The 69,044-nt window shown below is 35.1% G+C and overlaps 4 protein-coding genes and 1 pseudogene across 5 annotated transcripts; all 5 read left to right on the top strand.

Moving 5' to 3' along the window:
- Window positions 1-3,939: 3,939 nt before the first annotated feature.
- Window positions 3,940-6,242, top strand: LOC140015261 (uncharacterized). Its single transcript, XM_072067192.1, has 4 exons — window positions 3,940-4,065; window positions 4,184-4,273; window positions 4,755-4,928; window positions 5,443-6,242. The coding sequence occupies exons 1-4, from the start codon at window positions 3,940-3,942 to the stop codon at window positions 6,091-6,093; spliced, it is 1,041 nt and encodes a 346-aa protein (XP_071923293.1). The 3' UTR covers window positions 6,094-6,242.
- Window positions 6,243-20,921: 14,679 nt separating this feature from the next.
- Window positions 20,922-27,804, top strand: LOC113712943 (peroxisomal ATPase PEX1). 2 transcript variants are annotated; one of them, XM_027236586.2, is made up of 6 exons: window positions 20,922-21,231; window positions 21,315-21,488; window positions 21,921-22,020; window positions 22,950-23,441; window positions 24,779-27,192; window positions 27,274-27,804. In XM_027236586.2, the coding sequence occupies exons 1-6, from the start codon at window positions 21,028-21,030 to the stop codon at window positions 27,310-27,312; spliced, it is 3,423 nt and encodes a 1,140-aa protein (XP_027092387.1). In that variant the 5' UTR covers window positions 20,922-21,027; the 3' UTR covers window positions 27,313-27,804. The 2 variants fall into 2 exon arrangements, with proteins under 2 accessions (XP_027092387.1, XP_027092389.1); XM_027236588.2 differs by lacking the exon at window positions 20,922-21,231 and having other exon boundaries at window positions 21,444-21,488; window positions 21,921-22,016.
- Window positions 27,805-30,006: 2,202 nt separating this feature from the next.
- On the top strand, window positions 30,007-41,381 carry LOC113712579 (UDP-sugar pyrophosphorylase-like; annotated as a pseudogene).
- Window positions 41,382-42,076: 695 nt separating this feature from the next.
- On the top strand, window positions 42,077-42,745 carry LOC113713085 (probable calcium-binding protein CML44). The gene has a single exon (XM_027236802.2). It carries the CDS (start codon window positions 42,222-42,224, stop codon window positions 42,687-42,689), a length of 468 nt encoding a protein of 155 aa, XP_027092603.1. The 5' UTR covers window positions 42,077-42,221; the 3' UTR covers window positions 42,690-42,745.
- Window positions 42,746-60,777: 18,032 nt separating this feature from the next.
- On the top strand, window positions 60,778-61,684 carry LOC113711040 (probable calcium-binding protein CML44). The gene has a single exon (XM_027234175.2). It carries the CDS (start codon window positions 61,098-61,100, stop codon window positions 61,551-61,553), a length of 456 nt encoding a protein of 151 aa, XP_027089976.1. The 5' UTR covers window positions 60,778-61,097; the 3' UTR covers window positions 61,554-61,684.
- The last annotated feature ends 7,360 nt before the right edge of the window (window positions 61,685-69,044 follow it).

Raw genomic sequence — 69,044 nt, forward strand, 5'->3', positions numbered from 1 at the left:
AATCTATTAAAAGCATTTTTAAAAATAATTAAAATCCTAAAAATACCTTAATGCTTTTGTAATGCTTTTTAGAATCCATTGGTTTTCAGAAAGCTTATTCTCATCCATATGACAAAATGATTGAAAATAATTAAGTGAACTCTTTTTATATATTGTGCAAGATTAAAAGCTATAACCAATACATAGTCCTAAACAAATAGTCAAATTATTTTTTTCTTTCTGGGATTCAATTTTGACTACTTAATTATGGATTAAGCTAAGGACTATATTATAATAAACCTGTTCTAGATAATTAGAGAAGACAACTTGACAAACTAAATCGAGGGGCAAAAAGAAAAAAAAAGATATAATAAACTTTATGGAACTTGTTTGCAATATCTATTCATGCATTAAAGAAATAAATTACATATTCATATACATAAACACATCTTGCCATCATATTTTTTAAGATACAAAAGTGAGAAAATATATATATCATTCAGAATTAATTATTGAAGAACATTGTGTTTATGTCGCATCAATTTGTTGTTGCTATCAAAAAAGATACCATCTCACATATATTGTGACAAAGATTAAAAACCCTCCAAAAGTATTTATCAGCATTCTTGAAAATGTAAAATATGCTGCTAAATACATGCAACCATAACTCTTAGGCTTTTAAGAGTTTATATATAACCAAATTAGCTAGGTTGAGTTGGCCACCAAAGAAGGGATAGACTTAAAACTCTCATTGAGTGTAAGTTAAAGGATCAAATCTTTTGAATTGCATTCTTCTCTAGAATTTTCTGGAAGTTTCACCAATGGGTGCTTGTGCACCCATCTGGATTTTAGTTTCCTCCGAGTTTTCCATTGGCCTATTTAGATCTACCCTTTTTTCCATAGTGTAGAATAGAAGTAGGTATAGAATAAGAATTATCGTGTCGATAAAAAGAAAGAAAGATCATATATCTGGTGCTACCATATAATCACTAGTTAGAGGAGAGTTCTTACCGTTTTTTCCGTTGTCAAGTTTAAAGTTCTAATATTGTCTAAAATTTTAAAATTTTGAAATTAGGCTAAAAGATTCAAACTTCTCCACGGCTCAAATCTGAAAAAATTTCCAGCAAGCAAACAATTAGAAAAATGAATTTTTCTGTAGTAAAACTCTTTATTTTTCACTCAAATCCAACATGCATTTCAACATTAATGTGTTATAAAGTATCTTAAACAACAATATGAAATTTTACATTCAAAATTCATGAAGAAAAACTGAAAAATTCTTCCTCTCTGACTCGGCTAACTCAACATATTTTCCAGCAAGTTCCCTCGGCCATAATCTCAACTTTAGATCTTGATTTAAGCATAAATCACACAATAAATCATAAGGTGACTACCAAACATGACGCTTCTGAAAAAAAAAATCTTAACCAAAGTACAAGTTACAAGCTAGAAATCACAGCTCACCACCCACAATTTAGGCTGAAAATTTTCAGCAAACTTTCTTCAATTTTGCTCACCAAACAACACCTTTCCTTACTTACTTTCAACCTTAAATCACATACTAATATGCTTATAGCATAGAGTGAAGTAGTAATCATGCATTTCCCAGCAAAAGTCAACAAAAATTGCAATTAGAAATCGAAAATGCACAGCTCAATTCTTGGCTTCATCCTGGAAATTTCAGTAGCCATAAAGTTCACATGCATTCCATATTTTCACCAAGATTCATTTACCAAAAGGATTAAATGATTTTCTAGGACCTAAAGTTGGAAAAAGAACAAGATTCCTTAGCTCAGTCTAAGCTAGAGAAATTTCCAGCATTAAGCAGGTTCCTACCACCAATTTTACTTCAATCTAACTGTACGCGATTAAAATTTCAAGTCTGCAAAATGACAAAAAAAAAAAAGAAATACACGAAAAATATGTAATATATTAATTTAGAAAAATATATGGGTACAATCTTTGAAATTTTCTCGAACTTATAGAGAGCTTCCTTCGATTCTTCTCCTCGAACGCCAATCCAAGGGTTTCGCACCTTATTCTTGGATCAACCACCGATTCCTTCAAATCTTGATATGGAAGATTTGAAGAACTTGAAAATATTTGGAGGCTCAAGCCTTGATATATGGAAGACTTGAAGAGCTTGAAGACCTAGACCTTCGTAGCTTAGAGCTTCACTACTTGAGTGTATGAGATGCCTCCTGGTGTCCTTGACTTGGTAGAGAAATCCCTATTTATAACTGTGGTATGACGTAGAGGTTGAAGACCTGTATACCACTTAGTTGTCTTGTAAGACATGTAGTCATATTAGGACTGTGCCAACTTAAATATTGATTTCGTTTGGATAGTAATTTAAGTTAACTTAATTTACTGCAGCAAGTTAATTTTGGAAATTCTTGTTTGGACACGTCAGACTACAAGTTTTGGTTGGCTTCGTTGGTTGACCCCACAAAAGTTTTTAAAGGAAGTGAAATTCTTTCATTCACGTGACATGGTCAGAAAAGCGAATTTAATATCCCATCAAGGGTTAGACACCCATGCTTTGTCTGGCCCGTGATCCTTCCGTTGGGATTTCTAACAAAACGACCTGCAATACCTTCGTTTAATTCTTCTCTCCCCCAAAACCACTCGATGCATCTCTCTCCTCCTGCAGAAGCATTCACCCCAAAATCTTGCGGCCTAACTTGCTTGTGCGACCAAGTAATTCAGAAATATACTTGCGGAAGTCGGTTGGCTGTCAAAGTGGGTTGATTAAGCGCTTGGTTTGCTCTTGTGGGTTTGAACGAAGAAGGGGACCATCTGGGTTTTTAAAAGCCAGAGGCGCAGACGGTGTTGTGGATACCGAATGCAGAAATAAGAAATCTTGAAATTAGCAGCAAAAAACCGGAAGGCCAGATTGGTATAAAGTTAAAATCAGATTTGGCAGGTATAATTTTGATATTATCATTTCCTGTCCGAGATTGGTAATATGGTTGTTCGACTCAATTTCATAATTTGACTAGGATTGTTAAGTGTGTATTTTGTTACTCTCTATCCCAAAGCCCCTCCCTCGTTTGCCCAATATACATTCACCGGCCCTTCAAAATTTATTTCTTTACGCATATATATCTACATCCCCAAATATTCACAGAAAAAGGATAATTTTTTGCCATCCCAGTTCAGTTTTCTTCTTAATCAAGGGCCCCTTTTTTGTTTCTTTAATTTAGATAAGTTAAATCATACGATGTTCAGTTGTGAAATTGTTGGTGCTATTGCTGGTATCGTTGTTGTCAAATAGGTTCCCTTTATATAATTCAGATCCGGTTATTGGATCTACTAATCATGTTAAAATTTCATATTTGCAAATTAATTCCCCAATCACCGAGAAGTACCAGTGAGCATATTTGATTCTGTCGTGTTCGTTACTTTTTGGTTGAAGCTGCTGGTACAACTTTTATTATGCGGTTCTTATTCACCCTAGACTTTCCCGGTTGTCTTTTGTCTTTCATTTTCTTCGGTCTCATCTGGTTTTATGATGAATTCCATAAGGACTAGTGAAGAGGCTAGAATTTGGTTCGGTTATAGTTGTTGGAATGTTCATCTGCCATGCTTCTTCATGCCTTTGTTGTTGATGTAATCCATTTATCATGCTTGATGGGTTACAACTATATCCCGAGATTTCACACTCAACCACTTAACATTTTGAAGACTTTGCCTTCTATTGCCGGCCATATTAATAATTGCGAAGTGACAAAATAGGCTCCCAACTGCTACAAAATATCGAATGGATACATAGGGAAATATTTGAAACCTAGTAGTAGTTCCAAATCCTGTCTTTATAATAAATTGACATTCTCAAATATTACCTCCAAACGTAAACAGCATATCTGCCTGCCGTAACAAATATTCCACAGGTGGTTTATGATATGGTTTGAGGTCCGTGCATGCCATGACCTTTTGGCCGAAATAGAGCACCAGTAAATGCCCAACAAGCGGAAGAGATCACTGTCCGGCCCTACTACTCCACCCCGTCTTTCTGAAGCTTCATCCGTCCACTCCGTCACAGACTCGAACGACTACATCCAGTCCCTTGTCAACTATTTCAGAGTAAGTTTGGACTCTATCCAAGTTAAATGCCCGTCGTTCTCAAATCAGTCCATTCATCAATCCCAAATAAAAATTTTTGAGTAGTAAAAGCTAATTACCTGTGTTCTTATATTCTTAGGCATACCAGATTTTTTCTCGGACCATTCCCGAGTCCATGGATAAGTATTGCTATTTGGTGTATGCGACCATGATCTCTATAATTGTTACTGTATAATATAGTTTGTATAAGTATTTGTATACCAGTTTTTTTAAGCCTTTCATTCTTATCACTTTGTCCCATATTTAAAACATGCCTATGAATTTGATGGGTTCGAATTTATAGAGATCGTCTCACTAGATAAACCAGATTTCAGATTTGGTGGGCATTGATAAACATACTCTGGCTTTGCACTTGCTTTGCTGCAAACATTTGATAAACAGGATTTTAGCCGGTTCATAAATTGCCATGATCTTGTAATCTGTCAATTCTTCTTCCTTCAACCAGATTGTTATTAATGCTGACCGCCCGTTTGGTTTCCTTCTTTTAGATGCCACGAGACCACACCACTGCAAAGGCCCATTGGAATGAAAACATGGAGATTCATTTCTGTATGAAATTCGTCGAGTGAAAAAGGAGTGGGGAGTAGAATCCAAACGTTGCATCAGAGGCCAATTGGATGAAGCTTGCTGCGCACTTGAATGCCGCCTAGGGGAAGCAGTATGCATGGACTGTGTACCATTCTAAACTCTCACAGTTGAAGAAGATTTGGTGTTGTTTTGCCAAGTTAAAGGGTCTGCGACAAACTTCTGAAACTGGTATTGGTTGGGACGATAATAGGAGATACTTCTTGGGAGAACCCTCTCGATGGAACAATTTGTGCCTGGTATTTTTTCCTTTCGACGTAAAATTCAGTTCCAAAGCATCTAAAAACTTCGGCCATATTTTTTTGCCATCATTCACTATTCGGTTACCTGTCCATGACATGTTTTTTCGCGTATCGATGTATGTTAGACTGCATATTCCATAATAGGCTGTAAAATAATAAAGCCACGACAGATTCATCTTCGAGCTGTGCTCAAAAGAAGTCCTGACCATGCGTTTTGGACTGATTATTCGTCACCTACTCTATAATATTATTCTTAAAAGTGGCGAAACTTACTGTATTCTGGTGGATAGCTGTATGCATGCACATCATATGTTAAGGCTGGATTATTGTAATTTTGTCTACAATTCTGTTCCAAAAGGGAGGTGTTTATCGAACTAATGTCTATCTATTAGTTGATTAAGGGAACATATACTACTCTTGAAATGTACTTTTTGTCCTCTGAAAAAAAAACCAATTTACATCAGATGTGCATACTCATGTGCCATCAATAGTTGTTTTGCCTTTGATTCAGGAGAACAAGGATTATGGATACTTCAGATCCGGCCAATGCGTCGACAAATATGCAATCCTGCACGAGGTCTTTGAAGCAGAAACCACCACAGGGAGTCAAGCTCAAGCATCTTCAGTACCGCCTTCAATTTACAATCCACGCAAGCGAGTTGGGCAAAGTTGTGGGCAGGTTTTGTTATCGCCCCTGGCTAATGAAATGTACAACGTCGGGCAGGAGACCGAATTCGATAAAGATGCTCCAATTGCTGGAGTGAAGCGAGGTTCGAGCAGCCAGGAGATAACGAGCTCGCTCCCAAGTGCATCCCGGGGAAGCAAGTCAAATAGAAATACGTCTGATCCATTTGTCGAGTGTGCCAACTCGCTATCCACTCTAGCAAATTCTAAACTGCATATCAGGAGTCGCCGAAAATCTGAAAATGAGAAATTTGGACCGGATATGGCAGCCCAAGTTGTGGAATCGTTCCAAGGGCTGGACAAGGGGGTGAAGCTCACTGCAGTTTTGGCACTCCAGGATGACAAGTGGCGGAAGACTTTCCTGAGTCTCAGTTGCGAGATGCAGGAGTATTGGTTGAGTTCTCTAGAGAGTGCCCTTCAGAAGGGACCCGATGGAAAGTATACGACACTTGGCCTTGCTTGTGTCCTTTCGGGGTAGCTTACTTTGGACTGATAGCTGCTCAAAAATTGCGCTATTTCATTTGATTCTAAGCACCATGGAAAAAAGATTTGTATTGGGACTTTTAATACCTCGGCAGTAATTTTCTATCTACTGCCATGCATAATATAGTTTGTATAATTTGTCGATGTTGAGTTTCCTTTTCCACAGTTATTTGTATTGGAACTGTTTGGTTTAAAACTTTGGCTTGGAGTTATATATATTATCGTTATTCCTGTATTAAAGGAGCTTAAGTAGCTATGGTTTCAGGTTGATTGCAAATATATGTTGCTATGTACAGGAGTAAAATGGTTTTTTGCCGGACTTGACGTCTGACATATATATTGGTTCGCATTGTTATTAAAGTCCAATATATATATATACATTATCAGGGCTCTAGCATTCACTGGAAGAAATTGATATTATCCATTATAAGTTCTATTATGCTTACTCAATTGCAGGTTTTTCATTGCCTTTTTTCATTTCCTTCTTCTTTGAAGGACAATATGGATGCCACGAGATTTCGTTTGTAGTTCTTTTGTTGTTCTGTCCTGGTTGAAAGAAAACTCTTGAAATGTCAGGACTTTGTACGCAGGACAAAATAGACATTTGATTACTCATAAATTGAGTTGACCAAAGTCTGTATACAAAATAGTTAAACTTATAGTTCCGGTATTAGATCTATTGCTTAGTAGAAATTGTAGAAAGCAAGCCTTTGAGTTCACATTCAAATCAAACATTCATGCACCAAAACCTACAAAATTCATATACGTCTGATCCATTCATGGCCTTTAATGCAAGTTTTGGCAAAAGTTAAACTGTTGAAGTAAATTTTGTTTAAAGGAGCCAAATTAATCATTGTAGCCTAAAAACACACCAACCATTAAGTAATAAAACACACTAAAAATATATAAAATAAATATCTATCAAGATATATTATGCTTCCATTTAAATGTGAACCATTTAACACATCAGTTCATCTGCCTACTCAACTGAGATAAGCACATCTTTTGTTGATTTGGTTTATTTGCATTTTGTCTACTCTAATTCTTTTCACACTAGTGATTTGTTACAAAAGCAAATGAAGTTCAAAGTTATTACATGAATAGTCTTCATGACCAATCAGTAGTGATAAGTTTGACTTTTACTACTCAATTAACTTTCTACACAGTAGTTGGAATCCAAAACAAAATCAAATGTCTTGCTTTTGTGCTTCTTTATGCTTGATAAATCATCACAACTAGCTCGGTGGTAGGATTTCGATAAGGTCTTGGACTGAAGCTTAATATTCATACGTATTAATTTCACACACTCAAGTCCCCGGTTTAAATATCTTGGACTATAAGTTGTCTTTCAGACTGGAATGAAAGAGGTTATTACCATATAGGGGTTATATTTAAACTTTTGATCAATCGTGGCATTTTATTTTATCCTTAATGAGCAAAAATTTAAATAAATGTCAGGACTGCGTTTTTTACGACAGAACACGCAGGACTTTATTTATTATGGATCTAGTAATTCTCAGTAGGATGGAGTTATACCACAGAAGTAAAGTGCTTCATGATATGTAACAATTTTTAGGTTGAAATCCAAATTCACTTCAAAAGATTAGGGAATAATTTTTTTTTACTCGAGTTTTCATATAAATGATAAGAATAGCTGCATATGAGTCAAGCATATGTAGAGGAGCTTTGTACACACCTAGACGTTACCATATTCATTATGCAAGGCCACCATCTACACAAAAGTCAAAAAGGAGGCGCAAGAAAGTAGATGGCATTATGGTAAAATGGTTTTCCCTTACAAAAGTCGACATGTTACTCCAAGAGCGCACGTCAATTTGTGCCTGGCAAAAGCTGCTTACAGGTCATTCTTTTTGGAATCCAAAGACGACTTACCGGAGCTGGTAATAATTGCAGACTATTATTCACGTGATGTCAGGCCATTGGACCCCATGCAAAAAGGACCACAGTCCAGCATACATTCATGGTCTTTAAAAGGAGCTTACGAATAACAAAAAGAAAAGAGAGCCTGTGATAATTCAGACCTCATACAGCTCTCATATAGCAAATCTATTCGGGCTAAGCACTTGTTTCTAGCAGCGAATTGGTGGAAAGAGTTCCAAATGAGCGAATTCATGGATGTGCAGGGGACCAGCTCATCTTCGGACGAAAAGGATGTTCTGTTTGCTGCGGGTGCTGCACTGTTATTCGGACCAAATGCAGCACCATACGGAGGTCCAATCCAAAAGGTGCCATGCAGGACGTCTGCGATGTCAAGACGACACTGGGTTGAAGAAGTGATGTCAGGCCACCATACCCGGATCATGGATGCAACAAGGCTAAACGTTGATTCTTTCATGAGGTTGTGCTAGCATTTGGCCGAATGTGGATTTGTTCCCCAAAATCATCAAAAAGGGTTAGAATAGAGGAGGCACTCGCGATGACATTGGTCATGATGAGCCACAATATGAGAATGCGCATCATTGCTGATCGATTTAACCATTCAACGGAGACAGTGCATCGAAATATTCATGAAGTCATTCAGGGCCTATGCACATTCGCGCAATTCGCAATTACTCCAAGATGGCAGGATGAAATTCATCCAGAAATTCTTAATGACACGAGGTTTTATCCTTGGTTTGAAGTAGGGCTGCAAACGAATCGAGCTGCTCGCGAGCGGCTCGAGTCAAGCTCGAGTCGAGCTCGTTATTAATCGAGCTCGAGCCGGCTCGAGTCAAACTCGAGCTCGAGCTCGAACTCAGAATATTAAGCTCGTTAGCTCGCGAGCCGGCTCGCGAGCTTGGGTATATATATATATATTTTTATTTTTATTTTTATTTAATAATAAAATTACGTATATTATATATTTTTTTTTATTTTTTATTTTTATAGTAAAATTACGTATATATCCTTAATATTTTATTATTTATTAAGAAAAAATATTATTTTATTTATTTTTTTAAAAATAAAATAATTATTTTTTATTTTTTTTCGAGCTCGAAATTTGCCGGCTCGTCGAGCTCGAGCTTGGTAAAATTTAGTCGAGGCTCGGCTCGATTAGCTCAAAGCTCGACTCGGCTCGGCTCGTTTGCAGCCCTAGTTTAAAGTATGGTGACATTCAAAATCCTATCCTTTATATATAAAATCCTAATTTTTTCAAAATCCTGTCCTCTATTTATAAATTTTTTTTTCAAGTACGGTGGCATTCTAATCTCCCAACCATTTTATTCATTCATGTTCATAACTTATAAATAGGCATGAATATTTTAAAAACGTCAAGAGCAATCTAAATGGTTGGTTTCAATAGAGGTTTTGGATTGGAGCCGTCGCACTTACACTATTAGAAAAAATGATTGATTTACATTGACTCATTAACTTAATTATTTTTGGATTGATGTTTATATGATCATCTACATTTATCTAAAATAAACAACATGACAATATGTGAAGGGAACCACCTAATGTTGTTGTTAAGAATTTTTACTAGTTATTGGTTGGATATGTAATTCTGTCCTTAATATTGTAGGTCATCAAATAATTATCAAAGAAGGAAATGCCATATATCTTTTCTTGTTTGAGTAGGTTGGGGAATTTTTTACTTGAAATTTTGTCTAACAACACTACGAGGATGAGTTTTTTTTTTTTTTTAAATAATGGGGGCTACTTGTTGGCCCTATTATCCTCATTTAGCTCAACCGTAGCTATTACCCTTTTTGATGACTTTACTTCACAGGGCAAAAGTGCACTACAATACGTACGTACTCCATGGAAATAAATACGTCAGATGTGCATAGTGAGACATTATTTTAATTTACTCTATAGCCTTCTTTTTGTTAAATGCCTTTCTTTTTCACATACAGTTTTTAATCCTCTCATGCATCCTCATAGCCTTCTCACTTGTCCCCAAGCGAACCTGAACTTTTTTCTTCTTTAGCCCTTTCACCTTTTGTTTTTAATGACATTTTAATGCAAGTCCATTTTAATGAATCACCACAATATGTCCATTTTAATAATTTATAATTACCTGCTTGTGCCCCAAAAGGACAGCAAGTGGCATACACTAATCGACACGGTGTACAATCGCAAAATGTTTTGGCTGTGTGCGATCATGATATGTGATTTGTGTATGTGTATGCCGGTTGGGAGAGAAGTGCACATAATTCTACAGGTATTACAAGTAATCCCTCCATTCACGTAAATTAAGACCACAATTGCATATCTTTATCCCAATCCCTAGCAGACTGAATGATATTTATCATTTCACTTTCTTGCTGTCAGTGATTTGACTTAGCATTTATATTTGTTTTGCCTTTTTCAATTGAAAAATCTGGGCTAAAAGCGCAAGTCATATTGTTTATCAAATTGTACCCATATTCAATAAATTGTACAAAAGAGATGAAAAATACAACTGCAAAAAACTAATTCGATCGTATCTTATAATTGGCATAGGAAAATATTATTTGGTTGACTCCGCGTATCGAAACTTGCCCGGTTTCTTACCACCATATAGGGGACGCCAAGCGGATGTTAGTGGTCGCAGGAGGAGAAGATTTGCAACTACGAAAGAACTGTTTAATTACCGACACTCTGCACTATGGAATGTCATAGAGCGAAGTTTCGGTGTCCTAAAAATGAGATTTGCCATTTTAAGGGGAGCCGTTCCGAACTACATGATGACAACACAGATAAATGTAGTTATTGCTTGTTGTGCCGTGCATAACTTCATCAGGGATCAACAGCTGAATGATATGTACTTTGCTGACGCGGACGAGGGAGATCCAGATATTCATGGTGCAATTCCTCCTTATCCCGAGATATAGCCATTGCATTCTTCGCCTGAAGCTGTTGAGCAATAGATTGCCATGAGAGATACACTGGCAACGCATATGTTCAATGCCTATAGAAATAGGCGACAACGTGCATGAAACAGTTGAACCTATGATTTGATATTCGCTAGAGGCTCCTAGAGTAATAAGTGTAACTTTAATAATTTGTCATGCCCAACTATATATCTCGTGATGCCAAATATTGTTGTTGCCTGTCGTTGTAATTCTATATTATGTCGTTTGATATTTATATCAGCAAGTAAAGAGTTTTATGTGTTGGTCGCTAGACAAGCCTCGCTGCAAAACTTAGGGCTAATTTTCCAAAACTCAGACCCCTTTCGTAATTCTCTTGGTGCACTTTAATGGTTACAAATTAAATAAGACAATGCGTCAATTGTTTAGCTCACGCTTTAAGCCGTCCCGCGAATTGCAGGTAATTGCAAACTAAAAAAAAAAAAACCGAAATCAAAGGTGTGGCATAGGCCACGCATACCAAAGAATTCCAGAATTCTCCTCCATAGATGGTGGACCCACTTGCCCGAACGTGGAAATTCCCTGCTCCAATCAAAGAAATACAATCCTCTGCTACTGCCCAATGAAAATTAATACTCGGAGTACTTTAATCGTCCTTTGTAAATTTGATGGGTTTCCCAGAAATCGAATTGTTAAATTTCACCACTGCCAATTCTGGAACTGTTCAGCTCACCAAAAATGTTGGCATGTTATAAACTAGGAATTCGAACCAATTCATCAAGTGCCAATCCCCGTGGATTGTTAAATGAATCCTAAAGTGAATTGAAACTGTGGGACCCGGATAATTTCATATAATTGGCCCATACACACCACTTTGGTGAACTGCCAAAAGCATTCAAGAATCCCTCTCTCTCTTGCTGTGGGACCGATGTACGAAATTTGACTAAGGAAGTGAAATCTGTTTCATTCCTGACAATTTCATATTTACGCACTAAATTGTACTCTCTCCGGACTGCCACAATTCAAATTGCAAACGTCCAAAACAAAACTACCTTCACATTCAACAAATCACACAATTCAAATTTGCAATCCAAATTACCCAAATTCTTCCTATCCAAACAAATCCATTATCTCTTCATTTTGTATTTACTAATAAAGAGATAATACTAATCAATAATTCCTTGATTAGTCAAACTTGTAGGGACGCATGACGTGGCGCCATTTGGTTGAACAAGCTATTGTAGTATATAAGAAATACATACAAATTAAACAACTCTAAATATTATCTCTTTAATAAGAAATAAATATTTAGATATCTATCCAATAGACATGTGACATGATATGATTTGGTTGGCGGAGACATCCCAGTAATTTCAATTGATTGAAACACCTCAACTTGACACGTGGCAAAATATAATTGGCCATTTAATAACCAATTTTTCCAAGTGTACATGACATACGGCAATATCCGATTGGATAAAAATAAGCCATAAAAAATAATTTATAGACCAATGGTAACTTTAAAAATTAATTAAAATTTCATTGTCTACAAATACCCCCTCGAAACTTGTTCGCGAATGCTGAAGATTGAAGCAAGATTCGAACGGACAAGTTTCGATATTTTTTTTTAATTTGAGCACCATCGGAATATTAATTCTCAAATAAATCCATAAATAGACTAAACTTGAAGCTTTAGTGACTTAGTGATCTTAAATAAAGTCCAATGACTTAGTGGTCTCAAACTCTACGTGAAATACCACGAATGCATCCCTTATTGATTTCAATTTCCAATATCACTAGTGCTTTTAATTTTCCAAGGCCGGATCACTTCATTTGGAAGTTTTATGTCCGATGTCCGTAGCTTTCCTTTTGTTAGTCTACCATATGCACAAGAATTCTTGTCCTTTGTGAATTCAATCTCTTGGCAACTTGGGAAATATTTCGGTGCCGACTCTTATAGATAAGAGATCAACTTTCAAAAGGAAACTATGTCTGGACGAACCAATCCCAAGCTTATTAATTGAACTTCCGTTAGGAGCAGAAACCCATTCGGATTCAAATTAGAACTTCTTCAACCTAAATTCTCCTTGAACGTGGTATAATTTGTGACAAACTCGTGTCTTGCAAGCCAATAATTGGACCGAACTCAAGATTTTTACAAATTTCCTGGCAATGGCTCAATTATATAAAATAGCCATGCAAAATGCCACGATAGTCACTGAATGCATGCAAAGCTTGGTGAATTAGTGATCTCAATTTTCAAGACCAAATCACATCATGCACTTGCCTCAAGTCCACGGCCTTGGCTATAGATGTTATTTTTTTTTCACTTTCGGGAATTCAAATTCAAATATCATGCGTATAAGGATTCTTTCTTTTGGATATCCTCTCAAAGCTAGGAATTGCGTCCTTGGTAAATTGTTGAATTGAATCCGGCAACTCAAGGAGGAGTTCCATATAAATTACATTATCATTTTGTTGAAACATAATCACAGCCCATGACAAGTCACGCTTGCTCAACTCCTCATCAGTCAACTCCCATTCGACAGGCATGGGATGATTGGTTAGAAAGTCTGTCAATATTTGTCCTTTGACAGCCTTCGTAAGTACATAAATAATTTTGAATTGTTGAAACTGAAGGTACCATCTCGCAAGCTGGTCAGACAGTACAGGTTTTGCCATGACATACTTAATGGGATTAGACTTGGATATGAGTTAGACAGTGTGTGTTTGAAAATAATGTTTTAACTTCTGGATGGCAAATATAAGCACCAAACACAACTTCTCAACGGGTGAGTAATTCAACTCATTAGATGTCATCATCCGACTCAAGTAATACAGCGCATTCTCCTTACCTTTATCATTTTTCTGAGTAAGTAAGGCCCCAACCGACCGTTCTTGAGTATAAATATAGAGGATCAATGGTTTACCTGAAATTAGCGCAGTTAACACAGAGGGATTCATGAGTTACGTTTTAATACTTATAAAAGCATTTCTACAAGTTTCATCCCACTCGAAAGATACCCTTTTTTCATCAATCTACTGAAAGGTTGGCATCGTCTAACCAAATTAGAGATAAACCTCTAGATGTAAGCCAATTTTCCTTGAAAACTCTTCAATTCATGGATATTTCGTGGTTCAGGCATATTCATAATGGCATCAATTTTAGATCGATCGACCTCTATTCCCCGTTAATGAATGATGAAATCGAGAAACTTGCCAGAAGTGATTCCGAATGCACAATTCAAAGGATTCATCTTTAGTTGATATCTCCGAAGGCGTTGAAAAACTTTTCGAAAGTCTTGAATATGATCTTCTTGCTTCTTTGATTTCACCACAAGATCATCAACGTAACACTCCACATTTCTATGAAGCATATGATCAAAAATTCTTTGCATTGCCCTTTGATATGTTATTTCGGCATTTTTCAAGCCAAACGACATTACTTTATAACAATACATTCTCTTGGGAATGCGAAAGGCAGTGAGCTCCTCGTCCTCTACTGTCATGCGTATTTGATTATAGCCAAATGATCCATCAAGAAAAGATAGTGCTTCATATCCTGTTGTAGCATCTACTGTCAATTCTGTGATGGGGAATGGAAAATCATCTTTGAGGCAAACCTCATTTAAGTCCCAAAAATCAACACAAATTCGGATTTGTCCATTTTTCTTCCTCACAGGGACGATGCTTGAAATTCATATTGGATATTTTACTTCCCGTATGAATCCAGTTTCAATCAATTTGGGTCGAAAGCGTCTTTGAATTTGGTTGACAGGTTTTGTTCCTCGTTTGATAGATAAATTATGAACAGCGATCATTGGATCCAAACCAGGTATTTCTGAATAATTCCAGGCAAAAACATCCTTGAATTCGAGCAGCAAATTAACATACATTTTCTCTTCTTCATGAGTCATGCAAGAACTTATGTAAATTGGGTGAGGGTCATCACTCGTGCCAAGGTTAATTTCTTTTAACATATTGACTGTATTTTTTACTCCTTATTCAAATTGGAGGAGCGTCATCCGTATCTTCTTCTTTTTCTTTAGGATCACTGATCGTAATATAATGGCAAGAAACAATACTTTTTTGACCCTGTTCTTCAAAGATGGTTTCGATTCTTACGTTAAACAAGTTTTCATAATGCATAAAGAAATTAGAAACTCATTTTCTCGGACCATTCTTCTTTATTGGAGTAAGATTTTCTTTCTTGATAACTTGGTACTCTTATTTTTTACTGCCTAATCTCTCATAGACGGGCGGTTTCAAATTCTTCAATTGCTGGCCAATTCTATCAAATACAGAAGTACGTTTCGACTTATTTTTCAATCTATTGAAAATAGATCTCTTTCGCCTTGTAACTTCTATTTCTTCGTTCACATAATTATAACTTACCCTTTTGATCATTATACGAACAGGAGAAGACGGTTGATAACCAAGACCCATCGACAAACTTTCAACATTATATCCTCTTTCTTTCAACATTTTTTGCGTAGGTATCAATCCATGAGTCTTTTCGCCAGTCATTTCAGGAGAAAGTTTGCCCAATGTATTCTTCTCATTTGGGTTATAACCCGTCTTAACAAGAAATCTATATGCGTTTGGATCAAAACCTTCTTGAGTCCGATTAGTTGATAGTGAGTAATGTTTCACTGCAGGTGCTTCTTTGGGACGGACAAACCCTTGCAAGTTTGCTTTCTCACTTTTAACAAACTCTATTTTAGTGAGCGGAACATTTAATGCGTTATTTCGGATAAAAGAAGACTGACTTTCTTCTCTCTTTGATTTTGAAATATAATGCAAAATGGATACTTTGAAATATTGACTTTCTTTCCTTACTGATTCTTTTTTTTTGTTTCTTTTTGAAGATAAAATTTGACGTCGGCAAAGTGAGTTTCGGCCTCAGTAAAAGATTTATCATCGGCAGTAACTTTCTTAATTATACCATCTCGATAATATTTGAAACATTGATGAAAAGTAGACGGTATAATTTCATTCTCATGAATCCAGGGTCTTCCCAAGAGCATGTTATAAGAAGTTTTGACGTCAATAATATGAAACAACGCACTTGAACACAACTCACCAATGAGCAATTCAAGTCTAATTTGAACACAACTCACTAATGAAACAACGCACTTGAACACAACTCACCAATGAACACAACTCATCATTGATGATTTATCATCGATTTTGAGTTTTTTTCTCAAATTCAGTGCTAATTTGTGCGACTTGAAGATTTTCAGCCTTGATGACATGACAAGAAGTAAAATTATCATCATCGTCACTTAAATACCCCTTGGGCATAAATTCTCTCAGTGTCACAGGTTGTCAAACCTTTTGAAGCAGTGGATGATTTGAAAAGACTAGTGTTAGGATCACTCCTTTTTATTTCTTTGTTACATTTCGTTGTTTCATTGTCACTTTAACTTTTGTCGAACGAATGCTTTTCGAAAAGATGTACTTCTTTATCTTTGATTTGCTAGTCCCCTTTCAAGTGACTAAAGTCCATCCCTCATTATCAATAACATTTTCAATTGAAGATTTTTCAAACTCTCTTTTTACAAACAGAGCACTGCTTGATGTGGATGGAATTTCTATCAGACAACACACAGACCCAAATATTATTATTATTTGATTTGCCGATACTTTATCCTTCTCGAGGAGGATTTTTCTTGATGGACTAATTCCATAATTTTGTCCTTAAAAATAAAGCATTTTGTGAGAGGGTGGCCAATCAGGAGATGATAACAGCAATAATTGGGATCATTAACTGACAGGCTTCCTCTGGGCGCTTCATTTCGGGAAGTTCAAGAAATTTCTTCTTGAAAAGATCATCAAACATCCCTTGTAAATCAAATTCAAGGAATGTGTATTCTTTTTCTTGCATCTCTTTCAAAGTGAGTCATCTCATCGGCTTGTTTTGGGAGGAATCTAACTTCTCAGTGACCTTTTGGCTCACTTTGGTAGCAATTTTTATGAGAGCTGTGTTTATTGTCATGGACTCTTTATTACTGAGTTTTGAAGGAAGCTTGGCCCTTTTTTATTTTCTTGTCTTTCATTGCTTTGACGATGGGGTTGCACTCGCGGAGCTTGAATAGGAAGCCCATCAGTTGCATTGGCCATGATATTTAATTCCATATCATGAACACTAGTAGCTAATTCTTCAAACGTGTTTGAACGTATACCTTGTAGAATATAACTTAAGATCCAATGCATTTCTCGGATGCACATTTCTATGGCAGAGGGTTCAGACAGTCTATTTTTGCAGTTAAGACTCAAACTCCTCCACCTATCGATGTAGTTGACCACAGGTTCATCCTTCCATTGGCGAATATTAGTCAATTCCAGCATACTAACGGTTCTTCTAGTGCTGTAAAAGCGATTCAAGAACTCTTGCTCCAGTTGTTCCCAACTGTCGATGGACCCCGGTATGAAATCAGTGTACCAATCAAATGCGTTGCCCTTCAGGGACCGAACAAATTGTTTGACTAGCAAATCACCATAGGTTCCAGCGTTATTGCAGGTCTCGACGAAATGGGCTACATGTTGTTTTGGACTGCCTTTTCCATTGAACTGTTGGAATTTAGGCGGTTGAAATCCAGCAGGCATTGATAGGTTGTCAATTCTAGCAGTGTAAGGCTTGGAGGAGGTAAAGCTTGACTTTGAGCCACCCTTCTTTTTGTCCTTAATCACGTCTTCAACAAGTTCCTTCAATTATTCTACGGGGATAGTTTCCTCGGCGGTCACATATACTTCCTTCACCTTGTCTTTGTCTTTAGATAAGGAAATTTCACACTCATGGTGCTCCTTAGTGTTCACATGGCTTTCTTCAGGAGCGTGATCTTTTTGAGTGAGCAGTTGAGCGATAAGAGCATCTTGGTCCTTAATGTGTTTCATCATGGTTTCTATCATTTTAGACATATTCGAAACTTGTTCTTCAAGACTTAAAGTGTTTGTCATCATTGCAAGTATTGCAGCAGAAGAAGCAACAGAATCTTCCATAGAAAATTTTGATTGAAAAGTTTCATGTGAAAAGGCCAATCCAGTGATTGATGAATCATCATTATGCTTAGAAAATTTGGACCCGGATCCAAATTCGAGCATGGCAAGAGCCTTCTCAATCGAGGCAGGAATGTCTTTGATCCCCATCGTGAAAGAATAGCTCATTGGTGATGTTGAACTAAAGACGGAAGTTGACATCGATGGAGCTTCCATGTTACTTTGGGTGGAAGTTCTCGTCATACTCCTTGTTACAGGTCCAATAGCACGAGTACTGGTGACAACATGTGCAACTTCCTGAACAGATTTGGCATTAGTAGCCTTGGAACGAGTAGTCATGGACTTGTTGTTCTTTAGTACCATTGGTGATATATATAGTTGAATATTCGAGAAGAAGAGATAGAAGGCAGAGATGGGTCCCACTGGGCGTGCCAAAACTTTGTACGGAATTAAAATTTCAAGTCTGTAAAACGACAAGAAAAAAGAAATACACGACAAATATGTAATATATAAATTTAAGAAAATATATGGGTTCAATCTTTGAAATTTTCTCGAACTTATAGAGAGATTTTTTCGATTCTTCTCCTCGAACGCCAATCTAAAGGCTTCGCACCTTGTTTTTGGATCAATCACCGATTCCTTCAAATCTTGAAATGGAAGATTTGAAGAACTTGAAAATATTTGGAGGTTCAAACCTTGATATATGGAAGACTTGAAGAGCTTGAAGACCCAGATTTTCGTAATTTGGAGCTTCACTATTTGAGTGTATGAGATACCTCCTGATGTCCTTGATTTGGTAGAGAGACCCCTATTTATAGCTGTGGTATGAGGTAGAGGTTGAAAATCTGTATACCACTTTACTTGTCTTACAAGACATGCAGTCATATTAGGACTGTGCCAACTTAAATATTATCTCTTAATTTTATATTTACTAATAAAGAGATAATACTAATAAATAATTTCTTGATTAGTCAAACTTGTAGGAACTCATGACGTGGCACCATTTGATTGGACAAACTATTGCAGTATATAAGAAATACATACAAATTAAACAACTCTAAATATTATCTCTTTAATAAGAAATAAATATTTAGATATCTATCCAATAGACATGTGACATGATATGATTTGGTTGGCGGAGACATCCCAGTAATTTCAATTGATTTGAATACCTCAACTCGACACGTGGCAAAATATAATTGGCCATGTAATAACCAATTTTTCCAAATGTACATGACATACGGCAATATCCGATTGGATAGAAATAAGCCACAAAAAATAATTTATAGACCAATGGTAACTTTAAGAATTAATTAAAATTCCATTGTCTACACTAACCTCAAACCAAGCATGCATCCAAATTTCTCTAAAGTATATGGAAAAGAAAAAGTTTGAAGTTTTTAAGTCACATTACCTTATTTTCCTACAAAACAAATAGGAAAGTTAGCTCTCCTTCCTTTTCCTTTTTCCTCAATCCCGACTTGGAGAATGGTCAGCTTCCTATCTTCCTTTACTCACTGATTCTCTCGGTTGAAGCAAAGATACAAGACACCAAGTTTCCTCCCAACTTTTTCTAGTTTCACTCAGCTGGAACAAGGAAGCAAGATTCTAGATTTCCTCTCAACTCTCTCTACTTTTCTCTCAACTAAATGGAGCAAGACAAAGGAAACTTTCACTAATTTTTTTTTCTCTCGGCTAAATGAAGCAAGGCAAGGAAAATTTGGACTAAAGAAGTTTAAGTCTTTTGCATGGTATTGACACTTGGCATATAGTCATCAATCCACTTGTCAAGTATACATAAATTGTCAAGAGTTATTCTAATAATTATTCCACATTTTTTTATTATCATGTTATGTCCCTATCAATTTCTTATTCTAGTTAGTGTTAATTCTTATAAGGGTTAATTTTACAGTAATTTAAGGTACAATCAAGTTGTTTAATCACAAGAAACAGGTAAATTTATAAGTTAAATACTAACAAGCAGATTGTAATACATTCAAATTTTAGATGAAAATATAGATTACATAGATAATTTTCGGGCCCTCACACTCTCTTCCCCTTAAAAGAATTTCGACCTAACGACTCTTGAAACTGTTAATTGCTTAACTGTCAATGTTACCTGTGCATGACCGTACTTGGGGCCAAACCCCATTGACAGTCGGCCTATTCAAGCCAGTAATGGATTTGGTCGAATAGGTCAATAGTCTTTGGATACCGTTTATTGGTATACTCGAGTATTACCTACTGAGGTGATCACCAAACACTGGAAGAAGGAGATTGTTGGATACTGTTTACTTGGGGATGTGACATTGAATTACTGATTGGAGTAAGTGCTACATCTCAAAACGGACAGGAGCCACCTCTAGAGTCCGTATCAGTACTGTATCCTTTCATATTAAATGTGTTACTTGTTTTGATCATTACTTGTTGTAACTTGTTTATTTGTTGGGTTGTGAACTCTGTGATTCTGTTGGATTGTTTGGTTTAATTAGAACCTCCCTGGACAATAGCTCAACTCTTATAGTTGTTTTCCTTACAGGAGTGGAAGACAAATATAAAGAGAAGCTGGTAGTATAAGTTCGAAACTTAAAATTGTGCTTAGGTGAATTTTGTATTTATGCCGATTTTCTTTTAAGGGGTGTACATATTAAATTATGTAGTTTAGAACAGTTTTTGCTTTTGATGGAGTATATACTCAAGTGTGAATGGTTTATTAGTAGTTTAGTCTATATGAATGTTACCTCTTAAGTTAATGTGAGTAAATTCTGATACGAGTCAAGCAAGTGATCTGCTAAATCCTAGGATTCGCCCTAGGGTAAGGTGGGAGTGTCGCAGGAGAAGGCTGTAGGGAGGGGTGGGAAGGTGTAAAAAATAAAAATGAATTTGGATACTATAGTGAGAAAAGAGCACGAAGAAATTCAGAGGACTAAAATGATATAAACCTCCTGTTATTGAGGCAACTTTTGTAATTTTTAAATTTTCAACCAACTCCATCACACCTTTAACATAAAGATAACAGAGTCACCAATACTCCACTCGCCCCAAGTCAATGAATCAATTAAATTAACAAAAATTTCTACAAACAAGAGAATCCAACAAAACCCAGAAAACCCAAAGAAAATTGAAGAAAAACCATGGAATTTGAGGTGAGAGTGGTAGGAGGAATAGAGAGCTGCTTTGCTTCTCTGCCACTTTCTTTAATCCATACTCTTCAATCCACCTCTATCTCCGGTTCCCTCCCTCCACTTCTCCCTCTTGAACTTCGTTCAATCCGCAATCATGATAAACTCTGGCATGTTTCTTGGTCTGGGTGTGCTTCATCTTCTTCAGCCATAGAGGTAAAGTTCCAATCTTTATTGGGGTTTTCCCTTAAAGTTTGAATTTTCTTCTGATTTTCTTTTCTGTGTTTTTTCGGATTTAGATTGCTCAGCTGTATGCAGAGTGTATTGAGTTGTTAGACCGTACTGTTGTTCAAGTAAAGGTGACCCCAAATGTTCCAAAAGCTACTCTGGTGACTATAGAGCCACATACTGAGGATGATTGGGAGATTCTGGAGCTTAATTCCGAGCATGCTGAGGAAGCAATTTTGAAGCAGGTGGATTGCAAAAATTTTGCATTGATTTTTAGTGTCGTAGTTGAAGTAAAATAATACTTGTTTTGTTTCTTTATATGAAGACGTGAAGTCTCTTAATGTTTTGTGAAAACACTAATATGAAGTTTCAGCCTGATTGTTCGAGTATTTGTTGTTGGGGCTGAATACTTATGGGAATTTGATGATCACTGTTTAACCAAGTCCTTTTCTATTTCACTTTCTCAGCTCTTTCATTTGTTTGCGTCTGTGAGGAGCGCTTAGGATAGAATAACCCTTTAGGGAGGGGGACAGAGAAAATTTTAGGTGGAGGGATGGAGAAGGGATTGCTTTTCAAGCTATATTTGTTGGATAACCAGAATTTATAGTTTGTTCTGATGCAGATACCGAAACTTTCTGTTAAGTGTATCCTTCTAATCAATCTGATATAATGCGCAGGTGGGAATTGTGCATGAAGCAATGAGATTTCCTTTGTGGTTGCATGGGCAAACTAGTGTTACATTTCTTGTTGTCTCAACCTTGCCAAAGAATCCGGTAGGTAAGATGAAACCTTTTCCAGTTTTGTGAATTTTAATGCATGATCCTGCTTCACTTTTCTGGATTCTGAGAATCTTTCACTTGGATAGCTTTTCCTGTTCATCATCGTCAGCTATTAATTTGTAGTTGGTATCACTCTTCCATTGTTATTTATGGTTGTAAAACTCCATGGAAATCTGTGCCAAGTTTCCATTAAGTACATCAGAACATCTTACCTTAATCCTTTGTTTATTTCTTCTGTAACATAGTTATGAATGAAAATTTCTATTATGACGTTTATTTTGTCATCAATATGGATCTGTTTACTGGCCTCTGAATTTATAGATTTCAACCTGTTGAAAATAGTGATAATGTTCCCCATGCCTATACGGATTCGGAAGATAGTGCCTCAATGCTGTTTCCAATCCCAGACCGCCCACACCTTTCAACAAAAACCACTTTTTTTTTAAGAGATGGAGGTGTGGTTTGATATAAGGACTTCTAGTTTTGTGATTGATTTTTTGATCAGTGGAAATATTAGTATGTATAAGTGTCAACTCAAGAAATGATTGCTTCTACATGGTAAATGCAATTGAGGATAAGCTTAACGGGTTTTATTAAGTGTTCTTACCTTCACAACCAGAAACTTGCGTCTAGGGTTGCTGGAAAGGCTTGATACATTGCTAACTAAATCAAAACTAGTAAATTAGTGAGACAAGTAGAAGCAAATGTTCTTCTTTAAAGAGTATGTAAGTTGTACTGTTGTTGGTTGTTGAATTACATTATGTTAGTGTTTCTGCATCAGTTCTATCTAGGAGGTCATTCTGTTTTATTGGACAGATAAATGGGATCCGTATTGATTGCATCATGAGACATTTTGGATTCTTTTCATTCTTGAAGCTTTTGAAGATTTTGGTAAATATAATTTCTAACTTGTCAGATTATTTTCAGTTCAACTCGTCCCAAAAACTGAGGTTGCTGTTGCTCCAAAAAGGCGTAAAAGGAATTCTGATTCTCATAAGGACTCGTCTATACCCACTTCAGAGAGTCGGCATCCTGAAACAAAGGCTCTTCTGCGGGTCCAGGATTTAGATAAGAAATATGTTAGCAGACATAACGTCCATGGTGTTGAGATGGAGGTGTCACTAACTTCTGCTGTCTTCCTTCATCCAGAGACCGCTTCAAGGTATTCGTTCAACTCTCTTCAGCTTTTGTTGATGGTACGCAGACCTCTGTCCAAAGAGAACAAAAGTAACGATGGAAAGGATAACCTGAGAATGAGAGGTAGTAGAATGGAAAAAGAAGCCAACAATGGGAATTCAATAGATAAACAGGAGCACAGTCAAGCAGTTGTCCGACTATTAATATCAGAATCAGTGGCCAAAGGACATGTAATGCTTTCTCAGCCTCTTCGTTTTTATTTGAGAGCAGGCTTACACTCATGTAGGTTTTTCTTTCAATGATGGGTTAACATTTTTTATTCTTATTATGTTGAACAGCCATCTTTCTGTCATTTTAGACTGCTTTATTTTTCAGGACTGATTAATTTTGAAAGAGATAATATTTCTTGGTTAGCTTTTTTATCGTTTGCAATGATAAATAGGTCAATTAATCTTCTCATATTCTGTTGTGTGATGATTTTCTCTTGGCTATTGCATGGGTACAGGCACAGCAAATTTTACTTACTGTAATTGTTTAACCAACGCACTTGTGCACGGTTTTTCAGATCCTTTCAAGGCAAAATTCATTCAAACTTATAATCAACATCAAATGTAAGTAGTCGGGTGGGATTGTAAGTAGGAGATCTTGGGTTCAAGCTCTCCCACTTAAAAAAAAAAAAATCAAATGTATTACGCCCAGAACCATTTTTTTTTTGGGAGAACTTTGTGTATTTTTATGCAGATTATGTTTTACTTTAATGTTTGACTCATTCAATATTGAAATAAAGATATGAAGGCTGGTTATTGGCTGGTATAAAATATAATGATGACCAAAAGTGCTCTGAATTGATGATTTAAAGTTTAGCACTTAAGAGGAATCTGAAAAAACTATGGCATAAATAATGGTTGCACAATGGCATGTAAGTTCGGCATATTAAGTGAAACAAACAGAAATAGGACACCAATGTTCGTCATTCTCAGTTACTTGACACATTTGATAGGAGTTATATAACCTTGTCAAAGATGTGTTGCTTGAAGTTACTTTATCCTTGCATGACATGGCTAGTAGCAGCTATTGATTGGTCTTATGGTTGCCGATTTGGTTGATGGTCATCATCTGCTTGTGATGTTTGATTCCTTTGAAGCTTCTTAAAAGGGGAAGTCTAAATGGTCACGGCCATCTCACTTTCTACTTTAGTGTGGGTGGCCCACATGATATTACTCAGAAATGCAATCTTTGGTTGGTTCTGGAAAAAGTTTTTAATTTTTGTAAATAAACTAGCTATGAACGATACTCTAATCTTTATTTGGCTTTCTCTTGATGAAGATTATGAAAAATGCTACCTTATTACATGAAAGGTTTCCTTTTTCCCCTTGATCTAGATGGTTTCTGAGGAATTCTGAGTCCTGTGGAATTTGGCTTTTTCTGTTTGTCTATGATCTAATAGTTAATGTGCTTTTATTAACAGCATTCTAGCAATTTATGATCATTGATTTTAAAAGGAAGAGGAACATCTTCCAAGTTCACTGCTTAACTCTGTATGTGGTTCTTTGTAGCCTGTGATTATTTAGTACATATGTATCTGCAAAATACTTATTATGATTCTCTTCCGCTTTCAGGGGTATATGTGAAGACATGGAGTGGTAGTCTGAAGCAAGATATTCCTTTCATAAAACTTTCACCTTGCCAGTTAGAAAAGCTTCACGAGGATGAAGCTTTTGAAAACGATGGTACAGATGTTTTGGTTGGTCAGAAAAATTTCAAAGCCAATCAAATGCTTTTCAGGACAAATTCCGGTGCAGAGATGGGTATGATTGATTGGTCAATCCATGAGAGGATTATTGCTGCTCTTTGTAATAAATCTCCTGGGGACGAGGACCAAAAAGATGGCACTGAGTCAGGCATTAAGAAGGGTTTATTAACTTTTTTGCAGGCATGGTGTCAAGCTCAATGTGATGCAATTATTTCAAATTCGGGTCTTCAAGTTAGTTCATTGATGCTAGGTAGTAAAACTTTAGTTCACTTTACAGTGGAAGGAAAATTTTTTGACCAGCCTGGAAAGTTACAAGGACCAAAAGTTGGTCTTTTTAAACGACAACATAAAGCTGGTGAACGATCTGCTGACATCCTATTCATCCTTTCCATTACTGATGAGTCTATGCATGCCAAAAAGATGGATGCGTATGAAATATCTTTTGATCACCGCAAGGAAAATGGCGAAGACAAAAGCTTAGAAAGTTTGCTTCCAAAATTGCATTTGAGCGACGGTGTATGCATATATGCTGTTAATGAGCAAGTCTCTGACAAGAACTCTGGTTTGGCAATATCTTCACTGAACTGGATGGGTACAGCTGCATCTGATGTAATAAACAGGTTAACAGCTTTACTGTCTCGAAATTCTGTGCTTATGTTGAGTAACTATGAACTTCCTTTGCCCGGGCATGTTCTGATTTATGGACCTCCAGGTTCTGGAAAAACATTACTGGCCACAGTGGCTGCAAAATCTGTTCAAGATAATGTAGAAATTCTGGCTCACGTTGTCAATGTATGTTGTTCAAGACTGACTTCAGAAAAGCACTCAAATATTCGGCAAGCACTTTCAGGCTACATATCTGAAGCTCTGGATCATGCACCTTCTGTTGTTATATTTGATGATCTTGACAGCCTCATTTCATCTTCGCCTAATCCAGAAGTGCAGCAACAATCATTATATTCAGTGGGGCTCGCACAATTTCTTCTTGATATTATGGATGAATATGAGGAAAAGCAGGGAAGGATGTGTGGAATTGGCCCTATTGCTTTTATAGCTACTGCTCAATCATTGACTAATGTACCACAGACATTGAGCTCTTCTGGAAGATTTGACTGTCATGTTAAGTTGCCAGCACCTGCTGCTGCAGAACGTGCAGCATTGTTGAAGCATGAATTCCAGAAGCGCCACTTGGAATGTCATGATGATGTCATTTCAGACATAGCATCCAAGTGTGATGGATATGATGCATATGATATAGAAATACTTGTTGATAGGTCTGTACATACTGCTGTGGGTCGCTTCCTGTCCAGTGATTTGGGTTCTAAGGAGCAAGTCAAGCCCACTTTAGTTAGGGATGATTTCTTGCATGCCATGCATGAATTCCTTCCAGTTGCCTTGCGTGACCTTACTAAGCCTCCTTCTGAAGGTCGTCATTCTGGTTGGGAGGATATTGGTGGCCTTGATGACATCCGGAATTCCATAAAAGAGATGATTGAGTTGCCTTCTGAGTTCCCAAACATCTTTGCTCAAGCTCCTTTAAGGATGCGCACCAATGTTCTCCTATATGGCCCCCCTGGTTGTGGAAAGACACACATTGTTGGTGCTGCTGCTGCAGCTTGTTCATTACGGTTTATCTCAGTTAAAGGGCCTGAGTTGCTTAACAAATACATTGGGGCTTCTGAGCAAGCTGTTCGAGATATATTCTCTAAAGCAGCTGCAGCAGCACCGTGCCTTCTCTTTTTTGATGAATTTGATTCGATTGCCCCAAAGAGAGGGCATGATAATACAGGTGTGACTGATCGAGTAGTTAATCAATTTCTGACAGAATTAGATGGTGTGGAAGTCTTGACTGGTGTATTTGTCTTTGCTGCCACAAGTAGGCCAGATTTGCTTGATGCTGCACTTCTCCGTCCTGGAAGGCTGGATCGCCTTCTTTTCTGTGATTTTCCTTCAGAACATGAGAGGTTGGACATTCTTAGAGTGCTTTCAAGAAAGCTACCGTTGGCTGGTGACGTGGACTTGGGCTTTGTAGCTCGCATGACTGAAGGGTTCAGTGGAGCTGACCTCCAAGCACTTCTTTCAGATGCACAGCTAGAAGCAGTTCATGACCTTTTGGGTAATGAAGATGATAAGAGGAGCAAGAAGATGCCAATAATCTCTGACACTCTTTTGAAATCCATTGCCTCCAAGGCAAAGCCATCAGTCTCAGAATCCGAGAAGCGCAGGTTGTATGACATATACAGACAATTTTTGGATTCAAAGAGATCTATTGCTGCACAGGTATATCTCTCTCTCTCTCTCTCTCTTTGTGCATAAGTTTTTATAATCATGACGCCTGTTTTAACATCTACTACTTTTCAGTCAAGAGATGCCAAGGGCAAAAGAGCAACCCTGGCATAGGGATTTGCAAGAGACCGGGCCAACATATATGCAAATTAAGCCGTAATACCATTTTATTCGACAAGATTAGTAAAGGATATCCATATTTTCTCTTCCAGTTTTCTTCTTCAACCTTAAGCGTGTCCTATCCTGTTTTCTAGGTTCAGTCAGTAACTTAGCATTTGTACGAGGGTTTACTTTGTTGTATGATGAAAGCCAACAGGGCAGGGCTATATAATGTATCAAAGGTCTTTTTCTTTTCTTTTCCTTTTTACCCCTTGTCATTTATGGTCTCCTTTGATCTGTGGTGCAAGGCCCTTTCTTGCCACATCTTTTTGCTGCTGGAACAGTTTATGAATTGCTGTTCCAAACTGTGATATCTGAGCTGTGCCTTGTCCATTTGGAAGAAGCAAAGCTTAGAATAGCTTAACTTTGCACTTGGGATTGTTGTTTTTCTTTAATTATATTGGTACTGCTACCATGAAATACAACTGCAAAAGACTTTAATCTGCAGATGCATTTCCTTTTCTAAGTACAAAGGGACGTGGTACACCTCTGTTCTGTTGCTATACTCGTGCGACTGATGAGGATCCTATGAGTTTGGCTGGTGCTCCTTTTTTTTTTTCTTTTTTTTTTGAGAACAATAAAATTTCCCTTTTTCGTGTCAACTGAATCTTTGAAAATGATAAATTTACCCCCTTAGTTTTCTAAAAATAAAAATTATCCCTTTTAATGTGAACCCAGCATTTGACTAGTGGAAGGTACATTTGTCATTTTCAAAGAAGATTATCAGTCTGCAGCAACTGACATTTTAATGGCAAAGCAATTTTCTTTCAAAATAACAAATTTATCTTTTTCAATGTGAGCCCAATGCCAGAGGGAGAGTTGGGTTGGATGATAAGGCGGAAGGAATTGCAAGTAAGAGATCTGGTTCAAAACTTCTCGTTTATTATTTTTAAAAAAAGAAAAATAAACCCTCTTGCTTATTAAAAAGAAAAAAGAATCCAATGACAATTTTTAATCAATGAAACATATATTCGTCATTTGTGAGGGAAATTACTATGGCCATCGGTGCTAATGTTAACATCTTTTCTACTTTTTTTTAGTATAATTGGAAGGGTTCGAGTCTAAAATCTTTCACATATAATCCCTTTCCTCATATTATCTAACGCAACCCCTCCCCTTTATTCCACTACTTTTCAAAAAAAAGAAAACAAAAAGTGAATTCAATGTTAATTTTTAACCCGTGAAATATATATTCGTCATTTAAGAGAAAAATTGCAATTGTCACTTGTGCCAATTTTAATATCTTTTCAACTATATATATATATATATATATATATATATATATATATATATATATATATATGTAACTTGTAAAATTTCAAATCTAAAATATATATATATATGTAACTTGTAAAATTTCAAATCTAAAACCTCTCATTATAATCTTTTTTCTCATACAATCTAATCCAATCCTCCCCTCCTTCTACTTGTTATATATATATATATATATGTAACTTGTAAAATTTCAAATCTAAAACCTCTCATTATAATCTTTTTTCTCATACAATCTAATCCAATCCTCCCCTCCTTCTACTTGTTCTACCTTAGCGGGGAAAAAGCTCAAACGGGAATGCACTCAATTGAGGTGGGCATATGCCAACGGGTAAACTACGCATATTCTTCCAATCAGTGGTAATATAAAAGCATTAAAGAGGAACAGATGGGCAGAAGGATCCCAAGAGGAATGAACAAAAAAAATTCGTTGCTGTCGCTTGGTGATTGGAAATCAAGGGAATGTTTTAAAGCAACTATTATTACTACTACACTACTACTTTTCAGATGTACTTTTTTATTTTTTGGGGCAAAAACTGGCATCCAATTCTTGCTGCTCCCTTCAACTTTTACCTGTTCTCCACAGAACCTTTCATGTGAATAATGCTCAAAAAAGATTGCCTCAGAATTGAGGTGCCTGTCTGGTTGCATGATCATGGAATAAGTTCTAACGTGAAAAGTCCACTTAGATCTAAAGTTGATATTGTACATGTCTGCATGATATTTCAACAGTAAACCAAATCTACGTGTCTGTTTTTATATTTTTTTGATGCGTCTGTATGACAAGTATCCATTGAACCTCTGTTAGCAAAACTTTTTTTTTTTTTTTTAATAAGGAATTCATTCACAAGATTTTCTTCTTCTTTCTCTCTTTTTTTTTTTATTTGACAGGATTTTGAGATATGAATAAATGGAATTGTTCAAAATTTTTAATTTTACCATGTTTAGATGATCTTGTTATTTGAAAAATTTCTATTCTTGAACATCAAATCTTATCTTATTAGCATAATTCCTTATCATAAAATCTTATCTTATTAGCATAAATATATCTTATTAGTTCCAATTTGGAATTGGATAGATTCAAAATTTTATCATGTGCTACACATTATCTTTATGGAATTAAATCTCTTAAAAATGACAAAATATGGTCTAAAGGAATTATGTATAAAATGAATATGGTTTTTTATTGGAGGAAAAAAAAAGAAACTAGTTTTTTTTTTCATTTTTGCAATTTCTTTTTTGGAAATTGAGAAAAAGCAAATTAGTCATTTAGTCCTGGACAGTTCCACTTCCATTACCGGTTAACCGTCCCATCATGTGACCAACCCAACTGATTATAATTAGCCTTCCATTCTTCTCACACACCAATACACCTTCAAAAACACGCACTACAGAGCACTCTGCGCATCTTTCTCTGTCTCCTCCTCCAACTCTGATTCCCAGCATTCGTTCCCATTAATTACATAGTAATTAATTTAACAATTGTTCCAACTTTTAAGCTTTTTCCGGTGCTCCTCATTCTGTCGGCGTCAATACATCCTCAAAGCCGTTGGATTCAAATTCCGGCTGTGTATTTCCGTTCTACGTCATGGCCGCAGCCGAGAGCCTGGCTAAGCTTTCCATCGATGGCGATGGTTTTCCACAAAATCTCCGGGAGAATCTGTCTGTTCTCTCTCCTCAACAGGTTGAGCTGGCGAAGATGTTGATAGAGATGGAGCAGAGTCATTTGTTCGAGCAGTGGCCCGAGCCAGGGGTCGAGGATGATGAGAAACGTGCTTTTTTCGACCAGGTAATTTCATTTTATGTTCTTTTTTTTTTCGTGAATTTGAATGTTGTCTTTTTTATTATATAAGCTTTGGTATCATTTATGATTTAGTTGTATAATCTGATTTTCAACGAATTTTAGTTCGAATGGTGGTTTGTTAAGATTGTTAATGAATTAGAATAATGCTGAATGATATTTTGAATGAGGAGGAAATTCATATGCTGAAAATGGAAATTGGATGGCTTTTTAGTTTCTAAATTTTGGAACTCAATCGTATGAAATAAGGAAAAAGATATGATTTTTGTTATATTGGTGAAATTTAGATGATTTTACATTTTTAATTTTGGAATCTAATTGTAATTAATAGAGGGAAGGACCTGATTTTTGTTCATCTGATGATTTGTTTTATAATATGGATGTGTATATGCACTTTCTTTATTCATGTACTTAGCATGTTGTTATACTAATACAAGGATAGTGGATATTTCGGGTTATTTCTGTAAAGACAGGATTTTTCGTGGTTCAAGGTTAAGATTTTCATTCTTAAATCTCTCTCTCTCTCTCTCTCTCTCTCTCTCTCTCTCTCTCTAATAATTCTTGGCTGTTGTGTCAAATGGATGGTTCTTCTGCCTTTTGATTTTGAGATAGTTGAGAAATTACGTCAGTATGTGGAACTAGTGCAGTCATTTTCCTCTGTTAAGTTTTTGAGGAGGGCATATTATAATTTTCTTGTTTCATTTTACTTTCTGTATGAATATTTTATTGTATTACATTCCTCTGGGAGCTTTTTTTCTCAGCAAGATTTTTGTGCAGATTTTATTTCTTTCAAAGATCCTCATGTGAGTTAATTGTTCCTTTCAGATTGAGCGACTCAATTCAAGTTATCCTGGGGGCTTGGCATCCTACATCAGAACTGCTAGAGAACTTCTAGCTGATTCAAAGGCTGGAAAGAATCCATTTGATGGATTTACACCTTCTGTAAGTAGATACTCATCTTTTGGATTCTAGAAAGTTGTGTATGCCAATTTATTTTCTATTGGTAGTTACTTTAAAGTGACTCTCTAACTTTCTGCATATGATGCACTTTATGGATTTCAGTGTTTCATTCCCTTTTATTGCTTTTATCCCATAATGTCATATCTCATAGGCCATTAGGCTGTGGGTACGGCAACTTTTAAGGCCAGATATGTAATATAATCGAACAGTCTGGCAAAATTATGTTGTTTAAACAATTCGCCACACATGTTGAACAGCGTGAGCAAGTGCCACCAATGAAATTTTGGGGGGGAGGATGGTGGTGGTGGTGTATGCAACTAGGCCATAGCTTTGGTTTGATTTTGTTGAAGTGTGTAGTTATTCAGGGAAGCAATGTGTTATGAGGATTATTTTACAATAATTATTCTGGTAACTGCCTCTATAAAGCTTAGTATTGTTTTAATTTTTGATTTCTCTGAAACACTCATGTGATTTATGGAGTGGAGTATTCACTGCTCCTTGATTTTTTTTCTTTCCTTAATGTAATTTGACTTGATATGCTAAGGAATAATATTTCGAATTGCGATATCATGGGTAATGGTCCAGATGAGCAAACAAAACAGATATCCCATTACAGGTCAATAAGTGATACTTTACACAATAATACAGCCTATTGTGGATTCCATGTTCTCTGCAGAAGGCTGCTGAATTCCATATTCTTTTACCTTATAATTTTTTCAGAAGCATATTTCCTTCTTACTTGGAAGTTTGAAAGATTTGCAAATAAATGATCTTAAGTGTTGAGAACGTTCAGATTCAAGTACAAGTCAATTGGACAAAGTAATCAAATCTTTAAACTTGTGGTAGTAGTTTTCAGGAATTGGAATCTTATATATTGCCCCAAGACCATTCAACTTTCAACTTTGTCCTGGTTGAAAACTTTGGTTGCTATGAAGCATGTAGTTCCAAATGACATATATGCATATTCAGCAGAATGCTTAGAGTATTCGCTAAATCTGTTAGTGTAATCCACAATCAACTCATGTCATGGTGGTTATTACATGAGCTTATGAGTTTGGACTCTTGAGTGTCCTTTGTGCACAAGCAGTGATGATGACTGATCAAACAAGTTTACATGATATTTCCACAGGTTCCATCTGGAGAAGTTCTGACTTTTGGTGATGACAACTTTGTTCAATATGAGGAAGCTGGTGTTAGGGAAGCTCGAAAGGCTGCATTTGTTTATGATAGTTGCTGGGGGCCTTGGAGAACGTCTAGGATACAATGGTATAAAGGTAAAACATGTAGACTGGCTGTTTATGAGCATTTCGGCTCTGCATAATTCCAGATTCAGGATGCATTAGTTTCCCAAGGATTCAAGCAAATAGTGTCTTTTATTAGATTGATGTTATAAATTCTTGCTTGATTCAGAAAAATGGATCTGCTTTTTATTAGATTCTTACAGTTTTATTGTCATGAAAATAGTTGGCAGTTTAACATCTTTTAATTATCATCCTTTACCTCTTATAGGTAGCTCTTCCTTCAGAGTCTGTTGCCGGAACATGTTTCTTGCAGCACTATATTGAATCAATTTTAGCTCTACAAGATGCTAGCTGTAGGCTAGTTCAAGGTTTGCTTTTCTTTGTAGCTTTTTGGAGTGGGAATTTATACTCTAGTCATCTTATTTTGGACAGAAATTTTGCATTTCCTGCACCTTTTGCTGCTGTTTGTATAATGATATATTACCTTGTCTTTGTTTGCTTTAACTTGCCCATTACAACCATTTTTTGTCAGTGATATTTAAATTTGTACGAAGTCATTATAACCACATGTTTCGACTCAATCTGTTAATAAATATTATCCGAGAAAGCCTGCATAAATTATTTTTTCCTCCATTTAAATCTCTGTTAAATCTTGTCTTTATGATGCGACGGAAGATCATATTTGTCTGAATGACCTCATCACATATACTATTCGTCTTCCTCGTCATGTACAAACTGTTGTTATATATTATTTCACTGTTCATAGTAGGTCACTTCTGTTAATCTTCTTCGCTAAGTTCTGATCAATTTTTAGTGAATTTTTGTCTATTTCCTTGTATTCTCATCATTGTGTTGGTTTTTCATATTAGTGTTCCTTTTCCTCTGATTGGTTTTGGAAAAGAAACTTGTGGAGTATGGTCTTGTTATAGTTTGATAATGCTTTTAATGATACTTAAAGACTGACTGATGTTTCTTTTCCTAGTTTCTGGATCCTACATAATTTCCAGTGATTAGTCCTTTTTGAATTTTCCTTGTTAAAATCTTTCCGTTGAAAATGGTTTTTTATATCAAAGAGATTTATTTATTTCTAAGTAATTAGGACTTTGCTCTTCACTCTCATGCAATTAGGTAACTGCCCTGCTGAGATTCCTCTAGTTATAATGACATCTGATGACACACATTCAAGGACAGTAGATCTCTTGGAATCTAATGCTTATTTTGGGATGAAACCAACTCAGGTGAAGCTACTGAAGCAGGTGAGCCCTTATACATTGCATATATGAGTGATAGTCTAACATTTCAGTGTTAACATTTTTCTGGATTTATGGCAGGAAAAAGTTGCTTGTTTGATTGACAATGATGCCCACCTTGCATTGGAGCCAAACAATAAATACAGAATACAGGTAGGTTTTTCTGTGTTTTGAGTTGATTATGGATGCAATTTCAAGCAGGCAATTGATTTATCATGAAATTTCTGCTTATCTGATCTTTTTTCAGACAAAACCTCATGGTCATGGTGATGTTCACTCACTTCTTTATTCAAGTGGCCTTCTGAATAAATGGTTGGTTTTCACACCCTGAACTTGCCCTGTAATCTTTTCCTGTTTGTTAAACTCTCCATTTCTTTACATAGTTGGGACTATTAATGTTTCAGCGGACTAATGCTTGAGGTCCAAGAAGGTGATACTTATCAGCAATAATATACATTTGAACTTTAATATTTTGGTGTGATCACAAGGCCATTTTCAGCATGAAATAAAATTACTTTTTGTATCTCTACCAAAATTGGCTTTGGATTCGTCTTTTGTCATCTGGATTGTAAGTAGTCTAGTCAATTGGTACTGAAGAATGTAGTTTACCTGGTCTTCTGCAAAATAATTTACATGGGTAGCATCAGCTTTTGAGACTTTCTGGTAATATTATTCTGACACTCATAAAATAAGAAGCAATTTTCATGTTTTGTGTTTTCTATCTTTCAGGCATGATGCTGGTTTAAGGTGGGTTTTATTTTTCCAAGATACTAATGGTCTCCTGTTCAAGGTTAGTGAAAATCATTTTGTGGATTTTGCCTTCAGTATGGAAGAAATTTGTTTGGAAATGAATTCGCTGATTTTCCCTTCAATTTAATTTCTAGGGTATTCCAGCTTCATTGGGTGTTAGTGCCACTAAAGGGTACCATGTTAATTCTCTTGCTGTTCCTCGCAAAGCAAAAGAAGCTATTGGAGGCATTACTAGACTTACTCACAAAGATGGTAAAGTACATATCATGTTTATGACATTCCTCTGCACTGTTGTACTTCATGACAGTGACATTTTCTGCTCTAGTGGATTGGACTTGCAATTTCTCTTTATTATGAATTGTCCCATTTTATTGTCTGCTGTCTTAATTTCTTCCGCTCATAGTCAGATTATTTTGGGCAAGATTCGCCAGTCAGTGCTAGGAGCCTGATTTCAAGTATGGTACATCCTTAGGCAATTGGCCTAGTTTATGATTGTGTCTCTTTGATCTTTTAGGCAGTATGGACTTGATCCACATTCATAAATTGTAGTAAAATGTTGACAGAATCAGAAAATCTGAAATATTCTGCAGCTTGCGATTTATAGAAGATATTTTCATTGTTTTTGTTTTCGCCTTTATGTTTCCATAGCTTCCATTGTAGTGACTAGAAAAGCAGGAGCTTTGCTGGATAAAGTCTTCAATCTATAACTGCTGGTATTCAAATATCCCCATAGCAGTGCAACATGGTGAATTATAACAATTGACTATATTGTTTGATGAGATGCCCTCTGTGTGAGACAATTTTTTCAGATAGACGAGAAGGTAGGGTGACCTCTTAAAGGGAATAGGCATGGAAATAACGTTCATGTACTTTGTTCATTTTAACATTATACCAATTGTTACACTCGATAAATCTTGATTTAGTACGCTAATTAATAACGTAATCAACAGTCAATTACAAAAAATCTGTGTCTTGATTTTGCATTTGTTACCACACTTTTAGGTCTTTTCCAAGCCATCGACTATTTGTAATTAACTTGGAAAACAGTACCATGGACGCACAACTACCGCTGTAGTTTTCTTGTTGCTTTTCTAGTGCATTGTGTCTGTGTTGTTAAAACTATGTTCTGTGACAAAGATAATTGGCATCAGGAACATGTTTCTGTAACTATCTGCAATAACCTACTTTTTTCCTTTTGGATCTTTTGTGCTTCTCAAATTGATATATTGGTTTCAGGGAGGACAATGGTGATTAATGTGGAATACAACCAGCTGGATCCTTTGCTTAGAGCAACGGGACATCCTGATGGTGATGTCAACTCTGAAACAGGCTATTCTCCGTTTCCTGGAAATATAAACCAAGTATGTCCTTTGCAGCAGTTTTCTCTGTATTTTTGTTTGTTTTTCCCTACAACTAGTATTATTTGATGGGAACTGAGGTGTCTCATATTTTGTGATTGAGATATCTGCCTTTTCTTGGTGGTTTTAAGTGTTTACGATAGTTCTCACTGATGTTCAACTCAGGAGTTGTTTTGTTGGTAAAATTCAATTTGTATCATGAACATGCTATCCTTTTATTTATACTTTTTGCTTTCCTTACCAACTGATTGCTTCTGAGATTTACTATATCCTTGTGCACCAAGGTAATTTGGGGTGTTCAATTTACCTTGCTAGATGGATTGGTAATTTTTGATGACTTTGTTTGTGAAACTTATTGCCCATCCATCTCTGAGGCTGGTGTTCAGCTTATCTTTTGTTGAGCATTACAAGAAAAAGGACACTACTTGTGCCATCTCTTTACTTGTTTTCTGAGGCCAATGCAGACTTTCTCCCTTTCAGCACTCCTAGGTGGGGGAAAAAGATTTTCTTAGTTTGTGTTTCCACTATTTGCTTGCATGTTAAAAAGTTCAAGTAATCTATAGGATCTTTGAAACTATTATCTTTGAAACTATTACATGAAACCTGAATTGGGCTTCTAGTTGCTTGTCTGGTGCCTGCTTTTTGAAGGTAGGATTTTCTAGCGGCATATGGAATGTTAAGATTTTGATACCCTTTTGATGGATGGTCAAGCTGATTATGTGTGATATGATCCTTTGGATGATATATTTCCAGCAATAAGATGATTACTGATTCTGTGATTTTATTATTTATGCTCTTGCAGTTGATTTTGGAACTTGGCCCATACATGGAGGAGCTTACCAGAACAAAAGGTTCCATAAAGGAGTTTGTCAACCCCAAGTAAGTGCATTCTTTCTTTGTGGCTTTGTTCTACTTTGCAGGTCTGCAAGTGTTTAGCTTAAAGTGATGGTTTCCTCATGCTTGTTCCTTGGAACTTAATTTTGATTTTTATTCACACTAACCTCATTCTGTTTCAAGAAGAATACAGTTTATACTGTAACACCTTTTGAGAAAACTGAAAAAATGATGCATCCTACTCATTGCACTGGAGAATATATGTGAGTGCTGCAAACTGTAACGGAAAGATTTAGTTTTGTGACAAGTTATTCATGTACAGAATTGTTTCACAGGGAGTTGCACTTCTTAATGATGTTGGTCTTTCCTGTCTATTTCACATAGTAGTGTCTGTGCTTGTTTAGTTCATCTTGTTCCGACAGATATGATATCGATGTTGTTCATAGAGGGTTTAGTACTTAAGATGGTTCCTGCACACATTTTAAAGAGAATTAGAGGAACTTACCTAGAATTATGTGGATTATTTTGGGTGGTCTAACACACAGATAGACACTGATAAACCAAGATTTATCAAATATATTCTCAGCAAACTGTGTTAAGGTTAGATGTTCTTATGTCATATGTTTCATTAAGAAATTTTTATTGCGTATGTTAAAGAAATTAAGCTGTGTTCTGGTGAGGGTGGTTCAAGTGGTAGATCTAAGAAACAAAGAACCTTGGTTCCTAGAAGAAACCTCATTCTTACTTGAAAACTGTAAGACCTGTTTTACTTGCACTTCAAATGTATGTATCATATGTTATCTCCTGTTATTGTTAATCTTGTGAAGTTGCTACTATGACTATTGTTACTTCTAATATTGTAATAATCAATATCGTTGATACATGAGTATTTGATATTATCATGATTAATTTATTATAGCTGTTGACAAAAATTCGAAGGAACTTTTACTCTTAATCCTATAGTCTCTCACAAGTGATCACAATTGCTTTTACTCTTTTCTGCATGAAAAATTAATTAAGAGATGAAGAGTTGGTCAATAATGACATCTTAAGCTTTTCCCCAAGAATGCTTTTTTTCAAGACCTTTTTAGTGCAACCAATGTGATGTATCAAAGTAAACAAATTTGCAGGTAAACACTGTTGTGCTGAGCAATTATTCTTTTTCCCCTTCCATGGTTGTGATCCCAGTCCTGGAGCATTCTGAACATTCTACTTGTTTTGTAATTAAGAACCTGGAATTAAAAAAAATGGAATTAATCAATCCTTTGATATCTTTAGGCTGTTTTTGTCCCATATTACTTGTTGACCGATTTTAGTATTACCTTTCTCACTTCAGATATAAAGATTCTTCCAAGACTGCATTTAAGTCATCTACTCGGCTTGAATGTATGATGCAAGATTATCCAAAGACATTACCTCCTTCAGCAAGGGTTGGCTTTACAGTAAGCAGAATGACAATTCTTTCCTGATGATGCCTTGTTTGGATGTCTGGTTTTACTATTTTTCAGATCATCATAATGGTTTATCAAGTTTTTAATTCATCACAGGCGATGGATGCATGGCTTGCTTATGCCCCTGTAAAGAACAATCCCGAGGATGCCGCTAAGGTATGATGAGCTCTTAGTTTCATGTTTTCCGCTGCTCCTTCAAACAGTTGTCAACAATTTATCCTCAGATATGCTGAACCTTTCAATTTCTGTTAGGAAGTAATTTTTTCATATTCTCATGCCTGCAAAAAAAAATGGTAAATTGATGTTCATTAAATAGTGTGATTTGATTACTGGGAAATCATGTCTTTCTTGGAAATGTACATAATTTTCTCAGTGATTATTGGGTAATAAAAATATTCATGTTGGATACAATTAGAAGCTTGCTGATTAAGTAGAATGTCAGGATTATTATTTTATTGGTTTTGCATATGCAGAATTGGATTCTTCATTTTTAAGTCACTTATTCATAATGATCTGCTGTTCATGCTTTTTGGTATATTTCAAACTGATGGTTGTTATCTTTGTTTATCTTTGCATGTTTCAATGCATATATGTGTCCTTGTACACTTTTCTGCATAATGAGGTTTCTTGATATCTTTCCCTATGGAGCACAAATATCAATACGCATGCATCAGCTCAATAACAAATTGTGACTTTTGGTACCCAGAGATTGAAACTAAGAAATCAATAAGTAGGAAAAGGTTGCATGGTAGGTTGTTATAGGTTGGCACTGTAGAGGTGGTGAAGACATGCACAAAAGGTTGATTCAATTTTGTGGAAGTGGGAAAATTTAGTAATTGAAAATTGGCAATGCATGGAGGATAAAAAGTCAATTCTAGTTTTTGTTCTTAAAATATTTCACCCAACTTTAGGGATTTAAGTTGGTGCAGAATGATAATTTGCATCAGTTGCCTTTATTTGAGGTTTTTGCTAAGTTATTTGATACGTTAATTGCTGACAAGACAGATGGCTTTGCATTTTTCTATTGTTTGTACTGGAAAAGTTGCTGATATCACAAGAATAACTAGTTTAGATACAGTTAGGTGGTTTTAATTTGCATCAGTTGCCTTTATTTGAGGTTTTTGCTAAGTTGTTTGATACGTTAATTGTTGACAAGCCAGATGGCTTTGCGTTTTTTCTATTGTTTGTCCTGGAAAAGTTGCTGATATCACAAGAATAACTAGTTTAGATACAGTTAGGTGGTTTTAATGCCCACTACGGAATGATGATTAACTGATAAATTACATGTTTGGTGCTCTTATTCTCACTAATGTGGCTTAATGATGCTAAACTAGTCAGAATGAGTAATTTTGGAAGGATATTAGTTCATCACTTGAAGCTAATGAAAGTTTTTTTGGTAGCAGGGCTATGCAAGGTTGAAGAAATCTTTTCATAATTAATGTGCAGTACTTGTAACTAAGTGTTATTTTATTACCAATCAGTCACTCTCACAATTGCTTCTTTCTGGCAACGCATTTCTTTTTTGTTTACCTGAGTCTCAGTTTAATATCTTAATGTATTCTTCTTCTCACTGGAAGGTCCCCAAAGGAAATCCATACCATAGTGCTACTTCAGGAGAGATGGCCATATATCGGGCAAATAGCCTCATCCTAAGAAAGGTATTAATTGTTATTCAGAAACTTCAAATTTGATATTCTGTTGTTATATTTCATGCGTACTAAAATGGGTATTTTTTTTAAAAAAATTTTAACAACAGAGAGGGGGGGGGGTGTGTGTTTAGGATTAACACGTGTTCAGTTGAAAGTGGATAACAGTTGACTTTTGTGGGTTTTCATTCGCTTTTACAAGGTTTGGAGGCCATAATAGTTACGGATGCTTGTAGGGGCTGCGCTTACCAAAGTAGAGGACACTTGCACAAATTTTATTTCTACAGTGAAGTGGCACTTTAAGCTGTCAATTGGATCATGGAATCATTAATCCTCTTTTGTCTTAACTTACTGACTATATTTGTATTAAGCATTACCTGTGGATAAGACAAGCTGAAAAGGTCAAAGAGACTTCATAATACAACTTCAGGATTTGGTTATTGGATGTCATTGTCTCTAAAGCATTACTAATTTCCTTGCTGGAAGCCTTTAGACATTGTTATTGCAAACGAATCATTAGTCAGGTTAATCATTATAAATGAGAATAGGTGACGGTAGAGAAATTTCTTCTACCTTGTGCAGATCTTGCAGATGATAATTTAAATGTCTTGTGTTCTTGGACAGGCTGGTGTTAAAGTAGGTGACCCAGTTTTGGACACATTCAACGAACAAGAGGTGGAAGTTTGGCCTCGTATCGTATGGAAGCCACGGTGGGCAATCACATTTGCAGAAGTTAAAAGTAAAGTGAGCGGAAACAATACTGTTACAGATAGGTCTACGATAGCTATCAAGGGGCGTGATATTTTCCTTGAGGATCTCTCCTTGGATGGAGCTCTTCTTGTTGATGCTGTCGATGGAGCAGAGGTATGATTTAACTTCAACAACGAACATGGAAGCTAAAGACAAACTACCATAAATAAGTATACTACTCCAAGAATTTACTGGATTAACTAATATTTTGTTGCCCTCTATGAACAGGTTAAAGTCAGTGGTTCTGTCCGAAACAAGGGTTGGATCATTGAGAAAGTGAATCATAAAGATACTTCTGTGCCTGAAGAAGTAAGGATAAGGGGTTTTAAATTCAACAAAATTGAGCAGTTGGAGAAATCATTTGGAGAACCCGGAAAGTTTGAATTGAAGCCTTAACTCCAATTTTCTGTACACAGGTTTCTACTTTGTCTTTAATTTGCTTTATTTAGGCAAGCAAGCTATACTTCAACCAAGATGAGATTGTTCTCAGCTCGCTTCTTGTACAAATTACTCTCTATTGTTCGGTCAGTGTTCTCAACTTGGGTTCATCTGATTGGATTTAAGCGGCTTCTTTGTATTTTCATGTTTTACTGTCTACTCTTAGCGAGGGTGTGATCAAAAGCTTTTATATCAGGAATACATCTCTAAACGCAGCCTAAAGTAAGGTTTTTGCCAGGTGAATTGATGTATGTACAAGTATTTTTTTTTTCATTCTTTTCACCATATGTGGTATCTCTACAGAAGTTTTTCTTTATCTTTTTATTGTTGTACGTTTTGTCTTCTTCATGATCCAGCCAAATCCTGCCTTTTTATATCCCTTTAATTTGTGGTAAAGGAGAATGTTGATAAAATTGCAAATTGAAAGTCGTCTTGTTTTTAATAACCATACCTGATGCCAGCAACCAACGACACAGTAAGAACCATAGAAATTGTATCAGCACATTGGATGTCACTCTGAGACAAGATTAGCTTGGGGTCAGATTAGAATCAACTGCACTTCCTAATTCATAGAAAGGGAAAAAGAAATAAAGAGTTATTTCAAATTCTCAATGAATGTGTAATTTTGACGCAGTTCTTACAATTCAAATAAAATATTTAGGTTTTTAAATTTCACCAAAACTTTAAATTGATCTAATTTCGGGAACTAATTTTTTTTCGACATCTAATTTGATTCCAGCCCAAAATAAAGCCAAGGTGGCCTTGCTCTCATTCTCCATCACAAGGCAAAAAACCAAACAATTTGCTGTCATGACAGTGACTAAGGCAACAAAAAATGGAAAACTTACCGACATATTAATTGCTTCAACGTTCAGTATGTGATTTAATTTAAAGTCTTTAAGAACAATGATCTGCCCATACCTGTCAGCATTTAGAGCTGGCACGTGCTAAAATCTATGAACACATTTTAATATATTTGAGAGACAATTTTTTTTTTTTTGATGAAAATTCTCCTCAAGTCGACAGCTCACAGCAAATGAAAGGCATTTCTTTTCCTCCCCCCACAATTGCTTGATCCCCAGCACGAATGTCTTGTTGGCACTTGGCACCAGCATGTCTTGTCTGAGTGCCAATGATTTACAGAGAATTTTTCAGAAGCTTGACAAAAATGGTGCTGGACTGATAAGCATCGATCAGCTGAAATGGCTTCTCGAGAAAATTGGCTTCCAGACCAGTATTGATGACCTTCAAGCCTTGATGGGCAGCGGGAAATGCCTTGATTCTATTGATTTTTTCTTCTTCTATGATATTGTCATCGAGAAGCAAAAGAAGGGAGGTGATGAAGCCAGTGATGACTTGAACGATGATGGTGATCTAGTCAAGGCTTTCAAGGTATTTGATTTGAATGATGATGGATTCATCTCATGTGAAGAACTTCAAAGTGTACTATCAAGATTAGGATTATGGGATGAGCAGAATTGCCAAGATTGTAAGAGAATGATTAGCATGTATGATATGAATTCAGATGGCCTGCTTGATTTTGAAGAATTCAAGTTTATGATGCTTTCTGATTTTAGTTAAGTTTTCCATGCATTTTTGTAAAAATATAAACCAAGTTATGATTGATTGGTTAGTTTTATTCAATGACCACATGTCATTTGTTTATTGGCTAGTTTTGTTGGCAAGTCTAAAGTTGACCACATGTGATCAAATCCCGTAATATTAGTCATAGTAGAGTTAGAAGTCTCGTGTCTGGTCATTGTACGAAGTAGAAGTTGCCTCTAGTTTTGGTCCTCCAGTGTAGCCTCGTTGTTTTGTTTTCACTTGTAAAAAGTTGTTGCCGCAACTTCGTTTGATTTATTGAGAAAGTTCTTTGCCTCTACATCGTTTTTTCCTTTGATTGTTCACGTGGGTTTATGATTTATTATCAATTTAGATCCGTCAAAGTGGTATTAGACCTACCGTAGATTAAAATATGGCAAACTCTAACCCCAATATCGTTTGTTCTGTTAAAAAACTCAAAATAAAGGCGAAGTTTAATTTTTGATAGAAACAAATGATAACCCATCTTAAGATATATAAATTACATCGATATATTGAATCTGCACTTGTTCAGGATACTAGTGAGAATGATAAGGTAAAAGATAGTTTGGCTTTGTCATAGATTCATCAGGCAATTAACCGGTTAATTTTTAAAAAAATTGTTACGACTGATACGGCAAAGAAGATTTGGGATATATTGGAGAAATCATACAAAGGGATTCCCTTAGTCAAGTTTTAATAATTAGAGTAGTGATTGACGGGCGTACCTCAGTCAACTCCTCCTTACTGTGTCGATGACTGAGGTACGCCAGTCAATCACTACTCTAATTGAGTAATAATCTTAGGTACGCCCGTAAGGCTTAATTCCCCAATTGCCTTACGTATTAGAGGAGCCCCATTCTAACCAAATAAAACACTACCAGGGTTATTTTAGATTAGCCTGCATATTCCCCTGACACAAACCCCAATCACTATTTTAGAGCAATTAAACAATTACAGATTTAACGCTCTAATTGACATCAGGTTGCTAAATTAATTCAACGTCTGGGCCCAAGATATTCAATTAACAAAACAATCACAAACACTACAAACAGAGAACATGCAAATACCAGTAAATAAGAGGAATAAATAAAATTAATTTGATCTCATAATTTTTAGATGAACCAAAGTCTCCGTTGTTCCTTGACTAGAAAAGGGGATTTAGTTCATCCTTGGTGAATCAATCTCACGCAGATTTGCAGAAGTGATTTCCGCGTACATCGTTTCGCAATTAAGATGATTCAATTCGGTGGAATAGAGAACAATCAATAAGACGAAAAAGTTTAAAGCTAAAAGTAATGAAAAATGGTCTGTCGAATCTTCCTATCTAATTCCTATCTACATAATTGTCTCCTCTCATACGGCTACTAAGAGCAATAATAAAGGAAGACTCCTAGTCTTTGTTGACTTCTATTTCCTCTTTTGCCACGGCCAACAAATTAGGAGATCTCCTAATTGGCACATCTCCTATTTGTGCTAAGCTTCCCTTGTCAATTCAAATCAATCGAGCAACTAATGGAATGTTTGCGGTCCCATGTTGCACTTCCAATTGGCAGTCGGTGTCACGCGTCTTTCCCGCATTTTCTGGACACGTTCAGCCCTAACTTGACGCGACTACGCAAACAGCAATTGGAGTGAAAAATTTGCACAGTTTCGCCACATTTTGTTCCAACTCCCTGTAATAAGCACAAATACCAAAAGTAAATAGAATCTGACAATTAATCCACATTTGCTAAGGTAATAGGGGAAATTAATTACAAAATAAAATAGCAAAATTGCAATCTATTAGGATATATTGGAGAAAACATACAAAGGGATTGACAAGACCCAACAAAATAATTTGATGATGTTGAAGAGAAAATTTGAACTTGTGACGTTGGAGAAGTCGGAATCTATTGAATCATATTTTTCTTGTTTGTCAAATATAAAAAATGAGATGAAACTCAATCAGTATGACCTTCTTGATAGAACATTTGTGGAGAAAATTCTCAATACTCTATCAATGAAATTTGATCATGTGATAACTGTGATCCAAGAAATGAAGGATTTGGAGGATTTGAGTATTGAAGATTTGCATGGACCATTAATTCTGCATGAACAAAGAATTAATGGAAAGTTGAAAGATATCCCGAAGAAGAACATAGTAGAGAAGGTGTTGCAAACACAGTTGAATTTGAGAGGCAATAAGATACAAGAGAGTAAGAATCCAGTCAGAGGAACAGAGGTGGTTACAATAACAAAGGTCGTCACGACAACAATAATAGAAGCAGAGGAGGTGCATCAAATCCTAGACGTTGTAAAGATAATAATTTTAATTTTAGAGGTTGTCCTGGTAGAGGCAAAGGTGGTAATTTTGACAGATGGGCAAAGGTAGTAATTTTAGTAGAGGAAATAATTTTAATCAAAATAATTTTGGACAGAGAAGTCAATGTTATAATTGTGAAAATTTGGATTATAGACAATTTGAATGTAGACTTGAAGAAAATATAAATAGAAATTTTCAAACTAATGTTGCTTACAATCAGGTACAAGATAATAATAATAAAAAATTGAAACTTTATTATTCGTCTGTAGTGTTGTTAATATGATTGATAAAAATAAATGGTCTTTGGATAAGGCTGCCGTAACCATATGTCTAGTAAGAAAGAATTATTTGTTGAATTTGATGAATATGTCCATGGTGAAATTAAATTTGGGATACTATTTTATTAGTGTTTGGCAAGGAAAAAATTCCTATGAGCCTGAAAAATAGGTCTACTGATTTTATTTCTGATGTTTTCTATAATCCTGGATTACATCATAATTTGTTGAGTATTGACCAATTGTCTAAGAAAAAAATATGATATTCTTATCCGAAATGGCACTTGTACCATTTTTTATAGAAATATTGGAATGATACCTAGTGTACCAATGATTTCAAATCGCTTATTTTCACTGAATTTAAGTTCTGCCAATTTTTTCTGTTTGAGTACGGTGATAGATGACAGTAATTGGTTATAGCATATGTGATTTGGTCATTTAAATTTTGATAATTTAAGATTTTTAGCCAATAAAAAAATAATTGGTGGGTTGCCTAATATTAAAAATTCTGGTAGAGTCTGTGATATATGTGTTTTAGGAAAACAACATATGGATGCTTTTCAAACTGACAAATCATGAAGGGTCAGAAGATCATTAGAAATTATTCATTCAGATTTATGCACAGTAGATGTTCCTTCTAATGGTGGTTTCAGGTATTTTATTACCTTTATTGATGATTTTAATAGAAAAACTTGAGTGTATTTTTTGAGACAAAAATCTGATGCCTGTAACATTTTTAAAAGTTTTAAGACTTTTTGTTGAGAGGCAAAGCGAGTGTCATATTAAAATTTTGAGAATAGATAAGGGTTAGGAATATTTGATGTGTGATGATTTTCTTGAAAAAAATGGGATACAACATCAGTTGTCTACTAGGTACACTTCCCAACAAAATAAAGTACCAGAAAGAAAGAATAAAAAAAATTTGGATATGAATGATGAGGTATATGTTGAAGTTGAAAAATATGCCAAAATCTTTTTGAATAGAGGCAGTTTCTTGTGCAATTTATTTATTAAATAGGTATCCTACCAGAAATGTTTTCGAAAAAACTCCTAAAGAAATTTGGAGTGGTAGAAGACTATTTATTGGTCTTATCAATGTTTTCAGATGTTTTATCTATTCCCATATTCCTGATCAATTAAGAAAGAAACTTGATGACAAAGAGAAGAAATGTGTTTTTATTGATTATAGTGAAATCTCCTGAATTTACTGGTTGCATAATTCTATGACAAAAAAGGTGATAGTGAATAAAGATATGACTTTTGACAAAAAAGTATTTGAAACTAATCTACTAGAGATCCTAAAACAGCAGAGGTGACTCTAAATAATCAACAAGAGGATTCTAATGATGATGTTCAACCATCACCAATTGCTTAGGGTCTAAGACTGAGTTAACTAGACATTCACAGCATTAGTGATAGTTGTTAATTAGTCTATAAGATTATGTTATTACACCCGATGATGCTCCTTCTGATGAAAATATTATTAATTTTGTTTTGTTTGCAAATTATGATCCAATTGTGTATGAGGAGGCAGCCCATGATGATCGTTGGATGAAAGAGGAAGAAATTCATGCGATAGAGAAGAATGACACTTGGGAGTTTACATTTCTTCTAACCGGTAAAAAAGTCATTAAAATAAAGTGGTTATACAAGACAAAATTTAAACCCAAGGGAAAAATTGATAGATACAAGGCGAGATTAGTGGTGAAAGAATACAAACAGAAATTTGGGATTGGCTATTTTGAAGTGTTTGCACCTGTTGTTAGGTTTGACATAGTCCATATGATAATTTCTCTAACTGCTCAAAATAACTGAAAAATTTATCAAATGGATGTAAAATCAGCTCTCTTGAATGGAGTTCTGAATGAAAAAGTATATATGAAGCAGCCTGCAGGTATTGAAGATTGTAAATCCTACCTACTTTAAAAGTTTTGTAGGAAATTTGAGGTATTTGACATCTACGAGACTAGATATCAATTTTGCTGTTTGTTTCATTAGCAAGTTCATGAAAAATACATGTCAGTCACATTTGCAGGCAACTAAGAGAAATTTGAGACATATTGAAGGTACTTGCAGTGATGACATTTTTTATTCAAGAAATGATCCAATTGAATTGTTTGGCTACATAGATAGTGATTGGGCAAGTGATATAGTAGAGAAAAAGAATACTTCAGGGTATGCATTTTTTTATTGGTTCTGATGTGTTTTCTTGGAGATCTAAGAAGTAACATGTGATTGCAAGCGGAGTATATTACAGCGGCAAATAGTACTACTCATGCTTTGTGATTGCGTCGCATGCTTGGTGTTTTACAACACAAGCAGATTGATCCTATGGAAATATATTGTGATAGTAAGTTAGCGATTGAGTTATTCAAGAATCCAGTACTTCATAGGCGTAGTAAATATGTTGATATTAAATATCACTTCATATGTGAATTGGTTCGAGAGAGGGAGATCAAAATTGATTATTGTATAATTGAAGAGCAACTGGCTGGCATTTTCACCAAGGCATTGAAGATGGCGACTTTTGTCAAGTTGAAAAAGATGTTGGGCATGAAAAAGATGTTTGTCAAGTGGATTTATGATTTATTATCAATTTGAGTCCATCACTTCTGTAAAGAGAACAATTTTTTGATAAGTATTTTAGAAATGTATGTCCCTTTTATTCTTTTTTTTAAAAAAAAAAAACATTTCTTGTTCATTGTACTAAAGCAGATGAATGTAGAAAATCCAAACTAGCCGGCAGTTCTTTTTCGCTTCTTTCCTTATATATCTGTCTTATTGAATTTTAATACACTTGATAAGTCTAGAATAGTTGAAAATATTGCGTAACTGATTTTCCAAAATTAAAAGCTAAAGAAGGGTTCAAAATAGTAGTATGGGCTATATATACTAATTTGGGGTGAATTGATAATTCTAAGATGCAATTTGTTCAAACAAAAATTAGCAATACATCTTTCATTAGTACTGGAAAAGATGTTAGTAGTTTGGATGAATTAATAAGATTAGGGCGCAAATTACTCAAAATAAAAGTTTGAGGTGCAATATACTAATAATTCATAACTTTAGGTTGCCCCAAAACGAAGAAAAAATGGTAAGTTGGGGTAATCAACTGTTAAGAATGTAATATCGAATGAGTCCCGATTGAAGCTCTTACAATAAAGGCTTTAATTTAAGGTAGAAAAGAAGGAAGAAGCATTTTAAACAAAAAGCAAAAGGAAAAAAAAGAGAGCATTATAAACAAAACCAAGGAATAATTCTTGATTTCAAGCATCAATTGCTCTTTATCTAATCAGTCACGCTCTTTAAAACAAAAAAAAAAACATTTCATCCGTCCCTACACTCATTTGCTTGCTTGTTCATTTTGAATTCTCTTCTAAATATGCAAGAAAATTCAAAAACATTTTCTGCTCATAAACTTTATTTTTTACGTATGGGAAAGCAATAAAGAACTTGATTCTAAGTTTCAATCACCTTTCAATCATCTTTGTATTCACAATTATCAATTTATCTATCTAAGTGCTCTCCTAAATATGCAAGGAAATTTAAAAGCCCTTTCAGTTAACAATTTTTTTTTTAATTCCATAAAGGTGAACAAGTTGTATCATACTTAAATCAACACCCTTAAGTTATGTGTGACCATTTTTGTATCTTTTTAATGTGAGTAAAACTTGGGCAGACATATTCAATCTTCCCCTGCTCCCAAATAATGTTGTTAAACTCGAACTGGATAGCGACTCGATTAAACTACTAGATTAGGGATTAACTGGTCAAATCAGTTGGACCGTTCTAAAAAGGTTGCTGATATCAACATAATGTCATAATTATTTTATATTTTTATAAATTATAAAAATATTGAAATTAAATTCTTAGTTATATTTCGGCCAACCATACAAAATGTTCCAAAAATATTAGATTTGCAATCAAGTATACATCTAAAAATTGTATATAAAATTGTGAATTCATGTCTAAAGTATGTCCTTTTATTGGGAATATGGCTTTGTAATGCAAGTTGGAATCACCAATGATAAATTGATAAGATAATATGGATGGAAATTCCTTGATTTAGAAATCGTTTACAAATGTGAGTGATTTTGGCATTTACACTAAGTGGATGGCGTTTTTTATTCCTATTAATAAATGAAAATTTTACAATTTACATAACTCAAATTATATTTGAAAAAAACAAGAAAGAAAAGTCTGATAACCGGATGAAACAGTCGAATTGGGTAACTGTTTTGGTCTATTTCTGATAATTTTGACTGATTTTTTACCAAAACGATTTCGTGCTACTAACCAGCTCGAGAAGAATATCGGTTCTTGTCAGACCGGTCAAATCGATCGATCCGGTCTGAGTCTAACAGCTTCCAAATGCCCTTAAATCAAAGTTTCTAGTTAGGTCAAAGTCGGTTGTGGTGATTCCAATATGTTTTTGTCAACGAAGTCAAGTATAACTTGCCCTTAGGAAAAAGAAAAGAAGTAGGAATCGGAGAAATAGGGACCAAATAAATTTAAACGGACCGCGAAAGGGGCGAAAATGACATGCTTGAAAAGCTTCTATTCATGATCGCATTGCTTAGTCCATAAAGAAAGAGCGTAGATTTTGTATTAAGTTGTGACCTCTCCAAACCAATGTTTTTAAACTCGGACCGGTCAGTGAACCGGAGAGGTGGCCGGTTCGCGGTTCGACCGGTCCGACCGGTCCAACCGGTCGGTTCAAAGGTTCACTGTTTTTTTTTTTTTTTTTTTTTTTTTTTTTTTTTAAGTGTTAAGTACTAAGCAGGTTTCATTCTACACTTGAACTTTACCAACATAACTTAATTTAAGTTATGATAATAATAAATTTTCTAAAAGTTATACACAAAACATGGAATGATAAATATAATTAAAATATCATAATTCACCACAAGTTTTCATAAATTCATTATAAACATAAATAGATACAATCCAAATGTGCACCAATTATCACAAATAAAAACACAAAAAATAAATAAATTAAATATTGAAATTCTTTTACAACCCTTAAAAAAATCCATAAAAGAGTTCAAGTTAAGACAAACTATTTGAATAGCAAACTTTTATCAGTGGCATGATAAGCAACCACACCACCTTCACAATTTCATCAACTTAAGCTGAAAAAGTTAAAATTTTATTATAAAAATATAAATCTAATTGCTCAAACTAAAAAAAACTAAAAATTTTTGAAAAACAAATATACAGTTAAACACATAAAAAATTAATTGCTACTAAACATTACTAATTAACATGTTATATTAAATTCAATGATCCTATACCATTAATTATTTTAAATTCAATTATCAATAGCTTCGATTATGTGCCAACTACCATATTTTTGACCAACCCAATGTTATTATTTGTAATTCCTACCCAATTCCTACACGGATGTGCACTACTTTTGCAAAAATTTCATCCTTAATTAATCGAATAAAAATAAAACAAAAATGAGGGAAACATATGAAAATTGAGGGGAAAAAGAAGAAAATGCAAAAAATCAACTAAAGATAATAATATAGAAAAAAACCTTGAAAAGAAAAAAATTAAACTTACTAAAATGTTGAAAAACAAGAAAAGTTGAAATTTTCAACTTGTTTACAATCTGCTAAAGATAATAACCTGATAATAATGGTGAAGACTTGAGAAAATCTTGTTGTGGATATTTGGGTTAAAAATGGTTAAGAAGAAAAAATTGAAAAAAAAAAATAAGAGAAGAACTTGATGTTTTAATATATTTTTTAGTCAAGTAGAATTCTCAACAAACTTAAGTACAGTCTAGCGGTAAGATTGTCATATTTAAACTTGAAGACCCAGGTTCGAATCTTAGCTACACCATTCTTGATATTTTGTTGAAGAATTTAAAAAACCGCCAGTTCACGGTTCTTAACGGTTCGCACGGTTCGTCCGGTTCGTCCGGGTTTCAACGGTTCTCCATGAACTTCCGGCTTTAACATTAGACCGGACCGGTGACATGGCCGGTTCGCGGTCCAACCGGTCGAACCGGCCGGTCCGGTCCGGTTCTGAAAACATTGCTCCAAACACGCTCTAAAAAAGTCTGCCAAAATGATCACACGAAAGCATCCTTTGTTTGGGATACCTTTATGGTAGGCACCCCTTTGACCGTGCATACCATAGGCACACGGTTCCCGTTCGACACGTGTCCGAAAGATTGTCAATGTGGACCATGCGAGGCATAATGCACATGGAGAGTCCCACGCGCGTGGAATCCATTCTACCGCACATCGAATCCATTCTACCGCTTCTTTTTTTTTTTTTCCTTTCATTTGACCAAAATTTGGATTTCACTAAATCACTCCTTCCCGTAAAATTTATGACAAAGTTTTTGTTTCTTTAATTTATTTCAAGTATAAATATTAGTATTACAATATTATTCATTATTTTTATGACACAAAAATAAAACATTCATCATATTGCCAAAACTTGAAAAATTTGTACAACTCCATCACAAAATTTGTATTCAACTTATAATTGTTGTTATTGCAAATGTTAAAACCTATGAATAATTATATTATCCCATTGACCCGACCCAATGTCAGTAGGTACCCGTCCCGCCCTACTTATCATTTAATTTTTTAGAAAAAAAGATTTATAATAATTTAATTTTATATTTTACATATTCATCTAAGATTTAATAAAGATTTTTTTTCTCAAAAAAAGTCTCCTACCAAAAAACAAGCATGCGACGAGAATACATGATAAATGAAAAAAATTAAAAGAATTCAAAATCAATAAAGTTTGAAACAAGTAGCGCACTTTTTTTAAATATATGTTCCACACTAATTAAATTCTTTTCTATAAAACATAAGTTCATGATATCTACAAATGAATCTTGTATATAAACTATAGTCTCTTACATTTGTAATGTAGTTTGTTTAATGAAATTACTTATTTAATTCTAAATTATTATTTTATAAGATGTGTACAAAAATAAAAAATAAATATATGTGAAGAGGGTCGGGTACCCGCGGATTTTTAATTATGTGACCCTAATTCGCGCCGCATCTTAGAGGATACCCGACCCTTTTTTGACCCGATCAAATAATATAAATTGGATATCCTAATTTTCGGGTCGAATCCGATTGGATATAATGAATTTTCGAATTAGTAGATAATTTTGCGACCCCTACCGGTGACCATCTTTTACGGACAGATTTTGCAGTGTTTTTGGTGAATTTGACGAAAACCTTTATGGTAGGAAGGGTGTTGACCGTTCCTACCGTAAGTAGCCCTGCAAAGCATGACACGTGGTCCAGAAGCCCTTTATGGTAACGGAGACGTTTTGTCTATTTGCAAACACGCGTGGACAAATGGAACCAAAATGCCATGTCCGGATGGTTAAAGTGCAAACGCGTGTGGACAAATGGAACCAAAATACCGTGTTCGGATGTGGATCAATCAATTACCAAGGAATACCGTACGCTGTTGACCGCTTAAGATAGTAGAGGAAGGATAATTGCAGGATTGAACCAGAAGTACACAGCATTTGCAAATTAACCCGTAAGGAATGGAAATATGCCACAACTCCCTGTAAATGTAATTGTGTGTGAAGAAAGTTTTGAATTTAGAACACAAAATAATTTCAAATTTGCCACGTGTGGTGGAGAAGAAGTTGGAAGAACAAAAAACGGGAGGTGAATGTACTGGTTGGGCGTCAAATTAAAATAGAAAACGATTCACACATATACATAATACGTATATTTAGTACCCAAATTTTCAGCCTAAGCATCCGATTGAGCTTTCAATTGTCAGTTCTTCATTCAAACCAATTTTGTAACTGAATTGAAAACATCGAAATATCATTAATGCCTTTTGATTTGCATCGACACTGAATATGTGACGTTTGTGACAGCCCCACCTTCCCCTAAGGCGAACCAGAGGGGTTAGCAGACTGCCTGTCCATCTCTCGCCAGGACTAACGGTGCAGTTAGAGCGATCTATTGCGTTCCGGAACTTATAACGCGCGTAAACGAGTCAAAATGGCAAAATAACCCAAAATAAAAAAAAATAAATCCGGAGTCGGTCATGAATAGTAACCGACCCGTCAGAATCCAACCAAATAGCAAGCAAACATTCACATCTTGAACTTTAGCAATTACAACCCAAAGTGGCATACAAAGGTTTTCAAAAGTTCATATATACACGGGTTGCCAAATTAAAAGTGAAAACGGCCCTAAAGATACATTTAGGGTTTCACTTCAAATACAATACAAAAGAGATATTCATCAAGTTCATTCGGCAACCATCTATCAAGATTCATTCCAAAAGGGTCATATTCCTGTAAGGAAAACAAAAGGAACGGTGTGAGCTAATTGCCCAGTGAGATTACTACTCAAGCAACCAAGTTCATAGATGCATCAAGCTTCTCAGTCCAATTTATCAAGAGTAAATAAAAACATACATCAATAATGAGGATAAAAGGATACGGGCGGCTCTCAAGAGCCCTTTTCCTCGTTGGCATTCTTGATCGAATCGCATTGACTCTCCGTCAATGTTTAAAAGTAACCAACCGTAGACTCCACTTTACTTCCGTTCCTTCCACCTAACATCCCCCTACCGGGCCCGAAATCCAAACACTTGCACTTTGGTATTACTCGAGTAAACCGGAATCAAGAGTCTCTCATACTACAAGATTCCATATAACACTTCCCCAAGGCACATTAATTGGCACGACCAAGCCCTCGCCGGCTCGATTCAATCAACTACCAATGGGGTTGAGCTCATTGATAACAATTGTAGTCGTTGGATACTCGTCCAAACGGCACCAAGTCATGTACTTTCATTTCAAGTAACACTTCGTGTAACATTCCAATCACATGATAACAAGGATATAAGGCACATAGTGAGAGTGATAAAGTACACTTTCACTTCAAGCAATTAACATTCAAAGCACCAAGTTCAAGTATCAAAGCCATATATTAACACACAAGTGAGTAGTACACTCACCAAGCTCGCAAATGTGGTTTCATGCACTTCCGTCAAAAGAATGTTGTGCACCAACGTCACGCCCTAAAACATGCAAACAAGTACAATGAGACTCGATAACGAGTCATAAACCAATGCCAAATACAACCCCAATAGGGTTCCATAAGCATATACAAACATTAGCGGAAACCAGAAAATGCGGAAATGCAATTAGCTTTGGCCCTGAAAAAAACAGTTTTTGACCTCTTTTTACGGTAATGGCACCAAAGGATCTACGATTACCGGATGAAGGTGTACGATACACCGTTTCGAAGCTAAAAGACAGGGCTACAACATTACAGAAGGTCACTCAACCCAGTTTTGAGTGAAAACAGGTCAAAAATGCAAGATACTACATCAAAACCGTAAAAATAGATTCACAAAACGCATTCTGGTGTAAACATCATAACTCAGCCTTCCTAAGTCCAAATTCAGAAATTCCAAAACCAACTGAAAGATAAGAAATAGGGTTACATTTCATCAGAAGACCTCAACAACCAATTCGGAAGCAATTCCAGCCAAAACAACCAATTACAGGCGCAATTCTTACATTCGGGTAAAACCAGAACAACAAGGGTAATTTCGACTTTTCTCATTCTACGCTACTCCGATTGACCTGAAATTTTGTAGGCACTTCTAAAATGTCATTCCCTACAACTTTCATGTTTTAATTCAAGGCCAATTCGGCCTCTAACTAGGAGCTAAAAATTCGGGCAGAATGTTCCCTAACCAAAACCTAACTTTCCAAAATTTCTTCCAATTCAGCAATTGTTTGCAATTAACCACTTTTTCCACCTCTTAGAGTCATTATATACCATTTCTAATCATCATAGATAGCCACACAATCATGCTCATACTAAAACAGAAAAATTCCCAAAAATAATAAAACTTCATCACTACAACCACAAATCAAGAAATAATCCATAAACTTGCATCTCATACTACCACTAAGCATGATTTAAGCATCAATTAAGGGAGGAGAGTAGTTCTTCACAACTCACCTTAGAAACAAGAGAGAGAGAGCAATAGGTCCTCTTAGCTTTCCAAATAGCTCCACAAATCAACTCACTAACACTAATTGAAGAGGTTTTATGGAGAAATTGCAAGTTTCAATGGTTGGTTGGATGGATTTGAGCTAAATGGAAGCAAAACTTGAAGAGTTTCTTCCTTTCTTTTAGAGAGAAAGAGCCGGCCACAATGAAGAGCAAAATGGAGAAATTTTGGTTGTTTTTTGATTTATTTAGTCAATTGGTAAGACCATGAATAGTGGTCTTAAATGGTGACACTTGTCACCTTTTATTAAATACTTACCTAACTTGTCTCTCTTATACCAATCCACTTAGCACCCTCTACTTATCTCTTAACACCCGGTAAATTAATTCCAGTATTCAAAACGTAACCTAGTTGGCCGAATTTTTCCGAACTTCTCGCATTAGTGGGTCCCACGTCCGGTATACGCTCTTAATTTCTCAAAATCTATTTGATACTAGAAAAATCATCTAAAAATTATATCTGCTCCTTAAAAATTATCTCGAAATGTTTCTAATCACGAAAATGCAGAAAACAAGCCATAAAAAATCCTAAAACCTAGAAAATAACAAATTACGGGTTCTCACAACGTTAATGCCGAGGTATTGGCATTTGTGGTAATAAAAGAATTTGTACTCGACTTTCTTCTGTCACAGTAACATACCGTGATAATTATATTAGTTTTTACCATTAATTATTGTGATAAATAGGCCATTTTTATCACCATTTGTCCAACAGGTCATAAAATGTAAATATTTGATGATAGTTTGGTATGGTGCGGCAATAAGTTTGTATTTTGCCGCACTTAATTGAAATGTATATGGAAGGGAACTGATTAGTAATTGAGATTTATATATAAAAATCAATAAATGGACTATTTATGAATTTTTTTAATTACATTAAACATGTTTAGTGGTTATATGTGCAAATCATATAGATTTGCACATGTGGTAGTTTTTCTCATGACAACAAATTTGTAATGTATGTACTATATTTACCTTAATTACATATCCTGTACTTCATTTTATGCTGTCTAATAATTAAAAGTCAAAAGAATGTAATATTGTGGTTTGATAAATTGTATACTTAATTTAAATATGGTTGATAGTAATTGTGATACATTATTGGGGTGTTATTATTTAGCTTCATTTGCATTATTAAATTGTAATAAATAATGAAAAGTAATGTTACACTAAATTTTGAGTTATAGGGTTTTCGTTATTATTGTCAGGTTTGGAACTTAAATGTTATGTTTAGCAATTAGGTGTTGGAAGGGGTGAAAGGGTAAAAAGGAAAAAACAAACATTTATAAAACTTACATTGGAATTCGTACTGTTGATTTATTTTGGCAGTCGAATATTTTGGTTGATACGCACAAATAACCATTTGCATTTACAAGTTGTCGGTAAAAATGTTCTTCGTCGGCTGTAAAAATTTGATTTTTTTTGTATTTTATTTAATTTTTTTAGATCAATTACTGCCTCAACCATAAAGCAGTAGAGTTAAGGGTGAACTAAGTAGGTCGATCCAAATTCGCAAGTTACTCAGATGAATTGTTAACCCTGTTTTTGACCTTCATTTAAATATTGTTTAATTTTAATTGTGAAACAATTTATGTATATAGAGAGATACAAGTTAAGGCAATGGTAGGCAATGTTTTGAAAACCAGACCGGACCGGCCGGGTTCGACCGGTTGAACCGCAAACCGGCCATGGCACCGGTCCGGTTCTATGTCATAGTTGACTTTGTCAGAAAAATCGGTCAAAAAACGGTCGAACCGTGAAAACCGCCGAACCAGATTGAACCGATAGTTTCCAGTTTTTAACTTTCCCCCTTTTTTTTTTTTTTTTTAAGTTTTGCAAAATGCAACTATCAAGATTCGAATTCAAAACTTTTGTAATAGAAGACCAATGTATTAACCGTTGCACCATCACATTCTATTATTTTTTTTCATAACTTATTTATATAAAACAAACACTCATATTTTTTTTTTTCATTTTTCTTACAAAATCTCATCATTTTACAGCTCTTTCTTTTTAATCTTCAACTCTCTCTCTCTCTCTCTCTCTCTCTCTCTCTTTCTATCCTCTTTTCTTTTGTCACTCTCTTTTTAATCAAACCTCTTTATTTTTAATTTATTGATATTTTCTTTCATCTTTTAATTTTGTTTTTGTCCATTAAATTGAAAAAAGTTAAAAAAGAATTATTTTTCTTTAACCCAAATTATTTAATGCTACAACCACTCACTTTTATCTCATTTTTTGTTTCTTATCAAGTTTACATTTCTATTTTCGATTCTCTTGACTTCCTTCGAATTCCAAACTTTCTTTTTTAAATTGCAATCTCTAAATCCCAAAACGTAAATTAAAATTTAAGTTCACAATATCTAAATTCTCATAGACGTGAATTTTGTATAATTTTAAAATATTGTGATATTTTTGGGTTGGATTTAGATATAATTGAAATTGAGATGAAATTTATTTGTTTTAACTTATAATTTAAAAAATTTATTTTTAAAAATCCAAATTATTAAAAAATAGTAAACTTTTCATCATATAAAGTATTAAATTAGTCCATTACATGTCTTATTTTGTGCATATATATATTTATATAAATTATTTTAAAAAAAAATTATTGAATCGGGATTGAACCGATCCGACCGGTTAAAACTTAACCCTTTCACTTCACCGGTTTAATTAATGGTCCGATTTTTAAAACATTGATGGTAGGAACTGTGTGCATTTTGCCTCGCATGGTCCACATTGACAATCTTCCGCACACGTGTCGAACGGAACCGTGTGCCTATAGTAGGCGCGGTCAAAGGGGTGCCCAGCATAAAGGTATTCCCATTGTGCATTAATGGAAGCCACCATGTCATCGTGTCACTGCTGAAGGTACCTGACACAAGAGATAGAAAGATAAAAGTAGCTTCCATGGAATACATTGGTAAATCTCCAGGTTGACTTTTCACGCTATTGTTTAACTAGGAAACTGTAAACTGCAAGGAAATTCAATTTGACAGGGAACTAGAATTTGATAGGAATTTTGTCTTGTTCAACAGATTCCCCATTTTCTTAAAGCTACTTGTTTAGAGGATATTAATTAGAGGAGTTTGATTTCTTCTGATGATTGTAACTAGCTCTATTTAATTCAATGCACATCATTATTTTACCAAAAAATAATTGTAAGGGAAATGGGAAAGTTACAAAGACACTAGTATGTGATTTTGAAAGTTATGAACCATCTTTAATGACTAATTCTTGCAAGCCTATTTTTATTCCATCTTGTTATCCTTAATTTTTTTTTGTCGCAACGATAGAATTTCTATAACCTAATCTAACCTAATCTAGGGGATGGGAAAGGGGGACTCGATGTGAGTATATACTCCATCGAAAAAGCTCAATTAAGGCCGCCACATATAGGGTTAAACTCTTGACCTCCCATACCATCAAGACTTAAGTCTTTGGTGGTGACCACCGGGCCAAAGGGCTAGTGGATTATCTTCTTCTTATCCTTAAATTAGGCATCTCTACCACTTTTTTTTTTTAAACGTCCACATAAATTTCTGAAATTAAACTAATAGAAAAATAATAATTGAGAGAGTTTTGTACTAACTTATAACTTTCCAAGTTGTTATGGTGTATGTTATGCTACTAAAATCCAAACTATAGTTAGGCATCTAAGAAAGTAGAGGTTCAGCCATTGTAGTTGAATCCATAAAAGATGTTAACTTGACTACGTGTCAGATTCAAATACTTCAAATTCTAAATTGTAGATGAAAAAAATGAGATAGAGACCCTTTGTTTAAAACAAAAAAAAAAGAAACAAGAAGAAGAAAATTCGGGGGGAATATACCCTCCTCTCCAATAGGCTCATTAAAAAAAAAAAGGCAAAATCGACGTCTGATAAGTTGTAAACCCGTCAATTAGTTATAAGCGGGACGTATCCAGGATGGTCCTTGGATACAGCCAGGCATGACATGGGTACTGACCTAATGAATATATAAATGCCAAGTAGTCTTTGATTACACTTTCTTGGAAAATATTTGATGGAATTCACCATACATCCTGCAAATAGTAGAACTACCTAAAAGGAATATGAGCCTCTTATCATTGCAGTTCTTCTTAACCGAAAATGTGCAAAATTGTTCATCTCATTATATAGAGTTCGATGAGTATCTTACACCAAATTTAAGTGATACAACTTTGAGCATGAGACTTAGGCATGAACGCTTGAGCTGTGAATAAATGCCAATGAGTATTAATCAAATTTAATCAATAGATATTGTTAATGACTTATTAAATCAAACTTGAACTTATACATATCATCTTGAAAGATCGTGCACTAGGATTGAAAGCATATGATTATTTTATAAATTAATCTTTTATACGTTAACAGTGTATGTATCTACACCTATTGATGCATAACACATAATTTGAATTTGAATTTGAAACATAAATTTTGTATATGTATCGTGCGTTTAACCGTGATATAGTGTATACACTGTTAGTGTATATAAGATTTACTCTTATTTTATTTAACATAAAAAGAAGCATGTAGTTGACATAACATTTGTTACATGTAGGTCATTTTGGATTTATAAGTCAGATCTATATATGTTAAGAATTAAACCAAAGTCAGATCTATATATGTCAAGAACTAAACCAAGCTTTCAAGCTGACGTCGAGCCTTGCCAATACAACATCAAATCGATTTTTGTTTTTTATGGTCTTCATGGGCAACATCAAATGGAGTTAGATGAACTTAAATTGATGAATTCTAGCTCGATATTAAAAAGTCAAATGCAGCCTAGCTTGTGGCATTAGGATTCAATTGGTTTACGACCCTAGAGCAGTAGTGCCTGAGGAACGTGGCGAACGACCTTTGCCTTAATATTACCAAGGCCAAGGGGTACTTGGTGAGTTGTTTCTTGTATCCATCAACGTGTATCACAAGTCGTCCAAGTTTGAGGTAATCAATCACACATTTAACTAATCTCGTTGTCATGGTTTGGCTGCCAATCTGGTGATAAATGGCTCTAAAACACGTGGAAACTTCCACACAAATTCTTGTTAATTAAGTTCTTATTGTTTTACTGATAATGACATGATCAATACAGTGAGTCCATTTAAAGCATAACTACAACCATCTCTTGCTCCTACGTTTTTCATCGGACCTATAATATAACCCAATGCAATTAATTAAATTGCTAAGATATGCTATACAACTTTTCATTTGAGGGCTTGAGAGTAAAAGGACTTCAGTCCAGCTATTTTACATCTTTAGTCAATATATCTTCATATGTTAACGAGTCCCCATTTTTTGTTTGATTAATGGAAATGAGTCTCTCATTGGTTAGCTGATCAGCTTCTAAATAAAGAGTGGGAAAAGATTGTTTGAAATCAAGGACGTGTTCCTCCTTTTGTTGACAAAAAGGCCAAAATAATTGTCAACAATATCTTTTCTTTTTATCTCCTATCTAGGATGGTAAATTTCCTTCTCATTTCTTTGCACTTTCTTTTCAGCGTTACAGACCTTCCTTTCAATTTCACTGGCACCTGACCCTCAATTTCTCGACGCTTGAATCTGTCTTTCATACAATTGTAGCTACTTTAATGGCCTAGAACGCACGCTTGGACTTGGCTTCAATGTTCAACCTTAGACTACAGATAAATACCGTTTGGACATTCAAGCATTCATCATCTTGAGCAACAAGAATATTTGAAGCATTCCTCTTGGCAGCAGAAAGTTGTAAATCCAAATATCCACAAACATTTTTCGCCTGCTATAACTCCTGATTTCATGTCATCCCTGAGTGCCAATGACCTCCACAAGATTTTCACAAAACTGGATAAAAATGGCGATGGGCTAATAAGCATTGATCAAGTCAAGTGGCTATTAGAGAGAATTGGATTCCACACTACCCTTGAGGAGCTGCAAAGACTGGTTGGACCAACAACAAGTCTTGATTCAATTGAGTTTTTCATTTTCTATGATATTGTTGTCAAGAGCAACATTGGCAGAAGCAATCAAACAAACAGCTTTGATGGAGATCTAGCTGAAGCTTTCAAGGTGTTTGACTTAAATGGAGATGGATTCATCTCTTGTGAGGAATTGCAGAAGGTTTTGTCAAGATTTGGATTGTGGGATGAGCGTGAAGGCCGGGATTGTAAGAGCATGATTAACATTTTTGATACAAACTCGGATGGATTGCTTGATTTTGAGGAGTTCAGGACTATGATGGTTTCCAGTTCTTGATGATCAGAAAATTAATTAGTAATTGTTTCTTCCTACCGCTATAGAAATCTTATCATTTCATTCTATGCGTGCGTACATAAATTATTGTGATTTTGAGATGAATTTCATTGCACTAAGATTTAATGAACCAATGTGTTCTTTGGTTGCTTTCTTCTTCTTCTTCTTCTTCTTCTTTTTTGCTGTTAATGTCGAGACCGACAGAGAAAGCAATGGTAATGCCGTCATAATACGTTGGGTCGAAGAAACTGACCTATAAAGAATTGATGTTTTTTTTTTTTTAGTGAAATGGTAATTTTTGGCTCTTTTATATATATATATATAATTTGTCCGATAAGTATGTTAGTTATATGCTGTTCTGTTTCTATATACTCCAGTAAAGGTAACTAAAAACATTACAAGAAGAAACTGTGTGTACATGATTAGAGGTGTAAAATGAGCCTAATCAAATCGAATTCTATATTGTTCACACTTTATTTTGTAATTTTTGTGAATTTGATCATGTGTTCAAATTTTGATTTGTTTATCTCTTGAGCCTAATTCAATATTGAGTCGAACTTGAGTATCTTAATTATTTTTCACTTATACATTTGAATAGTGCGTTAATAAAGCCAAACTCGAGTTGAATTTGAAACTTTAACAAAAATTAAGTCCTGTTTGTGTTTGGTTTATGTAGTTGGTATGCAGATCGTTGAGCTCTTATCGAACCAAATTCATCAACTAATTTTGTTCATTTTATAACTTGTCCGAGCCCGGTACAATTCAATATCGGCCTCACATAATTAAATAAGACAAAAAAAATTTCTTCATTAGAATAAGACAATTAACTTCTTTAAATCATTAGGAAACTAGCAGACATATAATATATATATATATGTGTGTGTGTGTAGAGAGAAAGAGAGATAGCGAAATAAGGGAAAGCTGAACGCTAGTTTGGATTGCATTTTTCTAAATTTTTTGTAGAAAAATTACTATAGCGATTTGATATATGTGAGGTAAAAAGGTGATTAAAAAATGTGTTCACAAAAAACATAAGAATTTTTCTTTGAAAAATAGTTATCCAAACAAGGTTGAAGGTTTTCCCCTAATGCATGATGTAGCAGCAGGTGGTTTTATATGTCAATAAAAAGATCTGATGAAGAACTTTTCTAGCCCACAGCCTCAAGAACGCGTTTGTCAGTGGGGCGATAGTAGACGTAGAGTAGTAGACAGCGTTTGATAGTTCAACAAAATTGGCTCCAGTCTTTTCCAAACCATTGACCGGGGTTTCATTTGACGGTTAAAAGCTGTTGAAAAGAAAACCTTAATGACTTGGAAGATGCAATTGCATTCAAATGCCTTCAGTCAGATGTCAACAGCCCATGATCAGATTTTAAAGGGCATTAAGTCAAGTTTGTCTAGTGCACGGAAGATGCTGTACAGGGTCCTTTTATGCAGCATCCACACGCGTACAAGTATCTGAGATTCATCATCATTTAACTCTGTGGGTTTTGATTTCTACATCTGTCTTTTTTTTCCTCGAACAAAAGCAAGAACCCACACACACAGTTAGATTAACACTCAGAAAGTTCACCAAAGAATGGCTCAAAGGACAATCTAGGGGAGACCCACAAAGTAACCACATTCAGTCAATTGGTGACAGAACGGGCGCCTGTGGACCTTAAATCCAGAGTAACTACTCCACGATCTTTCGATGTGGGACAGGAAGTCCCTATCCCCCTCTCGAGCACAATCTCGCCACACAAGTGATTTTTTTTTTCTCGAACAAAGGCAAGAACCCATACACACAGTTAGATTAACGCTCAGGAAGTTCACCAAAGAACGGCCCAAATGACAATTTAAGGGGGACCCACGAAACAACCACATTCAGCCAATTGGTGACAGGACGGGCGCCTGTGAACTTTAAATCCAGAGTAACTGCCCTACGATCTTTCAATGTGGGACGGGAAGATTTCTACATCTGTCAATATTGCAAATTTTATCGCAACTTGGCAATTCAGTAGTTAGGTGTAGCATAGGAGCAGCAGGAGGAATCCCCCTTGTTATTAGAGGTGCTTATGGACCGGTAACCAATTTATTTGCAATTTCGATTGCAATTTCGACCCTAAGCACAAGTAGCAATTTAGCAATATATTCCATAGCTCAGCCCTATTCAATCGGTTATCCGTTAACCGATTAACCTATAGGTCGACAAACAGATGCAGCAGAGGTGAGATATCCCACATCGGTAAGAGAAAGAGGAAAAGAATGGTTTAAGGACTTAGGTGCTTGAGTTACATAGTAATTTTGGTTAACCATTTTGAACCAATGGATTTCGGTCCAAAATTTGCTTGGTCCAGCTTTTAGACCCAAGTTGTTATAAGAGGTGCAGGAGGAGGCTTCTCCCTTATAATTAGGGGTGTTCATGGATCGGATAACCACTCCATTTGCAATTTCGCTGAACTTAACCACAAAATATTCCATACCCTAACCTTATCGCTAACTTAACCACAAATATTCCATTCCCCAACCTTCGTAGAATAACGTCGGGTATACAGGGTAATCTAATTCTCTCGTACTTGTAGAAGAAAAATTAGATTAATAAAAAAAACAATACAATAATTGTCCAAATTAATAAAAGTGTTTAATCCTACAATTCTAAAAAAACCACCAACAAAATAAAAAATCAAAACATAATAGATAATTAAAACATAAAATATTCCAAATATTTATTTTCATTTTTTCTACTTCTTGAAATCTATTAATTCATTTTTTATTGAGGATAATCGGTTGCTTTACAACAAAAAATGTAATCTCTAAAAATTAAAAACAAAATAAATAGAGTGGTGAAGTGGATAGAATTTATGAGAAATGATAAGGAATTTTGAAGAAAGAGAAAAAATAGAGTAGTAGAATACATGAAATTAGTGGCAACGGAGATAGGAAATTGACAAAGTGAATGTAAGATAGGGTTAAATATACAAGTTTATAAGTTATGAAAAATAAAATGTATAATGGAATGGGCTTGTAACTTAAATTATTAGTAAATGACTAAATAATTATGGGTTGAGGTTTGGATACTAGTTATCTTAACCAACCTTGCATATATGTGGGAAGTTTCAGGTAACCGTGATTTTTAAAAATTAAATACCATACCCTAATATAATTTTTCAAATAGGTTCGAGTAACCTAACTATTTTGAAAATTACGGGTTGGTTATCCTATTTTTCGGTTTGAACCAATTCAATTTTTCGGTTATCAGCTTTTTCAATTCTTTTCGAACACTCCTACTTGTAATAGAATCGGATTTTCCCTTCCCGAAGACCTGTCCTTGTAATAGAATACGATATTAAAAAAATCATCAATTAGCTTTTTTAACTTCTAAAAGTCATATATACAAGGATCTTTTGTGCAATATTTTTTTCTAGTCCTCGCACCCTTCTATACACAATTCCCACCTCCAATTTCTGGGTGCAAGATTCGAATTTCAAACAGATAGTGGAAAAAACTCTAAGACCTCTATTCTAGCCCATGCAACTTCATTTTGATTACATTTGGATCATATTGTTTGAATTTCAACCAATCCAAAAGGACCAAAACACGAATCATAGAATTCTTTTTTTGGACTAAATATGAAACTCATAGGGAACAATAGCAGCTGAAATTCAACTAGGGAATAGAATATAATGGTCTATCGTTTTCTGCACCAATAATTATGGTATATTGTTGTTCATGATTTATTTTCTTCCGGCAATTCGAATCTAGCGATTTTATCTTTGCTTTTGAGATGTTTACTAGGTGACAATTGTTCTCCAGTGAAAATGTGGCCACCAGACCTATTTCTCATAGGTTTATAAACTCAAGAGAAATTACCTTTGCTCGAAAAAAATCAGATTTTTGATTAATTCGAAATTGTTTATAAGAGTTAATTATGCAAAAGTAAAATTTACGGAGGGACCAAATTTAAACAATTCAGAGTCGTGGGTACAAATCAAAGGCAGCAATTATCCCTGTTTTTCGTTTTTGCTGAAAATTTCGTTGATTGGAAACAATTTGTGGAAAATATCTACTTACTTTTTCTTCCTTTAGTTTAAAGATATTCTGGGAATAGGATGATGCAAATCGGTGAAGGTACACTGATGCCCTCTTCAAAGTCACACATCGCAACAAACAATGACGTACCATTAATTTCTCCAGTACCAAAGTGCTATTTTCATAACAAAGAAGGAAATTGCTTTGAGAAATAAATCTTCCAATTATTATATATTTCATGATATCAACTTTCACTAAATATTTCATGATATCAAGAGGTCAATTTGTCGTTTGCTTATCTAAAAGTTATGATGGTTTAGTTACAGCAGAGGTCGCAGAAGCAATTGCAGCTCGCGAAGCATCTGACTTGGTTAAGATCTTGCAGATTCCAAACTATACCCCAGAGGGTAATACAATATCGATTATTAATATCTTGCAAGATGTGTAAGATGTGCTATCTGAAAGCAGTTCCATTGCCGAGGAAGTTTGTCTATCTCCGGTGGAATCTAATATCCTTGAAGTAAAATGGATTCCTAGAGACGCAAATAAGGTTACGCATGAATTAGTTTTTCATGCAAAGCATCTGATCTTATGGACACCATATTTTGTAAAGCAATTCGTGCTGGACGATTTTCAATAATTTAGTTAATAATGATCATTTTTTTTTGTTAAAAACTTTCTCCAAATATCTGTCCTTATGTGTCACTCACAGAAGTATTCTGCACGTCAAATCGTGCACGTCATAATGGTAAGGAACTGTTTAATCTATTCCCATTTTTAAAGGGAGAAACAGCAATTAATGATGATTGATAAGAAGTATTTGTGCCTACAATTTCTGTTAAGTAATTAAAAGCCAAGTTTTTAGTGGAAATACAATCAAGATTGAGGATGCAGGAGTTGGAGGTTTTAGATTCAAATCTCCCAAATTATGTGTAGTTCTATTCTACCATATTTGAGTTAGTTGTAATTTGTTAGATAATTTTACTATCGCAGGATGCTTGTAATTTCACTAAATAATAGTTAACTCCCCAATCAATTCTTCCTAATTTGGTATAATATATGTATTAATGGTTTCTTTTCTTTATTTCTTTTCTCAAAAAAAAAAAAGAGGAAAGGAAATCAATTTCTAGGAGGGAAAAATATCTTTACATATAATGGTATTGCTAATGATATTACCAGAGTAAATATCTCACGGAGAGAGCCAATTTTCACCAAATGACAAAGATATCCTTTGTAGTTAACAAAGCTGTTTTTTCAAACTTGGACCAGATTATCCGATTCAATCGGTTCGGTCCGAGTATCTTTATAAAATCGGTTGTCAAAAGCTCTTTGGCTGGGTTTGACCGAAACCTGGTAAAACTAATTAGAACCCAATTTTTTAATTTTCCATTTTTTGCCGCATTTTTTTGGTTCCACTTTTCCTACTGAGATTTCATTCCTCTGCAAATCCATTCCTTCCTCACTCATCTGTTCCTTCTTCTGTTAGCAGCATCCAATCCATCAAAACCAACTTCAAATTTATTTCTCAAACAAGATCAAATTATAGATTTGGCATAAAAAAGGAAAAAAATCAAAGGAAATAGCAAGAAAAAGATGGGAGAAGATTGAAGTTAGTAGGAAAAAACAGATTTAAAATAAGAAAAAAACACAAATAAATATGGAAAGGAAATTAAAAACAAAAAAAAAGAAGAAGAAAGAGGAGCAGCGGAGGGTGGTATTGGGACTCGGGAGTAGTGTACAAGTTGAGAATAGAGAAAGAAGCAAAAGAATACATGTAACCACTGAGCTTAGTTAAGTGGCCACCAAGGTGGATTTTAAGACCCTGCTTGGGCTGTAGGTGGGGGTTTAAATCCCATCTACAGCAAAAAAAAATCCAAGGGTTGTGCCACAGCACTCTCTTGGTTTAGTAAGGTCTGTGTACCTGTTAACTCTTAATACAAAATCTCTTTAGACTCCCCTTTTCTAGTGGCCGTGATGAAATTTGAGGAACGCTAGTTTAGGTTTTAAAACTTTTTTCATTTTTATGTTTTGACCCCTACCATTTTACAAAATTGTTGATGCTTCTAGAAACTTTTTGTAGTTTATAATTAGTCCTAAATTTTAGTGTTATTTTTCAAAGGAGCCCATAAATTTAATTATAAACTTATAAAATATGCATTAATCTATAAAATTTGCTTCTTGATTATTTAGTTTTATTTGTTTTTTCTTGTTAAATAGTTTTGCAACATCAACCATACATAAATAAACATTTCTTGACGCTAATATGATGTTAGTGTTTTACATAGTATTTTAATTTTTACTTGAGTTATATTAATGACATCATGCTGACATAATCTAATTCTTTGTATCGGTCCGACTCGATCGAACCCTTTGATTCCTGATTCCTAGTCTCGACCGAATTGCTGTCCGGTCCGAGTTTCAAAACATAGCAACAAAGCCTGCTAGTCTTCCACTAAAAATCTTCTTCTCTCTTCTACACCCTGCCCACCCTTTCGCGTCCTCCTATTCGTCAACCCTAGTGCCTCCTCCTCTTTCATGCAACCTTTCGCCATCCTCTTTTCGGCTCCGCCACCGCTCCCCACCCACTTAAATTACGATAGTATAGTCTTGAACCATCTGTTCACATTTTGTATAGAGTCTAGTGTAGAAGAATCAAATTGACCATAGCCATGCATATCAAAGTAATGTTTTGAAACTCAGACTGCTAAATGAACCGGTGAGGTGCTCAAGTCGAGATTCAACCAGTCGGACCGATTCAAGCCCAATTCAATGAATTTTTTAAAAAATAGTTTCTATAAATATATATGCACAAAATAAGACATGCATTAGACTAATTTAAGAATTTATATGATGAAAATTTTAATATTTTCAAAGGACTTGGATTTTCACAAATAAATTTTTTGAATTATAAGTTGAAACAAATAAATTTGATCTCAATCTCAATTATATATACCAAAAAAAATAATCTTAAATCCAACCCAAAATACTTCAATATTCTGAAATTATACAAAATTCATGTTTATGGAAATTAGACATTGTGAGTTTAAATTTTAATTCACATTTTTGGAATTTAGAGATTGCAATTTTAAAAAAAGTTTGGAGTTTGGAGGAAGTTAGGAAAATAGAAAATAGAGATGCAAACTTGATAAAAGACAAAAAATAAGAAGAAAGTAAGTGAATATGGCGTTTAATAATTAGTCTTTAGGGTTAAAGAAAACCTACTCTTTTTTTATTTTTTTTTCAATTTAATAGACAAAAAACCACTAGTTCATACGGTTTGACCGGTTTTCACCGGTTTTAAGTCCAATCAGTTTAAAATATGAACCGAACTGGAGTTATGATTGATTCGCGATCCAACCGATTGAAGCGGCCGGTTCGATCCGATTTTCAAAACAATGTATTAAAATCGCCCGCACATGACTCCAATGAAAGAAAATAAAAAGAGCAAACTCAATCCATTCTACCGCACTGCTAATCTAATTC

This window comes from Coffea arabica, chromosome 10e (assembly GCF_036785885.1).
Source record: "Coffea arabica cultivar ET-39 chromosome 10e, Coffea Arabica ET-39 HiFi, whole genome shotgun sequence".
Taxonomy (NCBI): domain Eukaryota; kingdom Viridiplantae; phylum Streptophyta; class Magnoliopsida; order Gentianales; family Rubiaceae; genus Coffea; species Coffea arabica.

Excerpts from the sequence above, each read along its gene's own strand:
- LOC113713085 (XM_027236802.2), top strand. The coding sequence starts at position 42,222 with ATGTCTTGTCTGAGTGCCAATGATTTACAGAGAATTTTTCAGAAGCTT.
- LOC140015261 (XM_072067192.1), top strand. The coding sequence starts at position 3,940 with ATGCCCAACAAGCGGAAGAGATCACTGTCCGGCCCTACTACTCCACCC. Across the intron at positions 4,066-4,183 it reads CCCTTGTCAACTATTTCAGA|GCATACCAGATTTTTTCTCG; the intron begins GTAAGTTTGGAC and ends TTATATTCTTAG. Across the intron at positions 4,274-4,754 it reads TGATCTCTATAATTGTTACT|GGGAAGCAGTATGCATGGAC; the intron begins GTATAATATAGT and ends AATGCCGCCTAG.
- LOC113711040 (XM_027234175.2), top strand. The coding sequence starts at position 61,098 with ATGTCATCCCTGAGTGCCAATGACCTCCACAAGATTTTCACAAAACTG.
- LOC113712943 (XM_027236586.2), top strand. The coding sequence starts at position 21,028 with ATGGAATTTGAGGTGAGAGTGGTAGGAGGAATAGAGAGCTGCTTTGCT. Across the intron at positions 21,232-21,314 it reads CATCTTCTTCAGCCATAGAG|ATTGCTCAGCTGTATGCAGA; the intron begins GTAAAGTTCCAA and ends TTTCGGATTTAG. Across the intron at positions 23,442-24,778 it reads GAGAGCAGGCTTACACTCAT|GGGTATATGTGAAGACATGG; the intron begins GTAGGTTTTTCT and ends TTCCGCTTTCAG.